The sequence below is a fragment of the Diadema antillarum genome, unplaced genomic scaffold (assembly GCF_040938485.1).
Source record: "Diadema antillarum isolate AM-2024a unplaced genomic scaffold, OU_Dant_1.0 seq00001539_RagTag, whole genome shotgun sequence".
NCBI lineage: Eukaryota > Metazoa > Echinodermata > Echinoidea > Diadematoida > Diadematidae > Diadema > Diadema antillarum.
This window is the reverse complement of record NW_027272270.1, coordinates 540,632-606,573: the sequence shown is the minus strand read 5'-3', so window position 1 is coordinate 606,573 and position 65,942 is coordinate 540,632. Positions and strand designations below refer to the sequence as shown.

The 65,942-nt window shown below is 38.8% G+C and overlaps 4 protein-coding genes across 6 annotated transcripts; 2 read left to right on the top strand and 2 right to left on the bottom strand.

Moving 5' to 3' along the window:
- Positions 1-6,759: 6,759 nt before the first annotated feature.
- On the bottom strand, positions 6,760-11,569 carry LOC139710533 (protein D2-like). The gene is made up of 3 exons (XM_071622468.1): positions 11,419-11,569; positions 8,512-8,716; positions 6,760-7,091 (listed from the first exon to the last, which is right to left on the bottom strand). The coding sequence occupies exons 1-3, from the start codon at positions 11,545-11,547 to the stop codon at positions 6,880-6,882; spliced, it is 546 nt and encodes a 181-aa protein (XP_071478569.1). The 5' UTR covers positions 11,548-11,569; the 3' UTR covers positions 6,760-6,879.
- Positions 11,570-13,483: 1,914 nt separating this feature from the next.
- LOC139710545 (uncharacterized) lies at positions 13,484-14,044 on the top strand. Its single transcript, XM_071622480.1, has one exon. It carries the CDS (start codon positions 13,484-13,486, stop codon positions 14,042-14,044), a length of 561 nt encoding a protein of 186 aa, XP_071478581.1.
- A 10,993-nt stretch (positions 14,045-25,037) lies between these two features.
- Positions 25,038-36,988, bottom strand: LOC139710522 (protein C19orf12 homolog). Of its 3 annotated transcripts, none has more exons than XM_071622456.1 (4): positions 36,948-36,988; positions 33,078-33,197; positions 31,027-31,120; positions 25,038-25,562 (listed from the first exon to the last, which is right to left on the bottom strand). In XM_071622456.1, exons 2-4 carry the CDS (start codon positions 33,141-33,143, stop codon positions 25,276-25,278), a joined length of 447 nt encoding a protein of 148 aa, XP_071478557.1. In that variant the 5' UTR covers positions 33,144-33,197; positions 36,948-36,988; the 3' UTR covers positions 25,038-25,275. The 3 variants fall into 3 exon arrangements, with proteins under 3 accessions (XP_071478557.1, XP_071478558.1, XP_071478559.1); XM_071622457.1 differs by having other exon boundaries at positions 33,078-33,201; positions 36,948-36,983; XM_071622458.1 differs by lacking the exon at positions 25,038-25,562 and adding an exon at positions 25,630-26,497.
- Positions 36,989-37,925: 937 nt separating this feature from the next.
- Positions 37,926-56,057, top strand: LOC139710532 (uncharacterized). Its single transcript, XM_071622467.1, has 4 exons — positions 37,926-38,043; positions 49,277-49,545; positions 53,062-53,301; positions 55,284-56,057. The coding sequence occupies exons 3-4, from the start codon at positions 53,160-53,162 to the stop codon at positions 55,877-55,879; spliced, it is 738 nt and encodes a 245-aa protein (XP_071478568.1). The 5' UTR covers positions 37,926-38,043; positions 49,277-49,545; positions 53,062-53,159; the 3' UTR covers positions 55,880-56,057.
- Positions 56,058-65,942: the final 9,885 nt, after the last annotated feature.

The window sequence follows — 65,942 nt, the reverse complement described above, 5'->3', positions numbered from 1 at the left end:
AAGAACGTCAGTTTCATTCTGGGTGGTATACATTTGATGTTATCACTAAATGCAATAGTTTCAACATGCTCTATGTGAACAGTCATTAGACATTAAACAAAACATTATAAACGACGCAATGTTGGCAGGTCTGAGAAAAGGCCTCATACAAAGTTTTAATATTCATGCACAATATATGTATTAGAATGTAAAATCTCGATAAACGATTAAGTGTCGATGATGTCTCCATTGCAGTACAAAGAGAAAATATCTATATAACAGCAGCCCTCGTTTTTACTTCTCCTTAAAGTTCGTCTTGAAGTAGTGCAGTATCTTCTAGTACCACGTGTATCTTTGTGATTGCTGAGTTACCATAATGTTATTACGGTTTGAGGCGTGGGATATACAGATATAAGTATATACATGTATATATATATATATATATATATATATATATATATATACATATATATATTATATATATATATATATACATAATTTACATACAAATAAGTATAAGTATTTAGTTCAAAACAAAAATTCATGTGAAGATATAATCAAGGATGTTTACTTGGCGAGACTAATACCTTCTTGATCATAAGGTACAAGTCAATAGTATATACCTGTGAGGTATAGCTTTATCCTCCCGCCTCTTTTGCATAATCAATCATGTGATAGTGAGCGTTTACTGTTTGTGTTTCTTATTTCATGGTCGATTTTGATGAAACTGTTATCCTATTGTTAAATATTTATCTAGCTATCAAATTAAAATTGAACATAAAATTCAGCTTTGCATTATATGAAGTTGCGGATATAACATGCAAAATCATTATTGTTCCAATATTATGTTTAAAAGAATCATAATTATCGTCATCATTACAATAATTATAAGTATTCTTAAATTCTGATCACGATACGAAAATGTCGCTCACAAACCGTTTTGGATCATTTTAATTTATAGTGCTTCTAAGATGGATTATATACCAAAGCGAATATTTTATCGATATTGCAGGGAAGCACCATTAAAATACACATTTGGTACGCTATATGATCGGCATGACAATCATGCTGTGAAAGCTTTGTTGTTGTATATGACATGTTTTGTGCAATATTGACGAGAAAATTCTTATCTAATTTTTTTCTTTCAACATTGTCACGGTTACGAGATCTTTCGCTCTGTAAATATTCCCTGGGTATACCAGTAATATTTGTACATAAGCAGGCGTTTGGAGCCCTCTTTCTATCGTTTTCATATGTATATGCGCGTGTGTTATGATATATATGTGTGTTTCTCTCACCGAGTCCTCTTTCAATGTTGGGTAAAATTCATTTGTCAATTAAAAGTAATACATTTGTAGTGAGAAAATAAGAAATATTACCAGTGAAAATTTTGGTTGTATCTTGAGGGATCATCTTGAAATAAAACTTTAAAGATATGACAAGAAAAATTGATTACCATTATATATTTTGGCTCTATTTTAAGGGATAATTTCAAAGTTTACCTAACAGAGCGTAGAATTGGCACAAGGAATGGGGCAAAATTGTCTAAACTGAAATTCATAACCAGTTGGGCAATATGTCTGTTTATGATAACCACGGAGCAATATAGGCCTACAACTATAATTATAACAATAAAGATAATAACAATAATAATGATGCAGAAAATGATAAACGACGGTGATACACGTAATAAGACTTTATTAGTGATGATGAATAAAGCTTTCATGTCTGCATTTCCAAGAATTGGTTAAAAAGTGGTTACTTTTTGTGTAATTATTTAAACGCAACCTTACAGAGAGCATTTTCATCGCTCTCTTTAAGAAGTCCCTGCAATTAAAATGTATGTTGATGTCTTTTGATGACTTTCGTCCGTACATTAAAAAAAAAATCACTACAAACTTCGTGAAAAAATTTGCATCATATATATATATTTTTCTTATTTTGTCCTCCACCCTATTAACCCCCACTTCAAAAAAAAAAAAAATCCTCCAAATTATCTTTATCCATATCGAGCTGTGACACCATCCTTCTGTAAGACTTAAGCTCAGGAATAGATACAGTTATGTGCCTTTTCACTCATTGTTATACTGCCTGCACTTAAACACAATAGCATCAGATGTCCTTTTTTTTTTGCAAGCGTTTTTGATACATTTTTGACGTATTGATGAAGGGTTTAATATTTAAAAACATTTGACGCATATTTTCATAAAGTACTTATTGATTCGGTTATGTACAGACCAAAAGACATCGAGAGAGGTCAATATACATTTGGATGGCACGGACCTATCATTTCTTAAGTCCTTGGCTTGGTTTGCTAATGTTCTCTTCAAGATGATGACGCCTCTTTTTGGTCCTGATGGTGTACATTAAGTCTTATGCAATGGATCGAGTGTCAGTCCTGCAAGAGACAGTGGTAATTGTTTACGACACACAGATTGATTTGTTGTTGTTGTTGTTGTCTCTTAAGATTCGATTTTATTCAATTTGATTTCATTGTCTTTTTTTCCATACACGATATAAAATAAAAACACCACGGTGATTTGAATATACAATGTACGTCAGTACAGATAAAGGTAATGATTGATAACAAGCAGAGATATTTGTACTGGGCAAACTCGTCACAGTGCAAATTCTGCCAAAATGAAGGGAGCCACTGGAAAGTAAAGAGATTGCGTGTATCTGTGGTTCCCTCAAAACTAATCTGTTGACGAAACTTACTTACAAAAATATAATACAGTGTACAGAAAATTACAAACAGAAGCCAGAAAATTATATTACAATATAGAAAAAAAAAAGAGATGAACGCTTGAATCTATCTTTTAATCCTTTAACGTGTCCGATCTTCTCTTAAAGGACAAGTTCACCTTTATAAACATAAGGATTGAGAGAATGTAGCAATATTAGTAGAACACATCATTGAAAGTTTGAGGAAAATCAGACAATCCGTTCAAAAGTTATGAATTTTTAAAATTTTTGTGCAGCAACCGCTGGATGAGAAGACTACTGCAGTGTATGAATAACTTGCGTACAACAATATAAGGAAAATATAAAGAGAATTTCACAAAATTCCATCTTTTGAAAAAAGTACACATTCCCCTGACTCGTTACCGACAAATGTTATGGGCAATATTATTCCTCCTGCCTTTAGAAAGAGGCAAGTCAAGAGCTCTTTTATTATGCGAAAAAAGTGAAAATATGTTGAATTTTCTTTTACATTTTCTTTATACTGTTGTACGCATATGACTCACAAGCTGTAGTAGTCTCCTCATCCAGCGGTTCCAACACAAACATTTTAAAAATTCATAACTTTTGCATCGATTGTCCAATTTTCCTCAAACTTTCACTGATGTGTTCTACTAATATTGTTGCATTCTCTCAATCCTTATGTTTATGAAGGTGAACTTGTCCTTTAAGTGACATTATACGATGTGCACGAGGGTCATTCTGATAACCACTCATGGGGGAAGTCTATAGGGAAGACGTCCTTTAATGCAACTGCTTAACAAATTGCCCTACATCCACGTAAATAATATTTACGTCGATGTATACTGCAATTTGTTAATCAGTTGCAATGCAAACAAATCGACGAAAAATCTCATGAATTCAAATAACCTCCTTTGTTGTTGACCAAGTCCGTGCTGTGCCACCTTAGAATAGAAAAAGGGTCCAATTAAAATACATAATGCTGCCTACTGTCTACAAAAACCTCTACGGAATACGTTAACAATATTCATTCACTTGCTAGATTTTCATGCTGTCCTTCCGCAGTCTTCTGGGTATTTCGTGATCGCAAATTGCGTCCTTTCACTTATCCCTCCATGGATGTCGCAATGGGCATTCGAAGCCTCCCCCCACCCCCTCGCCTTTGATTTGATTCTGCTTTATTTTATTTTATTTTATTCTATTTTATGGGGGGTCGTGTTATAGTGCGTCGACAGCTAGATATTACATGGCTCAATCATCATACGGTGAAATCCGTCGTATGAAAAGGGGTAAATGTACTGTGGCCCGGCCTAATTAGTCTATCAAATGAATACAAAATCCCTCACGAGACATCAAATCGTCACCTAATTAGACTCAAAGTGCCTATTATTAAGACACTCGCGGTACGCTGTCATGCAGTGAAGAATCTTTGTAGAAAACAGATACGCAAGTCTTTGATATATACGCCTGTAATTCGAACGAACATGTGATAAGCACTGTTGATTTCCAACGCAAATGGTCCTTTGCACGCCGGAGAACACCAAAATATATCGTATAACGATATGTTTGTTGGTGCTCATACTGTATATGGTATAATTTATTTGTGTGTGTGTGTGTGTGTGTGTGCGTGTGTGTATAATATATATATATATATATATATATATATATATATATATATATATATATATATATCCCTACATGCGCCATTACTAGTACATTGTAGGTGCACATTTTGGGTTAAAAAACAAAAACAAAAACAAAACTGCGTCATTATGCGGACATCAACATTAGATTAACCCACAAATCTCAACTTATGAGAGAAGGTTTATAAACTGTAAAAGAGCAATCAAAGTAACCCCAAGTCTCTTTTTACACCTTCTAGAAGACTTTTAATTTTGAGGTGTGCATATTGGAGGGGGTGAAAATGAGGCAATAAGAGGACATCGCTTTTTTGCCAATCGTAAAATTCCAGAAGAGTATATTTGTTTCATCAGATATTATTTTTCTTCATATTCATCTAAGAAAGTATAACATTTGTACTTTTGTTCCGTGAGGATCCCTCTTTAACAAAAGAAATAAATAATTATGATGACTGATGTCTGTCTAGTGTCATCCACATAAGACCTGATCTGATATGTGTAACTTGTTATCAGAGATGATAGACATACAAAACGTACAAATCTATGGAAAGACAAGCTGAAAGGTGATCACTAGGATATATTGACAAACAGACAGACAGAGGAAACTACATCTGAATGATCAGTGGACAGATGGGTGGCGGAATTTTTCAAATTAAATATAAAACCTAGTTTTTCTTTGTTTAGTATCAAAGTCAATGCTGCTTTGCAGTCCATTTAGGATTTAACTAAACAGTGTGGTACCAAGGATGTTTAAGAGTTGGAGTTCCAACTGGTTGTAATTATTCAAACAGTTGTCAGATTTCTATTGATGTACAAAAGAATTTCACAGGGGCATTTGTGCCTTTGGTGATCGATGTTCGACGCTGCCGTCTTGCTGAGCAATCTGAAGATTCATTTTGAACGTTAAAATAATGTTGGCTATATTTTGCTCATTTATTCATTACATAAAATGAAATTTTACTTAATGATAAAGCAGTAAAACAAAAGTCAATCCCGTCCAGAAATCTGTGCAAAAGTGTAAATCAGAGCTGTATCATGTGAAAATGTTGAAAACTGTACCATCCTGGTAAGCCGGTTTTATCACTTTTCCGCTTAATTTCTTCAAATAAAGCTAATATGGAATAATATTCAAGTACAATTCTTTATTGACAGATATATGAGATTAGTGCCCAGGTATGCCCAGTCGAGCAATTTTCATCTTTATTTCATCATTTTTTGTGCAATTTTTATTCGCGCATCCTCGTGTCTGTACCACCTACCGTTTATAAGAAGGGATAGCAAAAAGTAATTACCATCACAAAGACATATCTTCCTTAGAAAGTGGCTGGTGATTATGCAATGAGACACGAGTCAATTGTCTTCCTATCTGCGAGGCAGATCCTGTTTGGAACATGCTTCAAATATTTTTGAGCGGCAGCTTCGAACATCTAGCAAAGGTAATAAGATGGATGTGACTCCATTCTCTTGAACCTCCTTGGTGGTACAAAGCCGGCTTGTGTGATTTCTACCGACAGACTGGTTCCTTTGAGACAGTTGGACCACACACACACACATGCACACACGCACATGCACAAAGAAATACGTATCGTATATGCTAACAACATTAAAAACTGCTTCTTTGGCTACTGAAGACCTTTAATCACATGTGCTTTCATTTCAGTTTATAAACAGAACCGTCAAGGTACACATAAAAGGTGATTGCCGCATAATGTATAAAAATAATGCTAATAAAAGAAGGCAACCTTCTATATACAAATACAATAATCTTGTGCACTGTCCAATCACCTAGGCAGTTATTTCTTCCTCTTTTTTTAAATCTTCAATTTGAATGAATGAAATGAGCAAGCTTAGTTACAATGATACTCTTTATTTCAAACATGCTAACATATATGCCAAATATCAAGTATCAGAATGCCAAACATTGAAAATTCTAGAAAATATAATAATGGCACTCAACTTGGGCGGAGTTTCAGATGACAAATAAAGAGCAATCTGCCCCACGAACCAATATCCTTCACAAATTTTGACATTATTCATAATAGTTCAGACCTCTTTGTAGGACAGCCAATATCTAAATCTCAAACACATAATTTATCTTTCATTTCTAATTCAACTCATTAGAGAGACAAACAGTATTTTTAAAGCCGAATGGCCACTGTGCGACCTGTTATGAGCCTCCGAGCTGGTGCGAGCTGTATGGGGTGCCAAGTGTCACATGGCCTATTTTGTTACGAAATCAGTCATTTCGCCATGAAATGAACATTTCATCAATGAAATGACTGATTTCGTAACAAAATAGGCCATGCAACACTTGGCGCCCCATACAGCTCGCACCAGCTCACAGGCTCAAGTCGCCCAGTGGGCATTCAGTTTAAGAGTGTACACTGACATCTGAACATAAACCTTTAAAAGCATCTCTTAGTTATGACATCCTAGGTAATAATTATATGCATCAAATACATCTGGCTCATAATCCCATTATGTGCATTAATGACTACTCACTTGGGTCATAATCTGAAACTTTCCAAAATTGGAGAATCTGATTCACACTTAATCTTTAACCCGAGAGCTCTTTCATGAGCTGGGGAACATAGTCGTCCCATTCAGCCTGGAAGAAGTTGCCGGCGACGGGGTCACCCAGGTTGTATTTTGCGGCCACGTCCCGGGCCTTGGTGGAGGCGCGGCCATTGAAGTCCCTCTTCAGGATCGGGTCCTGGTACTGGATCTCACCTGGCTGCTTGTAGACCAGGAAGCAGTAGCGATGCAACCCTGCCAGAAACATTGACAATAAGAAAACACACAAGAACAAATAAATAGAAAAGATCATTATCAAAATAAAATACAGTAAGAGCAGATGGCATGAAGAAAAAGATGTGCCTACAGCTGTACCCTCCAGCAGAAGAACTGAAGGGTTCAGCCACTAACATTCCCCACACCCTGAATTGGTGTCAAAATGGCGGAACACTGTGCAAACATGGTGTCATCATTAGATAAAAATCAAATATTCTCTTGAGTGCTACAGCTCCATTCAGTTGCATTGATGGACATATTTACTTTCTCATTTACTTTCTCATTTACTTTCTCATTTGCATGCTATGCCATGGTTGTGGATTCAGCACAGCAGTGAGGGATCAACTTTTAAAAGGTATGTTTTTCACTGGGTCCCTCAGTGTATCTGTCTTCAAAGTATAACAATGTTGTTGAAGTTAAAATTACACTCTTTACATTGTGTTGGCTACGAAATAATGTGTACACATGCTATATATTTTACCAATAACAATTTGACTTGAATGTCATGTTGAGTCCAGTCTAAAGTTCATTCTCTGCTACAAGCTTACCAGGTATCATGTCTGGAGACCAAAGATATATCTGGACATGGCCGCCACCAAATTACAATCTACCATACTTCCTGCAGATCTTGGTGAGCTAACACAGAAGGGCTGATGTTACCATCATCTTGTCTTGCCATGATTTGGAATTGGTCCTACTTCGGGTTAAAGGACAAGTCCACCTTCATAGGTGGATTTAGTGAATGCAGCAATATTAGTAGGAGACATCAGTGACAGTATGAGGAAAATCGGATGATCTGTTCAAAAGTTTTGAATTGTTAAAGTATCTGCAGTCACTGCTGGATGAGAAGACTACTATATCGAATGATGTCACATGCGTAGAACAACAGCAGGAAAATATGAAGAGAATTTCACAAAATCATATTTTTTGAAAAAAGTGCATAATTCCTTGACTTTGTCACTGACATATGTGAAGGGTAACATAATTTCCCCTGCCTTCTGAAAGAGGCAAGTCAAGTGTTCTTTTATTGTGTGAGAAAAGTGAAAATATGTTTGATTTTCTTTATATTGTTGTACACATGTGACATCACAAGCCGTAGTATATAGTCTTCTCATCCAGGAGTGACTGAGCAGAAACTTGAAAAAAAATCATAACTTTTGAACTGATTGTCCGCTTTTCCTCAAACTCTCACTGATGTGTTCTACTAATAATGCTGCATTCACTCAATCCACATGTCTATGAAGGTGGACTTGTCCTAAAGTTGGTACCTATAAGCATAGTAATCAAAACATGTGCATCTCCTCCTATGTCGGTTTGTACAGCACCATATGGAGGCCTGGCCATTTTTATAATTTTCAAGCAAGAAAAAGGGACCACTAGGGAACTTGCAGATATTCACCTGTGTCCTTCGGAGGACCCGAACCAACGTAAGGCGCCACCAGGAGGCCCTTGCTGATGTCGTTTCCCCGAACGTTAACCACCAGCCAGTGCCTCCACTCACGGGCTTTGGGATTCTGCCGACTGGGAGCATCCGGATCCGTCATGATGACAGTGAAGAAAGCGCCATCTTCAGCTGGCCAGGTCACTGTCGGCACATCTTTGACCTGGTAAGGAATCATGGCATGACAAAACATTGCACATAAGTAAGAGACTGTCAGTACTCTAGGGGTTTCTTGTATTGTCAGCCTGGACTCCTCACTAAAGCATATTCCATAATTACTGGCAATAATTGGAAACTAATATTCCAATATCATTGGAAATTGAATGGCACAGTAGGGAGATACAGGAATGACATGGTCCAGGAAAAGAAACTTCACAAACTGTAAAACGAGGAATGTTCGCGTGCATTTTAATTTTGCGAGAGCCAAGATTTGCAAAATTAAAATGCATGTGAAAGTTCTTGTCTACACTATACGTATCAAATGTTAGAGGCAACTCACAAAAATTTCATGCAGCGAAAAAGGTCGGCAGCTCCAATTTGCGAAAATTTCATGCTGCAAAAATATTGTGCTTTACTGTAGTACGTACCGACAATGCATGCAACAAACAAACACACACTAGACATGTTCGGAAATGAATACATAGCAGAGCTGCTCAATTAAAAAAGAAAAAGAAAAAAGAAACAAACACTCCTTCATAGCAGAAGTTCAGGGTCACATTGTGTCAGTGACCTCTGATCTTTGTTAGCATCTCAAGGAATCCTGCTGTCCTGCTCTCCTGATTCCACTCTACCTAGACTTGGGAGTCCACTCTTTTCGACAAGTCTGCCCTTCTGCTCTTTATGTGAGCAGAGTAACTACATGAGAATTTAAGATAGCGTTCGAGAAGCTCATGCGTGTCTGTGAATCATTGGGTTCTCAAAGGAAGTGAATTACAAAAGTTCATGGAGGCAAAATGTGTATGTGAGCAAAGGAAGAGAGAGATCGAGAAAGAGCTGAAAGGAGTGGAGGACTGTGAAAGGGTGAAAGCGGAGCAGGAACTACTCTAGCCTTTCGACAAGGCCCTCTCACTGAGTGATGGCTATAACATAAGGATGCAAATCGGATCTCAAATGCCCATCGTGCTGTACTGCTTGGCCGGGCTTGCTTTGAACATTCGCCTCCATTAGCCCGCCACCACTCTGCGAGAGGGCCTTGGCAAAAGCCTAGAATTACTCAAGCTGAAAATCCAGTTGGAGAATACAATCAGTTCTAGGTTAGAGGAAGATATGATCTGTCGGTCTCCTCCCCAGGGATTTTAACCTTGTTAACAGCATTAGCAGGGCTGAAAAGGAGTATTCTTTTTTTAAAACAGTATTTCACTTTCCCTGAAATAGACATGTGTAGCTACAGTGTATGCAATTCCAGGATAAAAGTATTTTCCACGAAACCTGCAGTATTTTTGCCAAGAGGCAGTAAAAAATATTACAAAAAAGTGATAGTTGGCATCTCTGCATACCTCCACTAAATAGGTTCCAAATTACCAGCTTTTGTAGAAGGTAGGGATCACATTGATGCATATTTGAACCACTAAATTAACGTAACACTAGAATTTAAATTGGCCATAAGCTTCATGGGCAATCAGCCTTAGTGCCCTTCTGTCAGGGAAGGTGCTAGAAACCTGATATCCATTGGATGAAAATGATTCTATGATTTCTGAGGCAGTATTAAAGACTGCACTCTTAAACAGTTTGATCTGAATAGTGAGGACTGTAGGTGAACCGTAGGAAGAAATTTTGTGGCGCAAAACATGATGCAGTTGAACCTCTCGTATCCGGACAAGTCGGGACCGCGGCTCATCCGGATAAGGGATTTGGCCGGATACGGGAGACTCAATGCTTTATACATGTACATATACATACACATGCACTGATGTAGCCCATTGTAGTACCACATGTAGTAATGTGTATACTGCAACCTTTTCATTGTTACACTCAGTAACAGACCCCAAAATAGAGGTTCGTGTTTGCAAGAATGAAATCATATTCTTTTATAAATTCTTGGGATGATTTACCTAAATAATTATCAAGAAATGTATCAAGTAGATCTTGAAAATAAACAGTACGAGTCGACGAAACTACGCAGTACGCTTCAAAATTCGATCATCACGGCTCGGCAAAGTCGACTGTAGGTCGCCATTGTTAGATGGTCTCCCTCTCTCTCTTTGTGTGTGTACTGTGTGTGAGCAATTTTTGAGTGTTCAATATCATTCGTTGCTCAGCCAATGACTCAAAACAATGCATGTCTATCTAGTCATATCGACGGCTGTGTATGGACCTATATGTGGCAATGCGATATGAGAGGACGCGAGCGCATAATCTGTCCATGTTCTTGCGATGATTTGGGAATGTTTGGGGATGTTAAAATGTCTGAAGGTAAGCAATTTGGAAGGAAATTTGATGTAATGTATGTTAATAATGTTGGAAGTAATATGTAATTCATATGTGTTTGTGTAGGAGTTCTCAAGGAGTTGGGAATCCCCCTTTCCTCCCGTAATTATAAAAATAAAAAAAAAAAGATCACGGCGAGATTGCGTCCGTATAATAGAGAGATCCGGATAAAGGGAGGCTGGATAAGAGAGGTTCAACTGTACTGGGAAAAATGCCTTTTTTTTCAACGAGTTTCATTCAGCCCACGACAAAGATTAGATCTGCATTCTTTGTGACAGCTAAATAGTTCCTCCAGACAGTGCTAAAAAAAATTATAAAAACCGGTTCTACAACTATGAGCCCACATGCCTTCTAGGACATTGCACAAAGGTGTAATTTTGGGAAAATTTAGAGATGAATTTGGTGGTATGGCTGTTTGAGTTTAACTTCATTACTTACTGCTGTTGGAGTGAGAACGTTTCCAAGCTCACACTTGACCCCACTCGACCAGCTGACCTCAGCGACAGCAGCAGGTGCCTGGTCAATGACGTCGGGCACAACGGCGTGTTCGGCAAACTTGGCAGACATCTTCAGTCAGCAAACAGTTCAACTAGCAGGTTCAGGCACCTGATTGATCAAAGCACACAGGAAGATTTCACAAACATTAGTTCATCAGATCTTCTTTTGTCATACAGTGACATGGTTAATAATATACAATAACTCATCAATCAATACATCAACACAAACTACTAGTGCCACAAACTTTGCAATTCAGTTAAATGCTAAATGAAAGCAGAGTCATATGATAATGCAAGCCGCCCATGATTCGACCATAACGCCGTCCAAAATTTGACCGCCTGCTACATGTAGAAACCTATATTGCACACGGTTGAACTTTGGCCTTTTTTTTTTTTTTAGATGTCAGTGCTACAAGAAAGAGTGTCTAAAAGCAGTTTTCAAACATGTGATCATGCCAAACGAGTGGACTAGAGGATCCCTAGCTTTCCACCCTTACTTTTATATAATGGATACCCTCATATCTTGGTAATTCTTACAAATCATCACAATCTAATTCTCTGTAAAACTCTTATTTAATTCAAGTTTTGGCAAAGCCAAAGGGCAAATGGGAAGTTCTCATTAATAGCTAAGACGAGATCATATCATGGCTTTGTTATCAACAATGATACATCATCAAACTATGGGCTTTGGTAATGTAGTTAACTAGTACAACTTCGTCCCAGCCCTAACCCTATTGAGCTCCTCTGCTGTACACATGCAGTTATATGAGCTGTTTCGTGTTTCGCTTCGCGTTCAGGCTATGGTCGCAGTTACCCAACCCCCTGCCCTGTAAATACATGCAACTGTTATTGGCATTATTTAATATTAGCATTTGGTGGATTAACTGCACCAAGACAGACGAGCTCTATATTGCTGATAGTTACTGGATACTATTTAGACTGTCCTCTCATCGAACATTAAAGTGGATAAATAAATACATCAATTTCATGCTTGTGATCCCTGAGGTACCAGTCGTACCTATTCTTACTAATTTTAGTTTGTTTACTGAATAAATTAAAGCAAGATCATCACAACTTCACAAGATAATAAAAGAGCATCATCCAGAACCTCCTTTCCATACTTCATTCATGGAGAGCGTCTACAAGTCTCAGAAACTGCAAAGTACTTGGGGGTTAAAGCCCAAACAAAGTTCTGGTACGCCTGCAAAAGTTGTCAAATTTCGCTCCCAAATGTGAACGTATGCTTAGGAAATGTGCAGGATAACGATGTTATTACAAGATATTCGATGGGTAACGACGAAAATGCGAAATATTAACCAAAAAGGTTCAGTCTCAGAACTTACCCGAACGGGGTCAGGCTAAACTCGGACTCGGGGATAACTCGGCTTCGCTTTGACGGCGGGGTGAGTTATAATGGTTGTCCCTCTGATTGTACAGTGTTGTCCTATGGGAGCGGCCTGTATAAACTAGCGCTTCGTGTTCTGGCTACTCGCAGTAATGGTCCGAGTTGTTACAACGCGCGCATCAAAAACCTCTTTTGCGCGCATGCAAAATTAGTGTGCGCCGAAAGGCGCTTGATAAACAACAAAAACTCCAAAGACCGCGCGTCTCAGCAACTGAGGACCGCGCGCTGTCATTTTTGTTTTGTTTTGTACAGGATTACGTTAGCACGCACTTTCCTGTCCATTCAGTTAGGCCTCATTTGGTATTATGCAGTGGCCAGTAGAATGTGGCGATCACTTACTGCGTGTGAATTGTCTGAAGTAGGGTCGAATTTTTCCCGAGCCCGAGTTAGTCTGGAGCCTTCTGGAATAAAAGTCGGTTTTCCTACTATTATTATTTTTCTCAAAATACTCCAAAACGACTCATCATTCCGGCAAACCGCGTCAGCCAGGTAAGTTTCTTAGTGGACTCTTTCGGTATATTGCAAGCAAAAATGAAATGGTGCTAGACGGGTTCTCGAGCACTTACCGAAACTTAGTTTTCACTTTAACATCCAAAACAACATGAAATGGAATCACCATGTAAATGCCACCACCAAGAAAGCCAACTCAGTACGGGGCTTCTTGCAGAGAAATGTGAGAGCCTGCCCACCAAAGACAAAGGCATTACTATACAAGACCCTAGTTCGCCCTGTGTTGGAATATGCCTCGGCAGTCTGGGACCCATCCTCACAAGAGAACATCAGGAAACTGGAGATGGTGCAACGCCGATGTGCACGTTTCATCCTAGGTGACTACCACAGAGAAAGTAGTGTTACTGCCATGCTCAATAAACTACAGTGGGGCACTCTTCAAGAAAGGAGAGCACAGCAAAGAGTCTACATGATGTATAGCATTCTTAATGGTCTGGTAGATCTTCCAGTCACCTACTTCATACCAGTTGCAGGACCGTCAACACGTGGAAACCCATATAAGCTCCAAGTTCCATTTGCCAGAACTCACTTGTTTCAGTCCACGTTCTATCCAGATGCTATTCGTCTGTGGAATTCCCTACCACCTTCCACCATTAGCTGCACCTCCTTGGAGAGCTTCAAGAAGGAGGTGCAACTTGTAAAGCTCCGATGAGCTCTCATCTTGTTTTTTAGCTGCACATAGAAATTTTTGTAGAGGATTTTTACCTGCACACTGTACACCCAGCACTTGACAAGCACAAGGTACGATAATACGCCAGAGGCGGACTGTACCAGACTGGAAGAAGAAGAAGAAGAAGATATCTAGAAAACGCATTGACCGAAAGATCGGTTTGTATCTGGTCGTCGGGGATATGTTCTGCGAAGACTGCGTCTGGCTTCATGGATCCCCTCAATTGTCTCCGGAGGAGAGTGATAACGTTTAAAAAAAAAAAAAAAAGAAAGACTCCTCCGGACAGACGGATCTTTCAGTTGTTAGTAGAACATGTAGAAAACGCACTGGGGTGGTATTCTGAGGTCGTAATTAAGTCTGTAATTAACTTCGTGATTAAGTCGTGAAGTTATTATAGGCCCTTAATCATGGGCAAAATTGGTATTCTGAGGACGTAATTAAGGTATGATTAAGTCCCCTGTAATTATCTTAGGTCCCTCCCATCTAATTGTTATTCCATCCAATCAGACGCGTTGTTAGAAGCCAAAATGATGATTACACGCGCAAATATGCCCTCAATGCGCGCTCCTGCACGCCCCCTGTAATTACAACCCAAGAGCTCCGTGCGCACACTTCGGTATTTGATTACAACCCCTCACCTACGCACGCGAATATCTCAACCTCTTTACTCACATAAAATGACAAATTCCTCGAAGATCGGCAATATAAATTTCTTTTTTTCTCTGAATTCCACGGATACCATGATAACAAGATTCAACCGCTCCTCGGTTACCGAAGACGGTAAGCATTGTTGTGGCAGAGAAAATACGATGTAATGCGTGATATCGGAGTAGTTAATGACACTCTTTGGTATCATTAAGTTTCCCATTAACTTCCATACTTAATTACACCCTCAGAATACCGATTCGTAATTAACTCTGTGATTAAGTCCTCCCAGAGGTGCACGCGCATTGATACGCGCAACCGCGTAGGTCCTTCCCGCCAAAACGCTTGTTGCTATGGTAGTTAATATACCCCCTACTTAATCATGCTCTCAGAATACCAATTCGGTAATTAATCAAGTGCTAATCAGACACTTAATTAGCTCTCAGAATACGGCCCCTGTTGCGTAGAGAGGGTCTAGATCTACTAGATCTATTGTATTTGTAGTACTACGTGTAGTAGACTATCATAGTGCAGTGACTAGTGAGTAGTGTTGAAAACAACCTGACAACATTTGATTTACGTCGATCATGATGCCGACAATTAGGCCCTAACAATAGATAGTTAGTCTATCATGTCTATAGGCCTACCCAAAGTGCAGTTATTTATTGAATTACCGTAGCCTCATCACCACAACACGCCGTCCGAAGCTCTCCCGATCCCGTTGTGTAGGCCTAGGAGCCTACGAACGCGTTACTAGTTACAAGTGGCGGAGCGTCGTACGTATAATATGAATCGAGGATCGAGCCACCCTTGTGAATCAATGCCGGACAGCTCAGTTGGCTCGCTACTAGTTGTTCACTCTATTGGCATAACAGGTACACTAATTAGGCTATACTTACAAATTTCACTGAAATAGGGCGTAGCAAATAAATTGTGTGACAAACACTTACCCAAACAACCCAGTAAGACTATAGAATCCAGAGGATCGGACTTCGGCGAAGGGCGCGGGTCAGGCAGGGACGTCCCTGGGAGGTACAGTCGCTATGCGTCGGGGCACACGCACATGTTCCGCTAGCGACAACAAAACACTAGTTACACTTCCGGGTTACGGAGGGAATTTCCCTCTTCCCGCTCGCGTGTTTTTTTTAGACGGCACAGATTGGGGAAACTAAAAATCTATCGGGGACCCTATCCCTAAACCTAACCCTAATCCTAATCCTAACCCTAACCATCAAACCCTAACCCTAACCATCAAACCCTAACCCTAACCCTAACCCTAACCAAAAACCCTAACCCAACGTTTTTTTCCCATAGGTTTAACACGCGCCATGCCCCAATCTGTGCCGTCTTAAAAAAAAACGCTTCCCGCTCCCAGGTTAGTCCAGCGCTAAGAAGAAGAAGAAGAAGAAGAAGAAGAAGAAGAAGAAGAAGAAGAAGAAGAAGAAGAAGAAGAAGAAGAAGAAGAAGAAGAAGAAGAAAAAAAAAAAAGAAGAAGAAGAAGAAGAAGAAGAAGAAGAAGAAGAAGAAGAAGAAGAAGAAGAAGAAGAAGAAGAAGAAGAAGAAGAAGAAGAAAAAAAAAAAAAAAAAACCCACCAAAAAGCAACGTCTAGAACCTGCGCTTAGCCAGGGAGGTGTTACAGGAGAGGAATCTCTTCACAGTAATAATGTGCAAATTTATACATAGGTTCCATGACACCGCCCGAAAGATTTAAGTACATGAAAAGCACATTTCAATTCATGTCACTCTTTCCATACACATGCATTTCAATGACAAATCATCCTCTAACACTGATATCACAGGAGTTGCACGTGTTCTATTCTCTCTTTTTTTCTTTTGTAATCTTGCTCAAGATAAATGTAGAGTCTCTTGATCTCAGAAAATCTTTGTAAAATTCTGTTTCCTGGGTATGAACATGGACAGTTTGATCACAAAATGGGCTAAAAGTACCATTTTAAACATTTTGAAATAAGTTTATCATCGGATAGAGCAAAATAACACCTTTCCAGTGATACCTCATTTGTAGAATAACAGGGAATATGTTATGATTAAAGATATCCAATATTTTCTTGTAATTTTCTTTGATATTTAGAAGCTTTTATCGCAAATATCTCAACTTAACAAGAATGGAGAGAACTCATTTTGCGATTGCTCTTCTGTCAACATGTACGTGTATATAATTATATGGAATACATTTTCTATACCATTTCATCCGTGATTACTTAGTACAACTGTATATGACCAATAATTACAACGTATGCAAGTTTTTTTTTCCGTTTGTTTGGTTTTTTTTTTTTTTTTTACAAATTTGTTTAATCTTTGGTTGGTTGCTTTGATGGACATTTACCTGTTGTATTACCTCAGGTGCATATATACTAGGTCGCCAACAATAAATTGTACAAAAACATCTGGGCCCGATTTCAAAAAACATTGACACTTCTGGTTGGATGTTGCTATTGGAAGTTGCCGTTCCAGCAAGAATTGCTATCCTAACATCTTTTATGAAATGGGACCCTGGACTCATTTTTATAGAACTGTTATGATAGCAACAAGCTGCAGTGGCAAGTGGTCACGTATTGACAAGAATCCTGCTCTCTGACTGACCGACTGACTGACTGCTGCTGCGAGAAGTTGTAATTCTAGCAAGAATTGCTATCCCATCATCTTTCATGAAATTAGACCCAGCTGCAGATCAGCAAATCATGTATTCACTAAAATGTAAAAAGAAACAATAGGCCCTAATCTATTTTTCCCATTTTTCTTCTTTGAAATGCAAATATCAGTTTTGTGTGTGTATTATAGGAAATGTAAAAATTCAACATAAAGCAATTATCAATAATAAAAAAGCGAGTTTTTCACTTGTACACATGCAAATCTGTCTGTTTTTGAGGTTTTTCCAAAATACTGACACCAAGTTATCTTTCTTACAAAAATTTTAAGCCCATCGCCAAGTCTTATATTTAAAAAAAAAAGAATTTTAATCTTGTTTTTGCTTGCTTTAGTTTATTTTGTTTTTTTACTGCAGACATAGATTACAACCAGGCTATTGTGCCCTCATTGTTCAATGACATATGCAGGGCATTTCTGTGAAGGCATTAGCTACAAGTGAAAGAACCTCGTGTGTTACAAAATATACTATACAGTATGTCCCCCAAAAAATTACAATCCACTTTTTGCACTGATGACACTCAATATGATTTAACTATCTGAATGCTACTTCAGAGTCTTAAAATATAACATCTTAGCTCTATTTTGCAGAAAACCCCATTCAATTTGGTTAAGCGGTCACAGAGAAATGTGGATTGTTGTAAAGCATGGCATGAGTTTGATTCTTCAAAGTTTAGCACTTGGATGCTCTTGGAAATGCAAATTAATGTGTGAACACAATAACTTGGAGGGAAGAGATTTCCTACATGCTCTACAAAATTCCTCTTTGATCACTGAAGCAAATCAAATGGGGTTTTCTGTAAGATGTGGGCAATGAGTTATAGTTTCATACCCTGAAATTGTATTTGGACTGATTCCCTATTTTTAAAGTTATCATTGCGGAGGGTACCGTTGTCATTTTTTTTTTTTTTTTTTTTGGGGGGGGGGCATACAGTATTTAATCTATACACACACACACACACACACACACATATACACATACACACACATATATATATATATATATATATATATATATATATATATTTAAAGAAGAAGGAATCTCGAATATGCCATTTGTAGATCCAACAAGGTTTTTATTCACAAGGGTTTTTTTTTTGTGTGTGTATAAAAACCTTCTTGTTGGATCTACAATGGCGTATTCGGGACTCATTCTTTTCATAACATTCGAAGTCCAACATGTGGAAAGTTCCAAGATGAACATTTATATATATATATATATGTGTGTGTGTGTGTGTGTGTGTGTGTGTGTGTGTGTGTATTGTATGTACATGTATGCCTTGAATATTGTATCAGTTGTTCCCCACTCATTATATCCTAGTCAGAAACAATTCCAGAACAAATAATTTCTAAGGTCAGTACAATGTATAAGACAAGTATAAACTGGCATCTTAGAAAATGTGGAATATTTATTTTTGTTTCATATCAGCGTACAATACGACATATGGCAGGAAAAACAATTGACAATCATCTGACATGTAGAGTACATGAAGTTCAAAAATATAGTAATAGATCTACAAGGATAACTACATGATTCTAGAGTAAGGAAATCAATCTCAGAGACGTATTTTGGAGCTGTCTTTCAACAGAGATCAAGGTTACTATGCGACGGTAGACTCTTGCTGTAATTAATTCGATAAGATGGGGGAATTCGTTGTTTTATAAAATAAATGAAAATTTCATGAGATGTGGCAACGAATCAATGAAATCAACAAATTCGCAACTTCCAGAACTTAAGAATCGCTTTTCTCATGAGATTTGGTTATAATAAAGAATGTGGTTTTCCTCATGACAAGGGTCTACAGTAGAATAGTAGTAGTGAGAGTGTAAGAGAAATGTCTACATTTGTTCATGTGGTCTTACTCTCCAGGGCCCTGTTTTATGAAGAGTTATAATTGATTATATACACCATGTAGTTGATTTCTATTGTAGTAAGTCTATGGCAGCCTGTGTGGTAAGGAAATCTAATTACAGTGCACTCCTGTCATAACGAACACGGTTAAAACAAAATTCCGGTTACAACGAAGAAAAAATTCAGGCCGCAAGAATATCTGCGCCATGTTTATTATTGTTCATTTGTTCGGTTATAACAAAATTTTGATAAAATGAAAGAAAACTGCCTGTCCCGAGGACTCTGTTATAATGGGAGTCCACTGTATATCTTTTGATAAAACAGGGCCCTGGTGTGTTGAGTGATATGAAGACCAGGCATTTTCCTCTATCACTCCTCACCTACAGAACTCCCTCTTGTCATTTCTCTATGAAATTGACACTTTGAAGCACTTCAGAGCTTCACTCAAGGCTCACATTTTTCAGCAGACATTCACTTACTAACTCGGAGTCTGTGCCTTTGATTTTTTTTTTTAAATCAGATAAAAACATGCATACTACGCCATACAAATGCTGTGAATTGTCATCATAATTATCATGTACATGTACACTATACATCTCTCACAATCTTGAATAGATGCATCACGTTCCAGTTTTGATGGTACTTTACACTACATTATCTTGTACTTGACAATGAAGATACAAAACTAATAATCATAACACCACCAGAGTTGTCCTTCCTTTTTGTACAATGCTTTATTTTAGGCTCCTCTTCCACTGGCTAGACAAACAAACTATATGGAGCACATATTAAACCCAACACAATAGATTCTGTGTATCTATCAGGGAGGCATGACATTTTCTCCTGCGACGATTGCTTCAGTCTTATTTTCTCAAAGGACTTAAGTTTAGGATAAGGGTTGTGATAGGGTTTTAGTCCCGGTTTGATGTGAGGATTAGGATTTGGGGTAGGGTTATGTTTGAGGGTAGAATTAATGTTTGGCTTCATGTCTACATATTTCATGGGAGCAATTGTCACAAGAGCAATGACACGGAACCTCTAACAGACACTGAGTGCGTAACTAATTAACTAGGACAGCTTATTTGATACAAGGCTTTTCTGCATATGGGCAATTATTACATTACGTTAGTCATTATCAGTCCAAATAAGATAATTCTGACATTTGATATATGCCAATGGCACTACACAACAGAATTATACTACAGTAGCTCAAATCATGATGTCAGTTGCTTACATCAATGGAACATCCTGTGCAAGAGACTCCAATAATCATTCGAAATCATATTGTGTCACAACTGCAATTCAAAATTCAAATGCATGATGACATTTGTGTTACACAAATATCTCCACAAACAAGGCATCAATATTGACAGTTTCACAAACAAAATCGTACCATAAAAGTTATCTTCTTTTCATTGGTATGTGCATTTAATATCACATACACCAATAATGTGATTTCACAACTACAATCTGTCACTGCTGTACCAGGTCACATGAAAAAGAGCACTGGGGGAAAAAAAAATGTTAAAAATCATGTAACAAACAATGTGTCTGAAATGCACAAGTTTGTTTCAATGATAGTAAGTTAATAACGAGCTGTTTCCTTTTTGAAATTTCACTAGAAATACTATTATTGCAGTTCTAGAGCAACTTACCCATAACCTTCAGAAGAAACCTACTTAGCAGTTTACATTATTTGATCACCATGTATTGCCTTCATCAAAATCATGCGAGTAATTTCTAAGTATGCCAAAAATGTCCTCCTCTTCATACAAAATAAACGCAGGTATTTTCATATATCTGTTCAATTTTATTACAGGCACTTGTGGTAGTCTAAGGAAAAAATGTGGCGTATGAAAGGAACTTGTTTCTCGTTTCATAGAAGCATATGGAATATAAAGAGGAAAATCCTTGGGCAAATGTTGGAAAATCATTACGTACCCGATGGAAATGGTGTGTTAAATATTAGACAAGCCATCTTTGGAGATCAATAAGCATTAAGTACATTCTACTTCTTACAGTACTCAAAGTCGTACACATGTCATGAAATATTATCAAATTTCACTATCCTTTTCTTTGCTATGATACATTTCAAAGAGACCATTCTCTTTCTCTAATCTTTTTACCTAAATGTATTCTAGAACTGTGTTCTACATACACATGTATATACTTGTATATGGTAGCCTCAAAACTAAATTGCATTATTTCTTCACAGTCTTTAACAGACAAATACTTTTGTTATGTCTGTCACGAAGTTTTCAGCAGAGAAAATATACTTATCTACAAATGGCAATAGATACAAATAAACCCTTTTGTTCTTGTATTTGGTTCTTGAAGCATCAGCCAAATAAAGAAAGTGTGCACCGATACCGCCTTTACGAACGATACATACACAAGACCACCTTGCAAAACTGCTACAGTAAAAGCAAACCCTTACCAAAAACGCTGGAACCTGATCCTGCCATGTGGTACAATATGAATGCAATGCTGACAAACAATTCTAATTCTTATTTTTTGATAAATCACTTACAGTGTAGGACTCATACAAACAAACTAACTATGCTCTGTATTGGTTTCAAAGGATTGGTGTTTACACTCTTATAATCGTTCCACTAGTTTTTCTGTTTTTTCTTAGATCTGTTTCCACTCCTATCCTTGTTCCAGTTTTTAGCAATACACCTCTTAAGCACACACACATACACACATGAAACACACAGGTTAAATACTGGCAAGCAATTAATAAAATGTCACAGAGATATTGAAATCCTCTTGTACTACTAAGAGAGGCAAAGTAAAATAAGAGAGAAATAGAAAGGAAACCTGAAACCTATATATATGTAAACATGGCACAAACTACACGTACTAAATATCTACCAGAGTGGGGAGAGAGAAATACATTGTATTCACATCCATAACTCTTGTGTTTAAAAAAAATGGCACTAGAGGTCTGTATGCATTATATTCTGAGTGTTCTACACGCCAAGTTTTATACATGAGATATCCTGAATTCATGAATATGTGAAAGGGCAAGTGTACATGGACAAAGAATTTAGCTATTTGTGACCATGGAGACTGGTGCTAGAGCAATAAAACTGTAAGTTAATCACACTCATGTTCAACATGACCAATGCAATTCACTTTCGTTTCCAAGTTTTGGATGACACAAATCTTTAAACATTTAAGAAAACATTGTACTTAGCTTCACATTTTTTCAAACAAAACTTAGGCCCTCAGATAAGGACCAATAGAAAACTTAAGACTGAATGTCATTTCGTCATAGGCAGTGTTTGGCAGTTTGATGTACAGGTGAAGCTAGTTATAGCGACACAGTGGGGGCTGCAAGAATTTACTTGTGATAATGAATTCTCATTAAAAAAAAAATGGACTTTGCAAATGAGGAAATAATGGCATTTACATGGACAAATCCTCTTGTTCTACCAAAATCATATCATACCCTTGTTTGTTATAACAGGGTTGGCCTGTATTACTACAAGTTGTACTCTTCCAATGCGTTATGCGCATAATCATCCATCTATATTCCAAAAATATGTAATACATGATGAAACCTTGCTGTATGAAATTTTTTCTGTAAATTGAAGTCCAATGATGTGGATAATTCTGATTAGACACATTACCAAAAAAAAAAAAAATAATAATAATAAATAAAAAAAAAATCAATAAAATAGTACATTACATGTACATTTAAACTTAAAGTTTTTGAAAACAAGCAATTTTTGTAATAACAAATACATCCATTGTAACAAGAATGCTGGCAGTTTAGTTTCCTTTCCTTATCAGATAAATCAAGCTGAGTTGATTGAAATATGGCAATTTATCAACAAACAAAGAAGTGGGGGAAAGACGTAGCACATGATATGACAAAACTTCAATTTTCAGCCAATTACTGACCAAAAACAGAAGGAGTGGAAGTGGAAGAAAGTATAATAGACTTGTCAGTTTTGCGAAGGGCCTATTTTCGGGGCTTGTATGCATTGATCTCTTCTTCCCTACTTAAAATAAAAAGTACAAGTGTGGGTAGACATTCTTTAACTAAATATGTTTTTGACCCTGTGAAACACTGCATCTTTAGAGCACAATTCCCTATGGTTCGGTGATTCAGTTTCATATGTCCTATAATGATGACAGTTCTCTTCTCAGAGTCTAATGATGACAATGACTATGAGTATCTGCTCCTCAGGTATGGTGTGACCTAATTCTTTGCGTAGAACGGCGTCTACCCTTACTCGAAAATGCCATCTGGCCCTGCTTTCGAGAGACGGATGTGCGTAGAAAATGGCCAACATGGTGAACATGCTTGCCTTAAATTCAAGGTATTGGACACCGTACAGTAAGTAAGTTTGCCTGACTCAAGAGATAGACCTCACACTCTGGCAGAATGAAAGAACAGGATGTTATGACAAAGCATTTCACATTTCAGATTAATCTAACCTTTCATAATAATTGCTATATAAATTTTGATCCCATCCTTTCTTCCAGTGCATCATATTAACACCTGTAGATAACTGATTCTGGTATTACCCTGGACTGGTCAAAAACATTGAGACCGCCTTTCTCTCTCTTCCACATCAACAGCTTCAACAGGAGTCGAAACTTTAAAAAACTAGATATATCGCTACGGCGACTGATATGCCTCCGCCATAATGCATGGTTCTCCTAACAGGTCTATAGTACAATGTCTTGACAATGTGTGATGACAGTTTCACACAATTGGCAAAATATTAAAATGACAGGTTTGCCACAAATGTGCTGAATGTTCACTTTCCTAGAACTAGGTTCAATTGGATGAATGATTAAAATGTCAGAGTGCAGGTATTTGGGGAACTGATGATTTTTACTTGACTTTTGACCCTTTTATAAGTTTATGCATTGAGTAATTTTCAAGGTATTGAAAAAAAGTATAATTTCAGTATCAAATGGGAAAATAGCATTATCTAAACCTGGCCTTTGACCTTTGACCTCACAGTTCCAAAGAGAATCACTGTTAGGTTGAACATGCATAAATATGTAAGTTTCATGATGATACCTTGAGTTACTTTTGAGATATGGAGGAAAAGTGCAATTCAGCACTTTCACTTGACCTTTTGACCTTTGACCTTTTGGCAAGAAACTTCCCACAGAATATATATTTGGTAATACATGCATACATCAAGTTAAAAAAAAACACAAAAACCTTCAGGCATTGCATAAATATAAGGAAAGTAGTGATATTTTGATGAGTTGACCTTGACCTTTGACCCCCTGACCTGTGAACCATGACCCCCAACTTCCCTAGATAATCACTGCCCATTGGAACAAGCATATATACTAAGTTCCATGAAGATACCTTGAACCATTTGCGAGATATGGAGAAAAACATGAATTTTCAACCTTTTTTTTTTCACAAAATAACCTGTGACCTTTGACCTTTGACCCCATGACCCTTAAATTCAAACAAAGTATTATCCCCCCAGGATATTCCCTCATACCAAGTTTGATGTAAAACCACCACACGGTTCTTGAGATATCGACAAAAACAAAACGGGACGGACGTACGGACGGACGGACGGACGACCCGAAAACATAATGCCTCCAGCCACTTCGTTGGCGGAGGCATAAAAAAATGCTTTGACCGGTTCTGTCCTACTAACCAAGTTGTCACTCATTTCAGAGCATAAAGTCTGCCCTTCAGTCATAAAGAACATGCATAAATATGTAAGTTTCATGATGATACCTTGAGTTACTTTTGAGATATGGAGGAAAAGTGCAATTCAGCACTTTCACTTGACCTTTTGACCTTTGACCTTTTGGCAAAGTGAAGAACACTTTCAAATCGCTAACTTACTGGATTTTTTTTAGTGCCTGGCAATATATGAGACTTCTCTGTTTCCCCTGTGATGTGTGAAAAAAATTATCAAAATGGCTAACAAATACCAACAGAAAATGTCTGTTAGTATTTGATTGATGGCTGTCACTACAAGAAAAAGACATAGGACATAAAAATCTATTCGTTGGTCCTACAGCCCTACATTCTAGATCTCTACCTTCCAACCACTAGTCGGCTTTTCCCCTCTGCTTATACTCCTCTATGAGCTGCCTCTTGAGTGTGTCCGTGACGAAGGACTTCAGCTTTAGCCTCATCCGCTCCCTGAGCTCGCCGTCCTCGCCCAACCTCCGCGTCATCGTCATGCCGTCGTCCTCGGGGTAGTCCGTGACGATGTCGGCAAACTGTTCCCGCAGCTCTTCGCGCTGCTTCTCGTCCAGATTGCGGAGGAGGTCTGCCACCATGTCGTGCTTTCCCCTATACTTCCACCTCGCGTATGCACCGCCCAGGGCGCCCCCTAGAGGATTTTAGAGAAAAGCGGGGTCGGACAAGATGGAGATGTCAATGATACTTATCTCTGTTGGGCTGTCAGTCACAACATTGCGACCTCTTTTAAGCATGTGTGTGTGTGTGTGTGTGCCTGTTTGAGAAGAGGAAAGTGTGGGGGAGAAGAATGTCATCTCTTGAATTTAAAAAAAAAAAACTGAGAAAAATAAAAATCTTTGCAGATAACCAATATTGAAAAGATATGAACCACATAAAGGTAAGTGAAGTCAGACAGGTTGGGTAATGCAGCACTGGGTCCGATGACATCCATTCCAAATTCATCCAAATTCAGTGGTTACTGACTGTCACAAGAGTGGATGCAGAAGAAGAGAGTGCAAGAACACCTTTGGCCACAGAATAGACACAGCAGAGGAGACTGAAAAACTGGCCGCAGACCACGATATTGCAACTGCTCCTGCTCTGAAGTACACATTAAATGTCACCATGAAGAGTTGATTCAGCCTTAAAAGAGTGCAAAGCCGGTACGCTGTCTCCGCGTTGGCTTGCACTGTACCAGTAGGATGTGATGATGCAAAGATACGTGTCACCATGGTCATGATCAGTATTTCCCGACATATTAAGGAATAATCAGTGATTTTAGCGTGTCAGTTAGTCTTAACAAGACAGGATTCACTGGGGCTGATGCTCAATCCAAGACCTGCATCTTCAACTGGTCATTGATGAATCCGCGCAGACCATTGAGAGCCATCTGCCTGATGGATGAGTTCTCCGCCACAAGCCTGCTCAGCTTGTCAAAGTCCCCCGCTTCCACATCCGAGAAAACCGAGCGGAAGTAGTTCTGGAGGGCCTCCCGCTGCTCGTGGTTCATCGCCAGCAGGATCTCGGGCACGGATCTGAATTTGCCCTTGGTCATCCACGCCCCAACTGCGCCCCCTACCGCACCACCTGAGAGAGAGGGACACACAGGTTTTTGAAGGGATTAGTGAGACAGACAGTGAAACGGGGGAAGGGGTTATTCTGAGCTGGAGGATGCATGCAATTCAAACACAATGCGACATGCAAGTAGTAATATGAAGTCATTCGCTGCACAAGAACTTCACAGCAAAGTGTGTGCACAGAGATGTTGAGTGCATATCACAAGCAATGTCAACATTCTACAAGGAACAGTGCATTTAGTTTGACAGCCAACAGGCTTCCATTCCATACGAAAATGTTGATATTCAAACAGGTCTGCTTTCGTTTGTGGGCCACTGTATTTACAATTCATCATTAAGTTAGTTTTATTTTGCTTGTTTCCATAGAAAAGGCATAATTACATTCAAGGCTCTAAATCTGAATGAAAATTAAAAGAATTATACGGAGAAATCCTACTCAAATCATTGGTAGTTATCCATGTCTCTAGTGAATGTAGATGTAAGGAAAACTTTGTTTTGCCTCAATTCACTTCATTAACTTTGCTTTAAGATATCGGCAGTTAAAAAAAGAAGAAGAAGAAGAAGAAGATTGCAAGATTGGCATGACAGCTTCAAATACATCAGAGCTCATGTGTCCTAACAGTTACCACGGATGACCTCTGTAAGTATTTAGTATACATGTACCAATCAACATCAGTGTCAAACTCTTCTCATACTCTGTTAATGGCGATTTAAAGTTGTGCAGTGACTCGCGATAAAGGAATTAGTAAAACAGAGAAAAAAAAAACCTTCACACAAAATAAAAAATAAATAAATGAAATACCATGATAAATATGACACAATCACATTAAGAGAGGAGCATGCAAAGAGAGGCAATATCCATCAACAGCCAACTAATCTGGCTAAACCTGAGACAATAATAGAGATCATGATTTCATGCTTTAACACAAAAGCAAGGAGGGGAGGGGTGGGGGAACAGCATTCATTTACAATAGTTGAAGGCAACATATATTATCACAACAAGCAAAAACATTCATGCAAATACATGCAGGGTTAAAGGTTTGTTTCAATCTCTTCAGGCAGAAGCAACACTCCATCTTCTCTGTAAAAGATGTCCATGCTGTATCAAAACAAAAATAAGAACAAAATAAAACCACAAACAAACAAAACAACCACGAACTTTGTAAAGTACTGTGGATCAACTATTGGTACTGGTACAGTGTGAATGTCACAGTTCTCAGGTTGCACACTGCTGTCTCCAGTCGTAATCACGGTGCTGCACATACAGAGTTGACAAAGGAGACACTTGGCAAGCAAAACAAGAGGCTGCTTTCAAGAAGTTACACTTGCATAACGACGAGGTGAGAACAAATGACTAAAGACGGACAAGATGTTTCACCACATGGTGTCCAACGTTTTCCATCGGGGTCTAAGGTCTATATCACAGTAGATGCAATGGGTGTTTGGAATGGATTCCCCTAAACTCATACCAACTCAGGCTAGAAAATACACAGAAATCACTGCAGAATTTTTTTGTATGAGATTTTCATAGCGATCTGCCATGACAGGCTGTTCAAATATAGCTGAACTGTTACACTCTATCGATGCACAGCCTATTCGAACTTCATATGGCAAATGTGATATCAGCCAACAAAAGAAACACATGACATGTAGAAAACCATGGTGACGACACAACACTTGCTCCTGCGGCAATTGCTCTGGTATTTTATCTCCAAGGAATTAAGGAAAGGGTTGTGATGGGGTTTTAGGTTTAGTTTGAAGCAAGGATTAGGGTTAGAGATAGGGTTATGGTTGTGGGTAGAATTCATGTTTAGCTTAGAGCGCAGTTATGTTTCATGGGAGCATAAATGGCATCATAAGCAAATGACATGGAACTGAAACCTCAACAAGCTACAAACACTATGGTTCTAGAAAGAAATTTGAAGACATCACACAGTCTGGATCCTCTTTGAATGAAAATCTTATTTCCAGTAATTTCTGTAATATCTGTTAAAGTGAGTAAGATCTGTACTCATGGTTCAGAGAACAAAGTTGTCTTTTGGGGTCCAAGCTTTCTCAGCTGTGGAAACCAACACGTATTATTGTATGAATGGTACCAGTTATCGGTTCAAGTTCGTTCAAAAGAAGATTGGGGATCTTTTCAATATAATCTGGACACAGTCCTTTTAATGTCTATTTCTTGTAAAGACACTCAGTACAGAAGTTCAATCCACCTTTGTACTGGTGTGTAGCCCGATATTTTCCTTTCTCTTGGTCTCCTTACTTTCGTAAAGTGCCTCACATACAGTTCTGCAAAAGTTGAAATTTTTGTGGTGTTGAAATTTTCACACACTTCGTGCAACCAGAAGCTAGCGCAAAAATTAAAAGTACCCAAATATTTATGCTTGACATGATGTTCCAGTAGTTAATGTCTTGATTCTGTGGAATTAAAAAAATGTGAAACTCTTCTTAACCAGCCGAGCGCGAAAAATTAGTAATGCGAAAATATCCACTTTTACATTAGTACCGGTACAAAGTAGTTACTTTCACACAGTACAATTATATGCTGTATGAGTGCACTGTATTACTGTTTCCATCTAAACTGCATCTAATGGGCCGGTATGATAGCAAATTAATCTGCAACTGCCCTGAATAAATGCTTCACCGTCAAGAGACTCATGGAAGGCTATTATTGCGGAAACGTGATTAGGTGTACATATAAATGTTTGAATGAACACTCATGTGTCACTTACAAGTGTATGTAATACATCCAGCTACTACACTTTGGTTGCAATCACCCTGTTCGTCTTTTGTGAGTGCGTTCTTCTCACTTTAGTTCAAACCCTTGACGACAGACATTTCAATTAAATACAACAGCACATCACCAAGAAAATGAAAACACAAAGGAAACTTGGAAATATAATGGTTTCTTGCTGCCTTAAACTTGACATGGAGAGCTATAGAATCAACAGGTATGCACACACACACACACACACTGCAGACAAACTAACATGAAAACAAGTTTACACATGAACAAACATTGCACGTTTCACTGATGTTTGAATGATATTTGGTAAGATATCTGCTGTTTTTGCTGCAAACTCCAACCCCCCACCCCAAATTTAAAAAAAATAAATGGCAAGACAAAATGTTCAAGATAAAATGTATACACAGTTGTGAATGGACTATGAAAGGCACAAGGGGGGGGGGGGGGGGGGGGGGAAGGAGGGGTTGAAAGACACAGCATTGAGCAAACATAAAAACACTTCTATAGACAGATGGTCCCAGACAAAATGCTGCACTTGAGCTGAAAACTGAAACTGAACAAAGCCAGAGGGTACAAATATGGCACTGAATAACCATTGGACCATGAGACATCCAGACAGGCATTCTCACTGAAACATTGGAAATAAGAACATACAGTATCTCAAGGAAGTGGGGAAAAATAAACAAATAATAAAACACACATGCACTGTCCAAATCACAAAGCCAGGCATTTTCCACAACAGCAGAAAAACTGTAAAAAAACAACATATACACCTAGAAAGATGATACAATGAATAAAACTTCTGAAGTTCAAATGCTGTTTACTAGAGTGGAAACTCGGTGTCCAAAAACTCCAACATCTAATTGGGACTAGGAAATGTATTCACTGTTACCCCCAGTAACCACGGTTAATCTTCTCGGTTGCTTAAATGTGAGTGGCCATAATTAGCAATAATTATAAAAATAATAGCCAAGGCCTAACTGATAATTATCTGAGAACAGTTGTACAGTTACTTCTTCATCCCCTAAAGATACTTCAGTACATAAATATACTGCTGAAGATTGTACATTTTTTTTTTCTTCTTGTACCCAACACGACTATTAATCTAAAAATTACTAGGTTGAAACATAGCTCTGAGTTTAAAATGCTATTGCCACTGTATGAAATTTCAGGCATTGAGCGACGATCAATAAAAAACAACAACATGAAATTTGAAAAACTGAAGAAAAAAGTACAACTCTTCATATGAATGCATTATATAGCATTGCTGTGGAAGCATTGGCATATCGTAAAGGGCTCTGACCTCATATTATTTTTACTTGCTATTTACATTGTGTACAAGTTTTCACTACCATACTTTATCACATTATTAGAGCTTGCATCTTTCCAGATTAGGTCATATACAGCGTTTCACTTGATTTTCTTTATTTCAGTGACAGAACGGTCCATCTTAAATACTGGTGGGAAAAAATGACAGGAAAGGGAAAACAAAGACAACTTGTCATTTAAGCATTATTGTTCAGAGAATCTTTTTGGCCCAAATTCATGAAGGCTGTTTTGATTTAGACCATGGTTTATGCAAATTTATTTTCTACATAAAAAACGACAGACAGATAGCATACATGTACGTAAACAAACGTGGATTAATACACGCATGTAAAAGGTAGGCCTATTTCATGCTTATTTTAGACCATGGTACAAGTTCAAACCATGGTCTAAATCTAAACCACCTTTGTGAATTTGGGCCTTTGTGCACAAGGCTTGCTTATCAGTGGGTGTGGCCAGTAACTCACCAACAGCTATGCCAACAGGACCCCCACACATTCCACCAATCACAGCACCCGCTCCTGCCATGGCTCCACCCTTAAGTGTCTCCTTGACGGTCACCTGTAAAATTAAGAGTTCCCTGGCATGAATGCAGATGGTCTGAGAAATCCTTTGTTAGGAAACACTCTACCATGAAGTAAATCAGTCACATGAAAGGCTGGAATCAAACATGTTTTTCCCTCTCTTTTCAGTTGCAAAGGAACTAGAAACTAAACCGTCAGCATGTGACTCCTTTACTGCAAAGCTTTGAAAGTTGCCCTTTATCAGTTCCTTGCAAAAATTTACAAACTCAAATTTGATTAGCGATTTCAACTGATGAACAATATTTCAAATGATATCGTGTAGACTACTATGGAAGAAAACTGCTACACAAATGCTAGTTTGTGTAGCATTTGTGTAAAAATGTGTAGCAAATTGGGATGCAATACCAGGAAAATTATTCCCTGTATAGGTAACATATCTGAACTTGGGTATTTTATCTTTCTCTATTCATATTCTTCTTGTTTGAAAGTACAGACTTGTCAGAATTGCTAAATTGTTGGAACAATACACACAAATGTATCTGTCCAAAGAATGGGTAATTTTTCAGGCATCCATATGAAGTGGAAATCAGTTTTGATTATGAAATTGCATTCAATTTTTGTACACATTTTGTCTTTATGTCATTCAAGTTTACTGCAATTTGCACTCATCCGCTTGCTTCAGTACTGGGTACTCTTTAAAAGGTATGTTGGGTATGAAATAGGATACCCCGTATGTATTTATACTATAAGTGTCCCTTTGAGTTCATGTTACTTTGAACAAATAAGATAGAGTAAGTCCCTGTCAACACAATGGACGTTGGTTCAACATCAGACCTCAACCCGTTGAGGATGAGTCCCGAGTATACTCTGGCAAGTGTCAATGGGAAATGCATGTTGTAGCAAAATCAGCTTGTCCTCAACGGGTTAAATGTTTTGTACATCAAATTATTGGTAGTCATCTCATTTATAAGTTACTACGAGACAATGCGATTATGTCTCCACCTTGCAGCCTCCTCCTCCCCCCCCCCCCTCCCCCGGTTGTAAATTTGCAAAGAAATATGAACAAATTATAATTTGGGATGATGTGTAATATAACCCCAATCATTACACATTTACTCTTTCCATGTCAATTTGATGCAACAAAAGCACTGTACCCATCAATTCTTTCTGATTTCTTTACAGGTATATAATTGTAAACAAGAAACTCAATGAAGTCATGCCAGTTTCATGATTTGCAGAATCACTTAAAATGACGCCAAAGGGAAAGAACCACAGGAAATAGTTCACAGAATCTGCATAATAGCTTGAATCAGACAACAGTTCTACAACCATCTGCAAAACCAACCATGGCTGTTATTATCACTACTGTTCTGACAAACATATCACATGTTGGGAAAATCGCTCTAACAGATTGTGGTGCTCAGGTTTATAGATTAAACGATCAAATACCAGCAGACATCACATAAACCAAAGTTGATTCTTAGCAATCACAAATTGATTAGGTCACATAGGAGGGCAGCGTATGCACGTTCATTGACCATTTCTACATTTTTCGTAAGTCAGTGGATACACTTACAGCAAAGGCAAGTACATTGTAATATGATAAGAAGCAAATTGAAATGGCTCATAGAATCTATGCAACTTGAATGTACAGTGTAGCTTACAAATATTCATGAGTGTAAATTCAGTGACTATAAAACACCCAACTACTGTATGCCATAGCACATCCAATTTAGCGTGATTCTATTTTTTCCTAAATCGAATAGAGTAGTTAACTAGTCACATCCAAATATATTCCAATGCAAGATGGGTTAGAAGAATATGAATGTTTACCAAAACTAGTTTACAAACTTTATAACCTAGTAGTTTGAGTCATCATTTTTTCTCAGATCTCTGTTTTGGTAATGTAGATTATGACAGTCCTGCTGAATTCATCCAAGTGAACTCTTTTTTTTCTTTTTTCTTTTTGGGTGGGGAGGGTGGGGTGGCTTTACCTTCATACTCTCTTCCTCCGAGAGCAAGGCCAGCAATCTGACCAATTCTTCCGCTGAAATCGGCATTGTGAGACGATGGGCTGTCCTGCTTGCTGACACGTGAAAGAAGAAGCTGTCCCCCTGTCTTTGTGTCAAGTGATCAAGAAGAGGGAAACAATGAAATTGTTTGCATAATTCAACAGCTAGTCTACAGAAAATTTAATCCCCAAAAGTTCCAGTCAATAGAAGGAAACACAGTACATTAAAATGAAAATTAATTTCAATTAGAACCTAGACAACTCGCTGCGTCGACCACCCTCGCGCAATGGCTTTCTTGCATATAAAAAGTATGCGTGGGACGGGGCGCAGTATGCTGGAACATTCGAACACGAATACAGATCAGGAAAAATTAGGGGATACAGGTAAATAACCTCAGGAAACAGGACGGGAAAAGAATTGAAGAAAATCCTCATTTAGTAATACACGTAATTATTGCCGACTTTATTCACTGGATTTATGTGCTCTTCAGTGGGAAAACAGGCAGTCGGTTAAAATGATGAGCTTGCGACAGTGCAATTATAAGTAAAAAATGTCACTTGTTTTTGAACCAATAACTCCGCGCATACGGTAGAACCAATCTGAGCCTGGGATATGAATCTGCACTATTTTCTGCCTCTAGTGGAATGAAATAAGGGTGAAACTGAGGGATATTTTCTACGATACTGTATTTCATCAAAAAGTGGTTGATGAGTAGTAGGTCCTTCTTCTTCTTCTTCCGGGTGAAGTACTGACCTCTGGAAAGAGTATTTTCGTACTTTGTGCAGTGCTGAAACTAGTGTGCCACGCTGCATTGTTTGATGCTTTTTTTTTTGTTGTTACAATAGATGTAATATACACTATAAAAAGTAAAAAGTGCTCTTTGTGCAAGTAAAATTAGCTCCTCTTCCAACTAGATTTGACGCAGTGTCACCCCGACCAGCTGCCTCCTAAACTGTTCGAGGGAAGAAGCAGCTGTCACACTGGTCGGGAGCTGGTTCCAGAAGAGTATGACACTTGGGAAGAAGGAGTTTTGAAAGCCAGAGGTCCTGCAGAATTGTTGTCGATATTGAGTAGGTCTTCGTCCAGATGATCGTGTTACCGGGTAGATGTAGGGTGGTTCAGGTGGAATAGCAATCAGTTGATGTAAGATGCGGAACAGCATGATGACTTTCAGCTGGGCCCTTCTTTCTGCAAGAGATTGCCATTTCAAGGAGTGTAGCATTTCACTGACACTGTGTCGAGGGTGAAAGTCTCCCAGAGTAAACCTAGCGGCACGTCTTTGAACCATTTCAAGCTTCCTGATTTGGTCTTGGCAGTGAGGATCCCAGGCTGTTGATGCATATTCAAGGATAGGGCGGACATATGTCACATAGGCTTGTTCTTTTATTTTCTTGGGGCAGCCATGTAGGTTTCTCTGGAGGAATCCTCGTGTGCTGTTGGCCTTTTTACATGTGTTGTCTATATGTGTCTTCCAGCTTAGCTTTGAGTTGATATGTACTCCAAGGTACTTAGCATTGTCCACAACTGGAAGCTTGACTCCATGAAGAGAATAACAAGAATGGATGACATTTTTCACCTTGTTGGTCACTCTCAGGACTTCACACTTGGATGGATTGAGGGACATCTGCCACTTGGTTTCCCACCCTTGGATGTTGGTAAGGTCTTCTTGGAGTCTGTCTGCATCCGTCTGTGAGCTAATGTGTCGGTAAAGGAGACAATCATCTGCAAACATTCGAAATTCAGACTGGACAAAACTTGGTAGATCGTTTATGTAGGTCAAGAAGAGGAGTGGGCCAAGTACTGTCCCCTGGGGCACACCAGAGATGACAGTAGCTGGGTATGAGTTGGTTCCTTCAAGCACAACCTGTTGTTTACGATCTTGAAGGAAAGCTCTGATCCAACGAAGAAGGTTCCCCTGGATACCATACAAGGCTAATTTCCTCAGGAGTCTTTCATGTGGTACTTTGTCAAACGCCTTGGAGAAGTCTAATAACACTGCATCTATCTGCTGTTTATTGTCAAGTCCCTTGGCGAGGTCATGGATGGTCAACAGTAGCTGGGATTCGCATGAGTGGTGCTTTCGAAATCCATGCTGCTTCTTGGATAGGATATTGTTAGATTCCAGGTGGTTGATAATCTCTGAGAATATTATGTGCTCAAGTGTTTTGCACACAAGTGAGGTCAAAGAGATTGGTCTATAATTGCATGCCTCATGGCGGTTGCCTTTCTTAAAGATCGGTGTGATGAATGCAGATTTCCAGTCCACTGGAATCGCTCCCTGATGCAGAGTAGACTGGAATAGTAGTGTAAGGACAGGTGCAAGTTCTGTCGAACACTCCTTTAGGATACGTCCAGGAAGGTTGTCAGGTCCTGATGCTTTGTGCGGGTTGATCTTAGATAGCAGTTTTTCAACACCTGCAGATCTGATGTCAATATTGAAGATCATTGGGTGTGGGCTGGCTTCGAGGTCAGGGATGTTGCTCATGTCTTCCTTTGTAAAAACAGAGGAGAACTGATCATTTAAAACAGCTGCCTTTGTTTTGCTGTCACAGCGAAGGATACCATCTTTCAGAAGTGGAGATACTCCAGTGTTGTCACATCGCTTGTTCTTTATGTACGCCCAAAATCTCTTGCCTCCGTTGGAACGTTCTCCACAGATCAGATCCGAGATATATGTCTGGTGGGCTCTGCGGCATTCCGTTTGCATGGTTTTCTTTAGTCCCTTGTATGTGGTGTAGTCTGGGTTATTCTTATTCCCAGCAGCACTTGATCTCCAGAATGCCCTTTTCTTCTTCCTGGAGAGATGTTTCAATTCTGCTGTGATCCAAGGTTGGCTAAACCTGCATGAGGTCATCTTGGATGGGACATCTTTCTCAAGAACAGACAGGATCTTGTTTTTGATCTCCATCCACTGGTTTTCGATAGGGGTGTCTAATGATGTTTCAGCGAGGAATGTATCTGCAAAGCTTCCCATTGTTTCTCTAATGGCAACCATATTTGCCTTTTTCCAGAGATATATTTTCCTTCTGCTTGGTCTCTGTAGCTTTGCTCTAATATCTGCGACTGTGAGGACCATATCATGGTCACTGATGCCAGGCAGGGAAATGCATTTCCTGATCAGAGATGGACGATTTGAGAGAAAAACATCTAAAATTGCTTGACCTCTAGTTGGGAAGTCTACCACTTGGCTGAAACATAAGTCTTGAAAAATGGAAAGAAATGTTGAGTTAATACCAAGATTAAACTGACTATAGTATAGTCAGTTTACTGCGGAACGCTTTGTGTTTGGGCTGGTCGCAGTTACACTGACAATGCAATGCCAATGGCAGCTCATGCCACAAAGGCCAAAGCACACGACGGACACTTGCAGCGCAAGGAAGCTGCATGATGATCGATATCGAGTCCGAGCCATTGATAACAGCTGGCTTCGGCTAGGACAAGGAGTACGACAGCGACCTACCGTTAGGTAGGACCCACCAAGACAAGGTAGGGCCTTCAATAAATGTGTTGGTAGGCTAAGTAAATATTGTTAGTTGGCTGAAGTTTCTGTCATTATGATCATGATGATAGTGTCAACTTATTAATTGGACAAGGTGGCAAATCAACACAGTGATTTTAATTCATAACACTAATAACTGTAACTAATAAAAGTTAACAGCAACAATGGATACACTACAGAGTAATTTACATTACTTTTGTACCTACACTACAACATACACTGTCACTGGTACACTACACTGTCTACAGTTTTAATTTAAATACAGGCGGTGGCATTGTTTATGAAAACAGATGAGTTGGTATGATTGGAAAATAACAAAATCAAAGTAAATTTGATTCATTTTCTATACTTACACCACTGAACACACGTCACCTCAGCTCAGAGAGGTGGTCACTACCACAACCATCCACGGAAGCTAGCCACAAGAGACTAAAAACAGAGTTTTTCTATGTCAGTAGATTCTGACAGTTAGTCCAACGTTGTCTTATCTGGGTGCCACGCGAACAATCTCTCAGTCGTCCTGCTGCATGCTACGACGAGCAGCAGTGCAAGCTACTGGCTAGGGCCTACGTGAAAATTTAGCAGATCTACAACATAACCTGACTCGCGACTGGACTGGGTCGTAAACTATGGAAACTCGTTGGCGCTCTGCTGCGCTGTGTTGACGTGGTAGACGCGCTGGAAGCAAGGGGTCATTTCCGTAAGTGATCTTATTCTCTTCCGGGTTGGTGCCTTGGTGGATTGTCGACGCTCGAGCTCTCGCTGATTGTCGTAAAGTAGGCCTATCTCGGATCTGTGGAGATTCGAGACGAGCTCCTACTTGCTCGACACGAATCGGCTCAACTCAGGGAACTGGTTTATTCTGACGACATGATAATATTATAGATTAGGTTTATAAAGTACAAACCCTACGAACACCACTGATTTCCAAGACGAAAATTGTAATTTTGCCGTCTATTTTACATCAGACCGTGGTCCTATGCAGTGTCATCAAAATGTAAACAGTAGCAAAGGTAGATTTGAATCATTCATCTTATGAATAATTCATATCACTAGTGTCATCGACAATGGCAGAAATTTATGTGATTGTCAACAAATCATGATCAAAGCTCAACATAGAATGATGGCAACATGATAATAGCTGGTCGATATACTTAATTTCATATTGAAAGCAAACAGTGATGTAAACAGTATTACAGAATTTAGAGAAAATGTGAATTGCACCCCTCTAAGAAAATGGAAGCCCTTCGTGAGCTACGCTCCAGTATGTGACGTCATGGAATCAGCTGGCAGCATCACGCATCAGCTGCGCGGCCGAGTGACAGAGCAGCATAGCTTGTCAACAAACGGTGCAGAGAATTTGCCGGGGAAAGAAAGGTCATCGTCAACGGTTTAACTGCAATTTTCTGCAAGCCTTGTGAAAGAATCGTGGAAATTTTGTGGGACGATGTAAGTTCTTTCGAATGCTCTCATCTCATACATTTATTAGTGAAATATCTGCCTTATTTTGTTTCGTTTGTTGGTGGTATTTTCTGCTACCGGTATGTTTACGTTTTTCTAGCCCTTTTGTGTTATGGCAATACGGCGGCTGCCTGTAGACGCGATTGCGAGCGCAAAGATGTGTTGTAGCTACGGCTGTTGGCTGTACGGCGGTTGGGCAGTTGGGCGCGGACGCTGCGCTCCAAGTGACCTCTACCCGGTGCTGACATGAATGTTGCCATGTATCAAACCGTCAGTTTTTCTTTCGTTTGCATGTTTTGCTGTTGGTTATTCATTGGTTTGTAGGCTATGAACTGAGGTCAAGCAACGCAAGAAGTACTCTGATCAGTCTCAAAACCAGCCAGTTGAAAGCTTTGTTTCTTATGTCAAGAATTAAGCAGAAACATATAAATCAAATTATGGCGCCTTAAATTGTACCAAGTAAAATTATCTACCACTACCAGTATTATGCATGTATATATATTTTTTTCTAGAATTAGAGTAAGTAAACCCTGATCGGCATGACATGTATATATAAAGCGTCAAGAGTTGCATTCAGTGGTATGTGTTTTGATATGGGAATTTATCCAAAGGGATTTGTTCATGAACAAGTTTATGTTCATGATAAAGTCAGCCGTGTAGGGAAGTAATACTGAATTTTTCATCTCCCATCTATGTTGAAACTCGAAGGTTTAGAATGGCTGGAATTGTCAAGTTTTTGGTCTGCTGACCAAACACTTGAATGCCAGTTGCAGACAAAGTGCAACTGATATAGGCCTATGCTTCGGCATTTCTAGGCATAGCATTTTCTGTCCTTTCATTTGAATCAGTTGATGGAATATTTATTTTCCATTCACTGATTTCAATGCAAGAGGACCCAATACTACTGTGGAATGTGACCTATAAAGATGATCGACTTACAGTGTACATGGAGACCAGGCTGTGACCTGTTGTATAAAATGTTTAACCTGAGAAAAGCTCTGTTAAGAAATGACAACTCTGGTTGGCATGATTCTGCCTTTGAATTCATGCAGGAAAAATTCTGTTAAAAGTTAACCTGAGTTTTTTCTCCAGGAAAAGACCCTTTTTAATGCAACAGACCCCTAGATAACATTATAACATACATCAACAAACTGGTTCTGCATAGAGCTTGGTCAAAACTACTTGAAGTAGGCCTAAAGAAGTTTGTTTGAAAGGAAGTGTGTGTATGCACATTTCACTTCCTGTAGATTGTGTGGATTAGTATAAGTTCTAATTAGTATCTTCAAATAGTGTACAATCACATGCAATGCCTTTTGACATTATATTTGGGTGCCGATTATTGTATTTGAAATCTGGGATATTAATGTGTGAAGAGTAGAGGTGGGTGTGTCAGTGTGTAACCAGCTTGCAGTCAAAATACGAGGGAAAGTTGGAGAATAAACATCAACAACGGCTGACCAATGAAGCTTGAAGCTGTCTCACGATTAGTCTTAGTTTTTATTTTGAATGACATACATATTTAGTTTTCTTAGGACTATTTCTTTTGCTGACAATATTCAAGATAAATGTGTTCACGTCACTTTGTGGCTGATTTTCTGATTTGTGCTACCAACATACAATGATAGGAATTTCTATGAAATTTATGTAGATCCTTTTGCTTGTCTGTGCATAATATCAATAGGGGTCTGATGTGTCAAGACCAGGCGTTCTCCACTATTTTTGTCTGTTGCGTGTTACACAACGTGCACTACATTACACACAAACTGTGGTACGTGATCAGGCCCTTTTGGGTGTGTGTATGTGTGTGTTGTTTATTCTGTGATCCTAATACTAGTAGGTTGTGTGTGTGTGTGTGGTAGATCCTCTCAAGAGGGCCCTTCATGAATATTATAATTAGCGTGGGGGGGGGGGGGGGAAGCGACAAGCAACTGCGCACTCAAGGTGACCTTCCGCCCTTTGCCCAAGGACGTCACATGTAATGCCCGTGTATGGAGCCTGTGTGTGTGTGTGTTGAGTGTGGCTTTATGAGGACTGTCTCGGGCGAGCACTGACAGGTTTGTTATGTGAAATGTGCACTGAGGTGGAACAACACACTGGCATTTGCATTTGGCCAGATTCATTTTGTGTATGGGGGTTCAAACGTCGTATTGTTTCTTTGTTCTTATTTTTTTGTCTGTGGAAAAAAAACAAACTGGATTGACAGTTAGCTCTTGAGGAAAAATATGATAATGAATAAAAGAGATACAAATTACAAATTAGAATAGAAAACTTCCAGCTTATTCCCTCTCTGAAATCAATCTCCCTTATCAATCCATAAGAAATGCAGGATTTTCTTTGTTGTAGATGATTTTTTAAATTAAAAAGATCTTATTTTCATGTTTTGAATCATTTTCATATTGAGATAATGTAGATTTGAACACATATTATGCGCATAACACACTCTATACTTTATATGGGATGTATGGGAAGAAGGGATAGATGTATTAAAAGCGTCTGACAATTTACCCGATTTTCTTTGTCCAGTTCAGAAAGAAAATTGTTCAATTGGATAAGATGCTCTATGTAGGGTTTCTGTCATTGTTTCAGAGTTGACATACTCGTACATTAAAATCTGGGGGGTGTTTCATCAACATTTGTCAGTGCTGACAAGTTGTCATCGCTGACAATCACCATAGTAACAGTCAGTGACCAGAGCATCTCATCCAATTAAAATGAAGGATTTTGCTGAAATTGTCAGCACTGACAAACATTGATGAAACACCCCCCAGAAGTCATGGTTATTGAGCCATATTTGGGGATGGCAGAATGGACCCAGATCAGTGGGAAAATAAGTTCCTTCGGTTGGAGGAATTACTGTACTTAAATTCTTCGTCAGTGAAAACATATGTAATGCCTTAGCACTAGCTGTGAACTATTGGCTGTCAAGTCTTTGCTGGGGGTGCAAGTACCAGATATCGGGGGTCCTTGTGCAACTTGAACTTTGCCACACTCACTCTTGCCAAGATGGCAGCTTGTTTTTTAGTTTTGGTTTTATTCTATTCATTCCCAGCAATAAGTTAATGTTGGGAAATTTGCAGCCTCCTGCATAGATTATAATCAGGATTTCCCAAGGGTTTGGGTCATGCAGTTGACAGGTTACCATCTGGTGATAGGAAGAGACCTTGTTTACAGCTACTTATACAATATGTGACACTTGATACAGGGCCAGGCAATATTTTCCTTCCAAGGAGCTGATGAACTCCTGGGTTGAATTTTTTTTCTTCAGAAATTATCATTTCTCGTCATTAAATCAATGCATAGGCCTACCTATATGATATTGGAGAAATGTTCTAAGGCCATATTTAATTCATACTAGTCTGCACAAAGTAAAACTTTTTTTCTCTTTTTCTTTTTTAAAGCCAGTTTAAGAGAGAAACAGAAACTTAAATCTTCTGAAATGTGTTGCCTGTTCAAGAATCAGCTGTAAAGTCAGCAATATAGAGACTTTCTATTATTCTCTTTCTACTTTTCATTATTTTCATGTTTCTAAAAATTGTTAAATTCTAGATGTATATAAATATATGAACAACAAGGGTTCAAAGGAAAGATAATTTTTTACTCTAGATAGCTCTACCGCTTGGAACACTAACCATGTAAATGACAAAAATTTGATTGAAAAAGTGTCAGCATTAAACACAGAAAGGTACTTCCTTGGGCATAATTTGCTAAAAGCTTGTCTTGATTTTTCTGTTGTTGCCAATTGGGGCATTTGCCTGTGAGATTACTCCCTTGTAGGCCTACACTTAAAATGTAGACTTGTAACTTTAAATTCCATATGTCAGTCAATAGAGCCTATCTATACAAAATAATGAATGTAGCACACACACAAATGGGTCATTTTTTAAACATTATACACTGCCAAACTGACATTATACAGGACTGTGTATTTTGATCTCTTTCATTTGCTACGAGTACTAATAATGCAAGGGCATGTAAAATTGTAAAGTTTGTTGCACAATGTACATGTACAGTGTAGAAGAACTGAAAAGTTTGTTTGTACAAAAACCGATATGTCCATATTTGAAAAAATGGAGATATTGCGTATAAAGGTCAAGAAAAATAAAGAGAATAATAAGAACATTTTTGCTTCTTTTCACCATAACTTCAAAAATGTACCTTTATATGAAGTGACCAATATATCATTTAAAAAGGTATTATTTTGTACTTTATGACAGAGACCGTACTTCAAAATCATCAAAAATGGACTTATCGGTTTTTGCGAACAAACTCTTCAACTTTTGATGAAGATAATGCATCCTGAATGGATACCGTACAATGTTAAAATGGACGATTTGCAGAAATGGCACACTTTTACGATGTTCACTCACTACAAGGATGTAATTATGGACCATTTTTTGCCTTTTTTTCCTGTAAACTGCTTGCGTACATGTAGCTTCCTTGCCCCAAGGAGCTTTGATGTGTTTGATGCTCCATGCTTGTGCAGTATAGCCAAATTTGCCTCATATGGATTGACTTGATTTCTCAACTGTTTTCAAATATCATTCTGTGCAAAGTATTATACTTGCCCTAATAGGTACATATTAGATAATGTATCATATGCTCTTTTTTTCGCAAGAGTTTAATTTTCAGGAACTTTGCGAATCATAATTAGACCACAAATTCAACAACACACTGAAATGTCGCCATGCGCTAGGGTAGTGGTGCATAGGATAGCCTTGGTTCTCCATTCGCAAAAATAACTGCATGCAAAATTATCAGTTCATACAGTAGATAGAGAGAGTGAGAGAGAGAGAGAGAGAGAGAGAGAGAGAGAGTGAGATACAGGTAGACCAAACCTCCAGGCAAATACAATGTTCCTATTAATTTCAAGAGTAGGCCTGTGGATGACATGACCTGTTCAATGAGAGCTGTTGACATATCATAGGAGTTATATTTACTGAAATATCTTGACTAAGGACAGAAATATCATTCAGTCATCTTACTGTACTCTGTATTGAGATCTTTTAAATGCATGAGGTTTGACAGTGCTCTACAAATTTTGATACAAGTTGTGATGACAGCAGTTTCGTGCAAGCCTCAAGGGAATGGGCCAAGCCGGACTGGCTAAGGGAAATTGATTCCACGGTCCAAGAGCAGTGAAACCTGTTACAGTAATCAAAAGCACCCTGTTGAAAAAGAAGCCAGAAAAAAAAAATAAAGGGAAAAATAGGTGAAAAGGTCTTCGTGAGCATGTGGTATTTATAGACAGATTCGGTTATGAAATGCGTAAATTATTTTGAAGAGTAAATATAGTTTGAAGTTGCTTCTTTAGACATGCATTCTCTCTGACGAGGTGGCCACTGAAATTGTATCGAATGTACTGTGCACCCAGGTAATCGATTAATTGTTTGTGTCATTTGTTTGTGATTTGATATGAACTTTAAGTTCACACAACCCATTTCAGGAAGAAAGAGAAGAAGACAAAACAAAACAAGAGAAAAAGATCCCAATGTTCCAGTCCTGCACCATGTGAGAAAAATAGATTTTGTGGCATGCTGCCATACCGCAAATCAACATTTTGACAGCAGGGATTCAGTTGCATGTAACACCACGAGAAGTATATGTATTTCCTTAATTCAAGCATTATGTACAGTGTTAGTGTTCTCCTGTACACACTGTAAGTATAGCTGAACCCGTGCATGGTGTATTTATAGCTACTTACATACATTGTAAAAATAAGTCTTGTGGGACAAAGTTGTTTGGGGATGAGTAGGTCAGGAGTATATCATTCTTTTTCTATTTCTTTTTCTTTTTCTTTTCTTTCTTTTTTTTTTTTTGATCTCATTTTGCACTTCCATTGACTTTGATAATCTTGCCATGATCCCTGCTTAATCTCAACCCCTGGATTGAATAACTCTTGTTTTGGGTGCCTGCCAGATGTACGCAATGTGTGGATATAAGTGGATGCTGCCTAGTCTTGAGCTCCTAGACCCCTGAGCAACTGTATAAATATTAGTTCATGTACCGTGCACAGTTCACAACAAATTGTGCTGCCCTTGAGCAATTTTTCAAGAAGAAGTCTGCTGATCCCCAGGTTTTTCCTCTTTTGAGGGGGGGGGGGGGGATGGTATCATATCTGGTCAATTTCATCATCATCATCATCATCATCATCATCAATAATATAGCTCACTTACCAATTTACCTTGGATTTGGGTAGTAGACCGACACTTTGCCAATCTTTGCCTATCAAAATACATGAGAGCATTGCAACACCAGTTTAAAGAATCAGTTACTTGAGTAACTATCTTCATTTTTTGTCCATTCTTTACTTTTGTTGTCTGGGCCTCTGCAATGATGTAATCAATCACTCAAATATACCCTCTTTTCTGCTCAATGATAGTTAAATATATGTGCTAAGTCACCCAAGTGAAATGCTGCTATTAGGTGCTGGCTGGCTGGACCTACAAAGGGTTGTACTCAGTTTCAAAACACTGTAACACCCAATGTAATTGACCATAGCATGGGGGCTTCCAAAATAAAGAAGAAAAGATAATTCAATGGGCTATGCAATGAGTTGGCTGCATTGCTATGTCAGATCAAGCATTTATTATTATTATTATTATTATTATTTTTTTTTTTTGGGGGGGGGGGGGGGGGGGGCATGCTGAAGCCCCCACTTCCGTGGTAGAAATAGTCATCAATATACAAGTAAAATCAAGCATCCATGCCATGCATGATCAGTCAGGTCTATGCCCACTGCCTGATATTTTGGCTTATTCATGAACATTCTAGAGGAATGGAAAATTACTGTTAGTATCATTTACTCTGTTTAGACAATGAAAATGCAGCCAAGGTTATATTGATTCTGCCTGACAGTTGCACTCCATACTCCCCTCCCCCCCCCCCCCAAAAAAAAAACACCTTTGGTCTTTGTTGTGCTTTGTGGTGAGGGCTGTTTGGTTTTTTGTCATTGTTTTGTTTCCCCTAAAGAGCGTTGATGTCAGCAGTTCATCCATAATATTTTTACCGTAAACCAGATGATTTTCAAGGGCTCATAACAGTTTAGTTCTACAGAAGAATCTCTTTTTAGTAGGTATATGTCATTTTGATTATATAAGTTATTTTGCATCTTGATTATGTTCGATTATCACTATTATTATCATTGTTATCATTATTATCATTGGGATTATTATTATTATTATCATTATTATTATTATTATTACTATTTTTATTATTATTATTATTATTATCATTATCATTATTACTACTACTACTATTTAAAGGTGACTTTTTCATCTGAACTTAACTGACATGCAACTTTGTCATTCACATTCATTCTCTCTCTCTCTTCCTGACTGTACACTTTAAATACACAGCAGCTCCTCTGTATCATATAACTGTGAAGTTATGTCCAGCTGTGATTCTTATTTGACTTTAAAATGATTACCTATTTGATAATTAATGCCACGGCCATGCCCCCATCTATTTCGCCTTTCATTTTCCAGAATTCCACAATGTGCCATGAGATGGCTACAATAGACACTAGAAGCCCTTGTAAGGCATATTATACTGTACTGCAAAGCAAGAAATATTTGTGGCGTGAAATTTTCGTAAATGGGAGCTGACGGCGTGATTTTTGTGGCATGAATTTTGTTTGTGTGTGTGAATTGCCACTGGCATCCAATGCATTACTGTAAAACATGATATATTCGCGGCATGAATTTTTCGCAAATTGGAGCCGACGACCTTTTTTTTGCGGCACGAAATTTTCGTGAACTGCCACTGGCATTCAATGCATATAGTGTAGACAAGAACTTTCGCGTGCATTTTAATTTCGCGAATCTTGGCGCTCACGAAATTTGCGAAATTAAAATGCATGCGAAAATTCCTCGTTTTACTGTATAGTGCAGACAAGAGGCAGGCATTTCATTTTACTGTCTACATTCATGTCTACACATTTTATTTTGCGAAATTTTGGCTAACACTAAATTCGCATAATTAAAATGTACGCAAACATTTCAGGCTGTACAGTATCTCAGAGCTCTACCGAATGGAAAGGGTCCCTATATAAATGCCATTGTACTGTGCATGCATCATTTAAGAAAATCATGAATGCAGATCACTATCAATAACCATTTAGGCACCTGTTGCTCTTTTCACAATGGACTGATTTAAATCCTGACAAATTCATGGAAGTACAAAGTAGTATTGCTGACAGACGAACAAACAAAGAGACAGGCAATTATTTAGCAAAAAATCCAGTAATTGCTAGAGAAGTGCACAACTTAATTGTACTCAAGGTCTGGGTAGGTTTAAAACTTTGCCAGGGCATTGTACGGTGTGTGAGCGTGTAAATTTGGGTTCATGCCACTGAATTTGAAATTATCTTGGAGCTGTTCAGTTTGTCAGTCAAAGTTAAGGGAAATATTCAATTAAGTTGAATATAAATATTGAATGTGAAGGAGATAAGCACCTGTCATGGCATACCAGATGTTGTTTTAATCACAGTCTCCTGGAATGCAGGATTATCAAAATACATTGTACATGTACTATCATTATTTGTAGATTGTGAGATATAGTTTCTGTCAGATTGCTACTGATGCTTCACGTTTTCTCATTAAGGAGTAGCGCTACAAAATGTTTGTTTTGAGTACATATAGAATGTTTTTTAGTGATCAGTGTTAATAAGTTCTAAATGTATGAAAGATTCATACTTAAGCTTACAGCTGAAATCTTATTGAGGAGGGTGTTTTACGAAAATGATTGTAAAGCTTGCTCTCTGAATCAATCTGTATTTAAATATATACAAGTGTAGTTCGAAAATTCACTGGAATCTGTCAAGTGAGTTTTTATCTGTCTCAAAAGTATTTTCCTGTCCACACAGCCCAAGAAAACAGGATTTGCACATTAAAGGGAAGATAAACCCCAGAACAATGTGGATTGAGTGAAAGCAGCAACATTATTAGAACACATCAGTGAAAGTTTGAAGAAAATCGGACAAGCGATGCAAAAGTTATGAATTTTTAAAGTTTTTATGTTGGAACCGCTGGATGAGGAGACTACTGGAGGTTATGACGTATGAGTGGACAACAATACCAAGAAAATATAAAGAAAATACTACAAAAATCAAATTTTCATGAAAATTACAAATTCCATCAACTTGATATTGACATATGTTAAGGGTAGCAATTATTCCCCCTGCTTTCTGAAAGCGGTTGGTCCACTGCTCTTTCATAATTCTAGAAAAGTGAATTTTTGTTGAATTTCCTTTATATTTTCTTTGTATTGTTGTCCACTCATACGTCATATCCTCTAGTAGTCTCCTCATCCAGCGGTTCCAACACCAAAACTTTAAAAATTCATAACTTTTGCATCGATTGTCTGATTTTCCTCAAACTTTCACTGATGTGTTCTACTAATGTTGCTGCTTTCACTCAATCCACATTGCTCTTTGGGTTTACCTTCCCTTTAAGAAATCTTTTCCAAGAGCAATCCATGGTCAGTTTAAAAGCAGAAGTTTAAGTGTTAGAATTTGATTAATATTCATTAAAAGGGACTGGCTGAAATTGACCTCATGGAGTATGCTTGGCTCAGACATAAATGTCTGCTTTAGGGACTCATGATTTATCAAATCCCGCAATCGAGTTGTCTCTTTATTAAACGCTAACAGCATATTCATGTGTATTTTTCAGCCAGCATATTCTGCAATGTGCAGTGGTACATGTAATATATAAATGCCGATGTCAAAATCAATTGCACCTGCCACTCATTCATACATATTTCTGTACCATTTCATTTCTGACATCGTAAGTACACTATATGTAGGTCTATAACAGGTATGTAATATGCCTGTCTCCAACAATACAACTCAAAATGTAAAATATAGCATGGTGTTTATAAGCTCAGTTCACTTTTTACAATGGGTCTTGCCATCAGAAATGCAATGCCTGCAGCTGTACATCTGTGATATTACAGTGCAGACATAATGCATGCTGTAGGTGCTATATGTGGCCATTCTGAGTGACTGGTCACTTGTCCAGCTAACGATCTAATTGCCTGCAGCCTGGCATTATACAGAGTCTGCTAAGCTCAATCAATTTTTGTCTCCCTGACCTTTTTCCTGCACACTGCCTATTCCATCCATCTATAGACCCCCACCCACTCTGTACTCATATAGTGGAAGGGAATATCTCTTTGTGAGTGACATTTACAACAAAAACAAACAACTGGGCTGCCAGTACTGTGTGAGTCTGTACAGTAGCCGAATGCATTATACGGATAGGTGACTTTGATAGCTGTACAGTGAACACACACATACACATAAACAGGGACACAAAAGGAGGGGGGGGGGGGGGCTGGGAGATCACGAGAAAAGGTTGCAACACAAGATGCAATGTTTTGGTGCATGCACATCAATTGTGTTTTTGCCAAACACCTGAAGAGTCTGTTAATTCAAATACTCACTCTCTTTCCACACTGGTGCTTGCGATGCAGTCTGTCGTCCAGGATGTTGGAGGATGTTCTTAGGGTTGATCTTCTAGAAAAAAAAAAACCAGGAAGAAAGGTTAAGAGTGTTCCAATTGATCATAATGAAGAAGACAATTATAATGATTTAAGGGGGATTGCAGACTTCATTTTAAAGAAGTCAGTTTGGTGGGGGGGTGGGGGGGGGGGGGGGTGGTGATGGGGAATAAGATTTCTGAACTGTGTTGCAATATGCCAGTGTTATTTCGTCACCTCTCTGGTTGAGGAGTGGAGAAGCATTTTCCTTCAAAACTGATTTGGCTGCACGTCTGTTCGGTTAAAGAAAGAAGTAACTGCATAGAGTATTAGCATGATATGCCAATTCCAAGTCATTTTCTGTCTTTGGTGTGCCTTGATGATATATGTAGACTAGAAATTTGAAGACACTCATTTTTCCAATGCGCTATGAATTAGCCAAATGTCTGTCATCAGCTTGTTCTGTTACACTGAACTGCTCCTGGATGAATACAGAATCGCATTGTCCATTATTTTCCTGAGATGAACAATTCAGGTGTAGCTGCTGCGTCATAGCTGAGGCTTATGTAAGTATCTGCCTACATCCCTGCAGAGTAGACCCTGCAGTTTTGAGAGCACTATAGCAGCATCGAATGTGAATGATGCTGCTTCACATACATGTGTAGTTTTGTTATAAATGACACATGTTAAATTCATATTATACTCTATGTCTTTATCTCTCTCCCTCTCTCTCTCTTCACAGATAAATACATCGACAGAGAGTGTTGTAACTGTGGCCCAAATCTGGATAGATGAGTCAACGGACAGACAGGAGTTTTAAATCGGCGTCCTTCCTGTTATAAGTCGGTCAGAAGAAAATAGCACCATTATCACCAGGCTGCAAGATATATATATGTACCCTGGTATATTTTTCATCTTCTATCGCCAATTCCTGTCAGCCAGCCTGATATAAGCATATCCTGAGAACTGTGCTGCTGCTGTTTGAATATCAGCTCAATCTCAGATATCAAGGTAAGATGTTGGGAGAGACTATGTAAAGCCGCTTGTTTTGTCCAACATTGTCACCATTGTATAAGGATTCCTCCTTGACATGCTCCGTGATATTTTTATGCCTCCGCCACGAAGTGGTGCCGGAGGCATTATGTTTTCGGGTTGTCCGTCCGTCCGTCTGTCCGTCCTTCCGTCCGTCCTTCCGTCCGTAATGAAATTTTGTGGACAAGGTAACTATCAAAACGTTTTGAGGTATCGTAATGAAACTTGGCATGTACGTGTATTAGGGGGTGAAGTTGTGCCTATCAACTTTTGGGTGCACATGCTCAAGGTCAAAGGTCAAAAGGTCAAGGTCAAATACATAAAATCTCACTATTTCCATCATAACTATGCAATGCCTGAAGATATTTTCTTGAAACTTAGCGTATACATGTATTACCCAATTAAGATTCTCTGATGAAAGTTTGAGTCATGAGGTCCAAGGTCAAAGGTCAAAAGGTCAAGTAAAAATATTAAAACTTCACCTTTTTTCTCTGTACCTTGGAAATTGTTCAAGGTCTCTTCATGGAACATAGTATATATACAGTCAAACCTGTCTATAGCGGCCACCCAAGGGAAACGAAAAAAGTGGCCGTTATAGACAGGTGGCCGCTATAGACAGGTAATCCAACTTAATGTGCATTGCCTATACATGTACATATATCATCGTTGGATACATCGATAAGTATTTAATGTACATAATGTACTATGCGTAAGTATACACACGTGTATTTCATGCATTGAACAATGCCGGTGTTTATGAAATTGTTGCACAGTAGCATGTGTACAGCCGTGAAGAAAGCTTTACACTAGTGCATCAGGGTGGTCCACAACTTGAAATTTTAGCATGTTGCAAGCTCAGAATCTGAGAATATTGCAGAAATTGAATATGCGCGGAGCGCACACGATGAGTACGTAGTACGCAATATTTTGCTGCTTATCTCTCTTTGTGCTGCTTACATTCAATGTTCTCTCTCATGTTTTGCACACAGATATCTAAAGTACCTGGTAGTTTGATGTTTCTTATGTTATGCACATGTTTTGCACATTTTTAAATACTTTTACTTTGAGCTTGTTGCAAATTCTTAAGGATGTTGCATAGCATGTTGCTGGCTTTTTAGGATGTTGCACAAGAATTTTAGCATGTTGCAGCGACATGCTAAAACCCCTCATGGACCACCCTGGTGCATTATTATGACTGAATAAGTGATGAATGCAGCGGTGGCGATCACTGAACGTTGCCCATGAATGTCTGGCATGGCCACAAATCAGAAAAACATTCTGAATTACCGGCTCTGTGGCCGCTATAGACAGGTTAAAATCTACCGCGGGAAACAAAATTTGTGGCCGCTGGCCGCGTTAGACAGGTGGCCGCTATACACAGGGTCTTTAACAGGGCTTTTCTCTCGGGGGGATTTTTCAGTGGCTGCTGTAGACAGGTGGCCGCTATAGACAGGTGGCCGCTAAGGCAGGTTTGACTGTACATGTACTGACTGGCAGTCGTTATCTAGAGAATTTAGGGTTCATGGGGTCAAAGGTCAGGGGTCAAAGGTCAAGGGCAACACTTCAAAATTTTACTAAATATTTCCTCATGTTTGTGCAATGCCAGCAGGATTTTTTTTTTTACACTAGGTGTATGCATGTTTAACCTAATAGAGATTCTCTGGAAAGTTTTTTTTTCTTTTGTTTTTGCCTCAAAGGTCAGAAGGTCAAAGATCAAGTGAAAGTGCTGAACTAAGTTTTTCCTCCATATCTCTGAAGTGGCTCAAGTTATCTTGAAACGTACTACATATTTATGCATCTTCTGCCTGACAGTGATTATCTTATGAATTTTAGGGTCAAAGGCCAGATGAAAATGGTAACAATTTACTATTCAATACAGAAAGTGCACTTTTTCTCCATACCTTGAAAATTACTCAATGCATAAACATAATGGGTCAAAGTCAAGTTAAAGTCCGTAAATCCCAAATACATGCTCTCCTATTCATCCAATTAAACCTAGGTCATGGAAGGTGAGCATTCAACACATTTGTGACAAACCTGTCATTTTAACATTTTGCCAATTTTGTGAAAATGTAATCTCACATTGTCCACATGTACTATTTAGACCTATTAGGAGAATCATGCATTATGGCGGAGGCATACCAGTCGCCATAGCGACATTTCTAGTTTGTAACATAGTATTAGTATACAAAAGTTGGCTCCTCAACAGCACAGATCGTGCATTGTGGTGATAAACCATAAGCAGTGTACAGATATCGTAATCAAGCAGTGGTTAATTGGTCAACTCTAAGACAAAATCTACTAGGTTAACATTAACTTTTTAATAAAGTTGTTTTCTCTAACTGTTTTGCCAACTAGATTTGTATGTGAAGATGCCCAACATGCCATAGAGTACACGCACAAAAGTTCAACTTGTTCGTCTATATCTTATTAGTGCCAAATTGAGAGGACATTAAGATTGACAAAAGAGAAAAAATATATCGTTGCTGGGGTGACAAGACCTTGTATCTGAAATTTTGGTGAAAATGACTTTTTTGGATTTATGGTCAAATAATGGGTTAAGTGATATCCTGTCCAAATCCCAACTGTCTTACTCCAAAAACGAAGCCACCACGGCATGTCAAAGGAAAGGCTATCCCATTCGCCACAGTACTTTGGCTGCCATGTTTTTTGGCTCTCCTGAACATCTGACATTTTGTAGATACATTGTACGAGGTCTTGCAAGTTGTCGCCCCAGCGACGATATGCCCTTTCCATACATGGAGGGAAAAAAAATGTCTGAAATATTAAATACCACAGTTGAATGCATGATGCACTATTTATACAAATCAATGCACATGATTTCCGGACAGCCATAATCCAGAATATAGTGCTGTTTATGTCACAGTGTCCTTGAAGGGAAAGTTTCCATAAACATGTACAAGTACTTTCGTAGATTCCAGGAATGCAGGAAGATTGATGAAACACTCAGTGAAAATTCTAGGAAACTTGGAAAAACCTTCAAAAGTATGTGTTGTACATAGTATGGTACTGTATAGTATAGAACAAGGAATACAACCTTCTTTTTTTTTTGGGGGGGGGGGGGCTTTGAGTGACCCATAACCCTCCTCACCAGCCCACAGCCCTCTCCCTCTCTTTTAACGTTCCGTGGCACCTGTAGATAGACTGCCATAAAAAGATACCATAGGAAAAATTTATCAAAATGCATATTTTAAATGAACATGAAAAGGGTACCCCTGCTGAAGATATGAAGAATGATACATGTATGTACCGTAACATATTATCAGTAACAAGTGAAGGAAATGTGTACTCTTCTATAACAGAATATGAGATGACAATATTTTTTTTTTTTTTTTGGGGGGGGGGTGTTGTAGTTTTCCTTAATTTTCCTTTGTCTTGCATATTTTCTTTTGCACAGCCTTTGCTTCTGCACTGCCACAATTTTTGTTTGTTTTTTTATCACCATTTTTGTTGTGAATTGTCTTGTCTCAGCAGCAAAAAGATAATAATCAGGAAACCAAAGGGAATTCATCGCTTCATCCAGTGCTTCCAAGCTCTCTTTACCACAACCGCGCAAGAAAGTGACAGTCAAGATGTTCAGTGGTCTGAGTGAGTACCTGTTTGGGAGCAGCAGCAGCAGCACCTTGGATCAGTCCTCGGCAACAGACGACAGGCAAGGCCGCCCCATCCAGGAGACGGAGACTGACGACGATTGGGTGCTCGTCGATGTCACCAGTAAGTCTGTGCCTTGACATTTCATTTGCCGCGCCGGAAGAGGGATACGGTGTTACAACAGTCCCTATTACACCTTCCAAATTGCCAGTGGTGTTTTCTTGTTACAAACAAAGTACAGAGAAATAATAGCAAGAATTATTAGTTTGACATTTAAAAGAAAAAAGTATTTACAGCATGTACAGTAGTCACCTGCATGGATGTAAACTCTTCATTGTCCATTTTGCAGATCCCTAGTTGTTTCCAGCCTTTTTGAAAAGCAGATTGTAATGATAATAACACCAAAACATATGATTGGGGGGGGGGGGGGAGAAAATGAAAATTGATGTGATGTTATGCTGTGAAGGGTGAATTTCTTGCAGTTTGCTTTTGATCTTTATAAAAACATTAAGATTATTAGTGTAGCTATTAGTGTAACCTCTTTTCCTCTTTTTCCTTCCCTGTTTTCTTTTTCTCTCTCTTTCTCTTTACAAGAGAGGTTGCTTGTGTTTGTTTGTCCGTCTGTTTGTTTGTTTGTTTGTTTGTATAGGTCTGTATGTGTTGTGCACCTTTTATGTCTAGCTAATTACTTTTGATGTTATTTAGTCTTTTTGTCCACGAGGAGACTGCAAAATACAAGCTTAGCTTTTTAGCATGTCTCCTCCGTTTCCTGCAACTTTAGTTTTAATTCAGTTTTCATTTCCATTCGTAATGCGTAGTATTGTTAATGTCACATATTTTTCTTTGTTACTACATTGTATTGATGTTGTGCTATTTTGTGTATGAAAATGTTGTTGGAAATGAAATAAATGAAATGAAAATGAAACTAAGACTATAATAGGTAAGCAATTAACTGCTCAACTCATTACAAGTAAACCCTGAAGTATATAAGCAACTACAGATCAGTCATAGAAAATACTTTTTGTATCGCTTCTGGTATGAAGCTGTGACAACACTTTTTCACAAAACTGCATTCAAATATTCCATGAGAAGGAACCTGATTTGAACAAATTTTCCAGGGGAATATTTTGTCAAAAGCTGCCTTAAGTACACATTTCCCATCATATTTCTTCGTACAATATATCAACTTTATCTGCTATATACTGTATATGCCATATATTTCGCATTGGGAATTCCCGACAGTTTTGCGAGTGCTTAAATTCGCGATCGTGGAGTCCTGTACTGAACGGAGAAATGTACACGCGATCAGAGTCAATATTTTCGTGTGTCTTTAATTTCGCGAATAGCACCCGACTTGCGAAATTCGCGAAAATAAAAACCTCGCGAAATATTCGGCGTATACAGTATACTAGGCAGCCGAAGCCAATTTTATTTGGTTCATTTGGAAAGCTTCTCAAAGGGATGCTCTATATCAAGGGCTGCAGCGCCCCCCATCCCCCCTGTACACACACACACACTTTGGCATGTCAAAAAAATAACAGAAAAAAAAATTAGGGGGGGGGGGGGTTTGATGCGCACCAATGACCTTGACCACTGAAAAAATGTTCTGCGGCCCCTGTATAGGTCTTGTGATCACAAAGAATGCAAAAATGTAAATAGGCCTATGTGATTTGAAAAGGGGAGAGCATTATATCTGGTATTTTTCAAAAGATTTAGCTTTTTAAGTTTTGACCTTTCCTGTAATTGGGTATGATCTTGTTTTGACATCCCGCATTTTATCTTTCACAACACTTACATGGAAGTGCTCCACTCTTCACTCTTCAATTCAGATTTTATTTCCAATATCGCATTTTTGTTTTTTGATACAATTTCAACAAAAACAATCGAACAATATTACAGCAGTATAATAACATACATGTGTGAAACTTATCGTTTAAAATCATTGAATTATTGGAAAAGAGGGGCCCACGTGAACGACAAGCTTGTAGGGATGTGGGCCACTCATAAAATTGAACTTACCGTAGAACATCCCAGAGAGCAGATTTGTACCTCTGTGATCATACATTGAAGTATCCCCTGCCTCCTTTCTTTCATGTGTGATGCAGATGAGGGTGATTCTCCTAGTCCCCGAAGGTCTCCAAGGAGGGCAGGGGCCAAAGATGGCTTCCAATCCCGCCCCCAGCCGATACCCAGCAAGCCCCATCGAATGGAGGAGAGCTGGTTCATCACCCCACCCCCGTGCTTCACTGCGGGGGGTCACTCTCCCCAACAGCTGGCGACTAGCCCCATGGAGGATCTCCTTATAGAGCACCCCAGTATGTCGGTCTACCACCAGCCAAGTCAACGAGGTGTTGTCATCAGGAGGCAGCTGCACCACCACCACCACCACCACAACCAACGGCCGAAACCCACCAGAACTGTTGCCAAACGCTCCCACAACCTGCGGGTGCGCAATGCCAAGCCTCCGCGACGCGCAGCTGCGGTGGCGGCCCGTGTTGGCATAGAGCAGTCGGCCAATGCGGCCGCCATGCAGGAACAGCAGCAGGCCAGGCGGCACCAGCAGCGCCTGGTGAGCCGCAGCAAGCTGGAGCGCCACAACAAGGCGCACCACCAACAGAGTGCCTCTTCCCGCCGTCACTACCGGCACAACTCCCTCAGCAGTGGACGCCACTCTGGCGCCATCTACAAGCAGCCCCGTTGATGCACGCACTGGTCGCTTGCACGGCACGAGCACCTCTTATAGCTAGATATCAATTTTATAGTATAGTCATGCTTTTTTTAATAGAGCAGATTTTTTTTGGTCTCTTTTATTCATATTTGTAGATATATTTATGATAGAGAAACTTCAATATCAAATGTATAAGAGTCTTACCTAAAATTGTTGGTGAATATTTTAGGAAATAAAAAAAAAAACTGTGTGGATTATATGTTTGTCCACACACACAAAAACAGAGAATAAGTATTAAAACATAACAAAAAAAAATAGTAAATTTTGGTGATTGCATGATTATTCAGACCTGCTGTTACACCAGACACAAACTGGGACATGTGTTCATTCTTGAAATAACTTTCATGAAGATCTCCTGGTTATGTGATCAGTGCGGAATTTAAAAAATAATACTAATAATGAAGCGGCCCACGCATATAACAGTGTATATGAATATCTCACAGGTATGAAATTTAATAGCTTATGTCCATCATTTGTGTATGGACCACAATCCAAAAGCATAGCATGAGGAACACAGTCCCTTCTCCTAGAGCAGAGTACATTCAAGGACGTTTCTGTTCAAGCCTGACACTTAAAGTTGATTATTAGAGGCAACCCCATGAAAAATAATTCTGTCCCCATGGTTGGCAGAAAGTTTCGTAATGGACGTGCTGCCTTTCTTTCCATGGTACGTGTGTACCTGCTGTGCTGCAGATGGAAAAGAGTAAGAAGAGATCATGTACTACTGCTCATTTTTATTCTAAGAATGTCCATCCCGCATGGCCACAGGCCACAGAATATTTATTTTCTAATCTGGTGAGTGAAAGTGTTGGCTACACTGTGATTCTTAAACACTCCTCACAGTCACCTCCTCTGCAAATATCGAAAGGCACCAGTAGTAGTTCTTTTAACCCATTGAGGACGAGTCCTGAATGTACTCCGACAGGTGTCTATGGGACATACGTGTTTTAGCCAAATCAGCCCATCCTCATCGGGTTAAAGAAGGCTCACTGGTGGCTTGCCCGCAGATTTTTAACTGAATTTAATAGGAATGATACGTCTTTCTGTGAATGATCTCAAAATGCTGCATATTTCAGATAGGCATACACCTGTACACATGGATTAATACTGACCGCGTCTGAAGTACACTCTCAGATCTTTTGTTTGGGAGAGAAAATTTGTGTTGGGAATGTGCGTGAGTGTTTGTGTGCACCTTAGTTTTCCCCAGACTTGTGCACTTGTAATAATTGTTGACTCCAGTCTTTGCTGTTTTTGTCTTCTTGCGTGAGTACATGTACAAATCCATTTTGCTCTGAGTTTTGATTGTACTAGAAGCAGTGTGTATATTGTCAGTGAACATTCGATTCTCTTTATGATGTTACACTGGGAAGGGTGTCGCAAGCTGCTGATTGTGAAGCCACAGGTTGTAAGACTGTAGACTGCTGAGTGGTGGATGGTTGATAATATTGTGGATCTTAAGATATAGAGGCTGCTCCAGTGACTATATGCCTGTTCATCCAAAGATCTTTTGGGATCAGGATAGAAATGGGATCTAAACAAGAAAGAAATAGTGGTTTAAATGTGACAAAATGCATCAGGGACAGGCTGCTATTAAAGGATTATCTTTCACCGATTCCGGTATGGACAATTGCATGGCAAGATGATGTCATCACACACACGCCAAAATATTTGGCATTTAGGGGTTGGATGTTGCCAAAATAATTCATTTGGCTCACACATCTCAGAAAGATGACATGTCAGAAATTTCTTGTGCAGTTTCGGTACTGTGGTCACCACATTTTATTAATAGAACTGTGCCATCAATCTTAACCAGTCAGGTTCTCCTGTGCTATGGAATGATGCCGTGATCTTTTTTTTCCCTATGCTCTCTCTGTCTGTTCAAAAACAAGTAAACTTTAACTTCATTTTGTTCCATGATTTTTACAGAGGATTAATAGTTAACAGAGATGTGCTCTATTTATCACTTTTGCCTCTTGCTACCTGATATCTCACAGCTGCCTTATTTCATCAAATTTATTCATCATTAGCAATTATAACAGTATGCAGTTTCTACCATTTACCATATCAGCTAGTTGATATTGCCTGCCCTGTGATGTAAATTCATGTCCCTTGTTGTGAATTGAATGTTTGTAAACGGAAAGACCATTTCTCATGCAGATCACTAACAGCATGGGCAGCGCTTTTGTGCTCGTGTCTGAGATATTACGGTAGGAACGAGATGTGTGAAGAAATTACCACTTGTCAACAGCCATTACAGACAGCCCTAGTAGAGCTAGCTAGTGATGTTCAAGTTTGGGACTCGGCATCAGTGTGTATATATTTGCTCCTTAATGTTTTGTTATAAAGTTGTCTCATGTGTATAAGGGATGCTGAAAAGTATTTGCCCCTCCATGGAAAGAGCAGCAACGAAAGGTTTGGCAGTTGTCCAGGGCATGCAATGTGGGCTCAATAACAGGATGATGTGGATGTAGGTTGCATGCGAGACGGTACTGTGGGCGTAAATGTGACACATGTGGAACTTGTGGAGGGGATGGATGATGTTTGCTTCCCTTCTGGTCGTCATGGTGATATCCACTATTTTGGGCATACAAGGCCTCCATGTGTCAGCCGACAGGACATGATGTCTTCTACTCCAAGTTTTGGCAGCTATCTAAATTGCCTCAAAGACAAGTCCAGAAGTGAACATTTGATGTAGTTTTGCCCATAATCTAGGCAGGTTACATTTTTATGGTGTGACTTTACACAGGAAAGAATCAGCATTCTCTTTCGTAGATTGAAGTGTTAAAGGTTATGTGATGGTTATATAAAAGTGAAACAAGCCTTGTAGACAGAGCTATCAAATTATCTAGAGCTAAGAGAATGTGCCAAACTCGTTGCTGAGCATGGACATGGCAAATGTTTTCACATCTCACCCTTACACTGAACTCACTGGCCAGTTTGACGACCCCTTCCCAGAATGCCCCCTTTCATACCTAGAAATGGTGCGCACATATGTTTCAGCACCATAAAGAAAGGGGCTTTGTGCATGTTACGGCGTTTGCCAGTGTTTCTCAAAAAGACTTGTGAGCCAGGTTCGGTATCTGACAGTATTTTGTTGTGTGTTACAATTTCACAAATTTGTGTTTGTGTCTGCATGGTATGCTTTGTTGTGAAGTGTGAGTGCATTTTTTCTTGTCCATGTAGAAGGTGGTTGGTCAGCTTTCATCGATTACTATAGTGGTTGCTCCACTAAGGGATATGGAATATAAAATTATTGCAATGCAGCGGTACTACCTTTAATTGGAACAAGTAGCACAGTGTTTTCTTTGTGGTGTTTTGAAACTGTTTGATCAGTTATTTGCTGATCAATCTTCCATACAGTTTTTGAAAAGCGGTATAAATGGTAATGTTTTACATGTACATTCCCTTTGGGTTGTGAAGCACTTCATTGTGAAAATGCATGCCACAGGGTGTTATGGTAATAGATCCCTGTGGTGACAAGCTTTGTCAATTACAGAGAATCAATACTTTGTCACTTTGTACCTTTTGTCAGTAAGAATGTATGAAATTGCAATAAGATTGGATTCTTGCTCATAACAGAAAGACGCACAGAATACATGGGCATACAGTTTCAGTGCCTCCACACACTCAATTATGCCTTCTCATGTGAAGGCATTCAAAAGCCAATTACTTGCCCCTTATGTTAAAGGTGTCAGTGTCAACATACTGCATGTCATATATTAATATCAGTGTCAAAGCCACTTTCAAAATGCGACCCCGGTGTTTAGACTCTGGATGTCAAAAAATATGTAACAGAACAAGGATGATGTACTCAATGGTTATCCTGTAAATTAATATCTGTCTCCATTTATGCATAGTGTCAGAATGGAAACTAAACGGAGAATGAGTATAAGATGTTACATGTGGTAAGCTTTGTGATACACATGTACTACCTGACACTGGTGGCCTGTACTGTGTGCATCCTTCGGTTTTTGAATACTTTGAAACACTGCACATTGACTTGACGCCAGACTTCTGACGCTGTCAGACTGGTGACCGACCCTTTCTCTGTCACATTTCTGACAGCCATTACATATCTCCAAATGACGATGGCCAATGAAGAAGACAATGAAGACAATCTCAATTGAGCAAGATCTGTCTGAAGTCTGTGCTGCTGTGCACACATTGTGTCATCGGTGTCATAACCTACTGTATCTACCAGTAAGTCATACAATGTGGCTTCCTGAAATGCAAAACCTTGAAATGTATAGTATTGATTTCATGTCTTTTTTTTTCTTTTTTTTTCTTTTTTTTTTTTAACGAGACTACTCACATATACATTTACACATGACAAGTGCCATACGTCAAAGATTGGTTGGCCTATAGCCAAGAAGGGCAACAGTAAGTCCTCATATAATGTGCGGTGTTAGCGCTCTTCTGATTAGAGACCATTTAGAAATGCCTAAAATTTGTTCCTCTATATTTTCTTCCACACAGTGCATAATGCTGTGATATCACTATACATGTATTTTCAGGGCACCCTTTATCAATTTCCATCAAATTTTAACACTTTCTCACAACTCAAAGGAAGCAAACCTCATGTCTCCAAGTGTGTGGTCCTGAATGGCCCACGTCGAAGTTGCATTTAGTGTTGCCGTTTCTTTTTTCAGTCTCTGATTTGTTACATGTCTGCAATAAACTAGCACTTTTTTTATGCGAGAAAGCCCAAAAGTCTTATCCAACAATATGTATTATAATCACGTGACATGTGAAATCACACTCAGACCTGTATGTATGTCAACAATTGAGGGCGTGACCTCTTCATAGTCTGCGACACCTTTATGACTCGTTAGACCGGGGGTCATGTCATACTTTCAAGTCATTCGTCTTTTGTTGCTACGTGACATCCTGACATAATGCACTGTGAAGGCCAGTCGTGGGGCCCGACACAGCAATTCCCAGCAAGATTCAAAGTCTTTTGTTTGAGTGTTCACCAATCAGAGGATTTGTAAATAACCTTTCTGACAAGATTCCTAACACACTGCTAAAGCATGTGAGTACATGTATTGTGATTCTATTCTTCCAACTTCAATAGAAAAAGATATTCTCAGAGTGAGCACCCACCCAAAAGTCATATTTTCAAGCCCACTGAAAAAAAAAAATAACAATAATGAAGTGACCTGTGCTACATTTTGAGGGTTTTGCATTCCACACTAGTACATTGGCCCCTAGCTTTCAAGAGACAGGAATTCAAGTAGGCAACTCCTGAGTACCACTCCAGATCCTCCTAGTACCTAGGTACCTGCAAAAGTTACGGAAGCAAATTAGGCCAACATAATGGTCAAACTACTAGCCTGTCAGGTGCAAGATCTTAAGTAGGTAGCCTGCCCAGTGAAAATTCAGCCAGATTTAGAACAGCATCTTAGCTGCTGCATGCTCACTGTGTTAGAGGACCCACCTGGATTTCTACCCAGGTTCACATAATGAGGGAAGTCCATTTCGATGGACTGACCTTTATGAATCATTTTCCTGGTCAAGCCGGTCATTCCTGAGTGGACAGCCCCATATGCCATGGTGCTATCGATTGTCAATGAGAGCAAGCACATATGACACAGAAGGCTGTAGTAGAGATTCTAAGCTGTTATTTTTGGACACATAAATCTTTATTTCAGCTGTCTTTGCCGGCAGATATATGACAACTATTTCTTATGATTTGCTCCAGTCTTTGCGAAAGGAATTTATGGCCATTTGTATTAATTTCCTTTCAGAATGTTTTTTTTTTAAAGTATAGTATAAGATAATCACTACAGGTGCTTTAGTTATAATAAAGTCCTATCGGGATTAGCAGTTTTCTTCATTATTATGAAATTTTGTTATACACTAGCAGAAGGGTAAACTATACAAAGATATGTACGGTAGATGATGATTCTGGGACATGAATTTCTACTTCATTGTAATGAGAATTTTATTATTTGGGTGCACTGTATTAAGATGAGTTTGGGTGCATGTAATATGGCCATATGGTACCACTCATCGTTTGTCACTCAGTTTTCTGCCCACTAAATCAAGCCTCGTACATTGTACTAGCAATTACACTTATATGTTTATGATAAAGTTGACAGAGCCATCAGTATTATGTACCATTGTTAAAGCTTGAATTTTGGTTGTTTTTTTTTTGAGGGGGTGTACAGTACAAATAAATATATGTCACCATTCTAAACCCCTACAAAAGAAAAAGAGGGAAAAGCACTAAGGTACGAGCATCAACAGTAAGGAACATGATCGGTCATTCCACCCTGACATTTTTTTTTTTCAACCTAGTAGTCCCATCTACTGCCATCTTTGTTCACTGTTTCAGTGCTAAAAGCATATCATGAATGACATAAATTTTGCTTAAGTTTTGCCAGTCCCATTGACCTAGAATATAGATACTGCATGGATATTTAATCCGGCCCAAAAGAAATTATATTTTCTCTACACACTGTCTCTGTTCCAAAACTACACTTGGGCTTTTGCTGTACACTTGTCTGTACAGAGCAAAATTATGTTCTCTGCGGAAGCTATAATAAGAGGCTTTATCACACACACACACTTTGATCTGTTCTGCCTGTACACTTATTCTCCTTTCTTGCGACTCTGGGAAAAATACTATGCTACGATGTGAAGATTTGAGAAATTGTACTGCCTTAAAAGTATATCACACACGGATTTTTCAATGTCTATAATAAACAATGCCAAGGTTTCACAGGGAGTCTCTTCTCAACTTGCTGATGTTCGTGTGCGTGAATGGTGGGTGTGTTTACAAAGTATGATGTTAGGCAGAAATAGAGATAGAAAAGTGTGTGTAGTTTGATTTATTCACAGTTAGTCTGCACCAAAGAGTCATTGTGTGTTCCGAGACATACAGCACACTGAGCTTGTGTAACACAAGATGGAAATGTCGCCACCCCACCCCGTCCGTGATGATCATGCTCGTCACGCCATGACAAGAACGTGTCGTTGATCAATGATGGAAGTAACCCTATCCATGGAGTGGAGTGCGGTGGCGCTAAAATGTCTGACAGCTGGCACAGCTGTGATATGAATTGTACCTATCCTCTCGTCAACCAATGTCTATGTTACGGAGAACATTCAAGTGGTTCTTAGTGGGTTGTCTGTGCAGTATAAGGGCATTCAGCAGCAAGAACTGCACCGACTTGTCAATCCAAATGTTTCATTAAAGAAAAAGAGAGTTAGGGAGACAAAAAGCGAATATTTCACTGTGTATGGATGATGTTGAATTTTAAAAAGAAATCTTTAAAGCAATAACCAGGGAAATGAATAACAACTGTTTTTAAATCAATGAATTACTGGGTGGTAACAATGTAAAGTTTAGAAGTATTTGAAATATTCCAAGAAGGTAATTCTCATAATGTCACGATGGAATGCTTGTAAATGTTATGGTTCAGGTACATGTATCTGCTAATATGTTGTGTATGGTGCAAAAAAAAAATGGAAACAATGGGGAAAAAAGTGAAACAGAGAAGGAAACAAAGCAAAAAGAAAGAAAGAAAGAATAAAAATGCTTCGCAAAGGTTTGATTGAGTTCCCCGATCTGGAGTTGTGTGATGTACTCCTCCAAAAATTACACCTGGGCATTGTGCTGGATCTTATTTCTTCCAGTTAATGGAATACACGCGGGAGAAATATGCACATGCTTTACAGAACAACATTTCTGTTTACCAGGTTACAGGACTGCAACTTGGGAGAGTTCACCATACTTTAAAAACACAAAGAATGTAGATTAATTGTGTTTGACAGATCTGGATTTTTTTTCTGCCATTCTGCAAAAGAGGAGTGTTGATATAGACATGTACATTGTTGTCATTTGTTAGATGCTGAAAGTTCATGCGGTGTGACTATAACCAGGTAGCTTTTATATGTATATTTTTTTTATTATTTATCTCATCGATATGTACCAGATTTTGGCTTCTTTGCAGCTTTTTATTAATTCAACACAAGGTATTTCATTTGTCAAGACTTGATAAAACCAAAGTAATTTATTCTTTTTCATAGGGAAAGTCATTCTCCTCCCATTTCAGATGTGACATTTGAGCTTGACTCTTACTCCAATTAAAGTAAGTAACATTTCAAGCTCTTACTGGTCATAGCATTTAATTTCATGTCCCCTTCTTCGTGGAAGTCCGACATGTGTTCCCATGTATTGAGCGAATGACCTCTGTGGTGTTGTATTTATTGTGGAGCTTGTTCTTAGAATATCTTTGTAAAACATTTTAATATTGTATTTAAAGTTGTAGCTAGTTATCTACAGATTCTAATATATTTGTGTACAATTTATTGCTTATTTCAACAAAAAAAAGAAGAAACAAATTATTCTAGCAACTGGAGAGAAAGAGAAATAAATTTTGAAGGGATATTACAAATCCTTGGTTGGTTTGTGTCTTGTATTTACATATTGTGCAGTGTAGACTTCAAAGTGATGCTATGTGGTGTGATGGCCGTATACGGGTTCAGTAGAAATTTCACCCCTCTTGTGTCATCTCACCTCACAATCACAAAAGGCCTGTAAGAGTGAGATCAGCAATGGGTAATGAAGCTTCCGTGCCAGAAAGTGTTCTTTTGCTTGCTGCATTCGGGCACAAACTCATGAGTGCACTAGTGTAGTCAGATCTGCTGATCACATACAAACAGAGCAAAAAGTCCAACAGTCCCTTCATGTGTTCAGTTTTGCAGTCAACAGCAGACATACAGTCTCATCAGGGCCCCATTTCATAAAGAGTTGATACGATAGCAACTCTTGCTGGAATGGCAATTGTCATGGTAACGACAAGAATCCAGCTTCCTGATTGGCTGTTGCTATTGGAAGTTGCCATTCCAGCAAGAGTTGCTATCATAACATCTTTTATGAAATGTGGCCCTGGCCTCCCTTTGTCCAGATCTCTCTATTATCTGACCCGACGTGATCTCACCATGATTTTTTTATTTTTTTTTATTTAACAATTCCTGGGAAAGGGGGATTTCAAACTCAAACAAAATTCCTACACAAACTCACAGGAGTAATGTGCTATTCTCAACATAATTAACATACACTCATTTCAATTTTTCATCTGCATAACATGCATTCAGACATTCACATACCCCCAAATCACCGAAAGAACATGGACAGAAAACTTTTCATTAAATCAGGGCACGGTGCAGTCGATCGTTCATTGAGCAAATTATCAGAGAATTCTGAACGCAGAACAGCTGACGAGGATGTGACATGTTCACGCAAAATTGATACATGTACGTGTTACTCTCATTCTTATTGCCACGTGTAGGTCATGCACAGCCATCGATATGACTAGACTCGTATTGGCTCGAGCAGCGTACGCTGCCTGCAATAGGTTACATGTAGGTACCATTGGGTAGGCAGCTGCGTGTATCAAACATCGAGTCTTCCATATCCGGCCAAATCCCTTATCTGGATGAGCGCCGGTCTCGACATGTCCGGATAGGAGAGCTCAGACTGTATATCATTCTCTTCTCTCTCTCCTCTCCACTTCCCAAACATCTTTTATCTCTTTTCTCAAACTCACACGTGTGTGCTTTTATGCATTCATAAATGATTAGATATATATACACTGTACATGTACATTGTATACGTGATATATATTTACGGTAATTGATGGACACATAAAAGAAAGAGTGCTATTACAAAATGAGCTTAACTCGTAAAATATACAAAAACTTTTACCTTTAAGGCCAGAAAAGATATTTTGTTACAATGAGAGTTTGTTTTATCTGTGCACGTCCCTGTCTCTGGGTGAAAACCAATATAATGTATGTTTAAGGGGAAATAGGGAGAAAAGAAAAATCACATTCCAAGTCACTCAGAGACAGTGCAGACTCCAGACAAGCGGTAGGAGGATATCGGTTCATTGTGTAAGAGCGACCGCCAACACAATGCTAGCCTACTGTGTACAGTAGTCCCATAAACTATGTCCTACTGTCCAACAGCAAATGTTTATACCATGAAATCTACAGAATCGGTCCAAAATTGGTTAGAAAACAACAA

Bases quoted from the DNA above. Each gene is read 5' to 3' on its own strand.
- LOC139710532 (XM_071622467.1), top strand. From the start codon at position 53,160: ATGTTCAGTGGTCTGAGTGAGTACCTGTTTGGGAGCAGCAGCAGCAGC. The intron at 53,302-55,283 runs GTAAGTCTGTGC...TGTGTGATGCAG, and splicing joins GGTGCTCGTCGATGTCACCA to ATGAGGGTGATTCTCCTAGT.
- LOC139710545 (XM_071622480.1), top strand. From the start codon at position 13,484: ATGAAATGGAATCACCATGTAAATGCCACCACCAAGAAAGCCAACTCA.
- LOC139710522 (XM_071622456.1), bottom strand. From the start codon at position 33,143: ATGCCGATTTCAGCGGAAGAATTGGTCAGATTGCTGGCCTTGCTCTCG. The intron at 31,121-33,077 runs GTAAAGCCACCC...TTAATTTTACAG, and splicing joins CGGAGGAAGAGAGTATGAAG to GTGACCGTCAAGGAGACACT. The intron at 25,563-31,026 runs GTGAGTTACTGG...AAAATCCTCTAG, and splicing joins TCCTGTTGGCATAGCTGTTG to GGGGCGCCCTGGGCGGTGCA.
- LOC139710533 (XM_071622468.1), bottom strand. From the start codon at position 11,547: ATGTCTGCCAAGTTTGCCGAACACGCCGTTGTGCCCGACGTCATTGAC. The intron at 8,717-11,418 runs GTAAGTAATGAA...ATTCCTTACCAG, and splicing joins ACGTTCTCACTCCAACAGCA to GTCAAAGATGTGCCGACAGT. The intron at 7,092-8,511 runs GTGAATATCTGC...TGTTTCTGGCAG, and splicing joins GGGTCCTCCGAAGGACACAG to GGTTGCATCGCTACTGCTTC.